Source organism: Salmo trutta, chromosome 31 (genome assembly GCF_901001165.1).
Source record: "Salmo trutta chromosome 31, fSalTru1.1, whole genome shotgun sequence".
Taxonomy (NCBI): domain Eukaryota; kingdom Metazoa; phylum Chordata; class Actinopteri; order Salmoniformes; family Salmonidae; genus Salmo; species Salmo trutta.
The window spans coordinates 6,933,041-6,998,401 of NC_042987.1; the positions used below are offsets into that span (position 1 = coordinate 6,933,041).

General features: G+C 44.6%; 2 long non-coding RNA genes across 2 annotated transcripts; both read right to left on the reverse strand.

Annotated features, from left to right (window-relative positions):
* Window positions 1-24,596: 24,596 nt before the first annotated feature.
* On the reverse strand, window positions 24,597-40,279 carry LOC115169401 (uncharacterized). Its single transcript, XR_003870862.1, has 2 exons — window positions 39,291-40,279; window positions 24,597-25,881 (listed from the first exon to the last, which is right to left on the reverse strand). It is a non-coding gene; the product is annotated as an uncharacterized LOC115169401 (long non-coding RNA).
* Window positions 40,280-40,670: 391 nt separating this feature from the next.
* On the reverse strand, window positions 40,671-43,420 carry LOC115169400 (uncharacterized). Its single transcript, XR_003870861.1, has 3 exons — window positions 42,798-43,420; window positions 42,395-42,481; window positions 40,671-40,782 (listed from the first exon to the last, which is right to left on the reverse strand). It is a non-coding gene; the product is annotated as an uncharacterized LOC115169400 (long non-coding RNA).
* Window positions 43,421-65,361: the final 21,941 nt, after the last annotated feature.

Consider the following 65,361-nt stretch of genomic DNA (forward strand, 5'->3'; position numbering starts at 1 on the left):
CTGGCCGCCCGCGGACGTCCGACCCGGGCCCTGCTCATTCCACCCTCCAGCCCTCCTGCTCCCATGCCTATGGAGATAGAGGGGGCAGCAGCCAGGAAGACTGGAGAGGGAGTTCGCTCCTACACCTCATGTGGTCGCAGAGGGCACACTGTGGACCGGTGCTGGAGAGACTCACCTGGGAGTCCAGAAGGCAGGCAGAGCGCTCCTTTGACACCTCAGGTGAGTCAGCACCAGCCTCACCCAGAGCCCCTTGTCCGTCACATGTATGCGTCAGTGTCTTTTCCTTGTTTCTCCCCTCACTCCCGGTTTAAGGCGCTAGTCGATTCAGGCGCGGCTGGGAGTTTTATGGACCGTGGGGTCGCGGCTAAGTTAGGGATTCCCCTGGTCCAGTTGGACCAACCCTTCCCCGTGCACGCCCTAGATAGTCGACCGCTAGGGTCAGGGCTGGTCAGGGAGGTCACTGTGTCACTGGTCATGGTAATGCGGGGGGTCATGAGGAGCGGATTAGTCTTTTCCTCATTGATTCCCCAGCATTTCCAGTGGTTCTAGGGATTCCCTGGCTAGCCACTCACAACTCTAAGATTTCGTGGGGACAGAGGGCTCTTAAGGGGTGGTCAAATGAGTGCTCGGGCAGGTGCATAGGAGTTTCCATCGGTGCGACTACGGTGGAGAGTCCAGACCAAGTCTCCACCGTGCACATTCCCTCAGAGTATGCCGATTTGGCTATCGCCTTCAGTAAAACGAAGGCGACCCAATTACCACCTCATCGACGAGGAGACTGTGCGATAAACCTCCAGGTGGGCGCTGCACTTCCTCGTAGTCACGTTTATCCCCTGTCTCAGGAAGAAACAGCGGCTATGGAAACATACGTCACTGAGTCTTTGAGGCAGGGATACATTCGGCCATCTAACTCACCCGTCTCCTCAAGCTTCTTTTTTGTGAAGAAGAAGGAGGGAGGTCTGCGCCCGTGCATTGACTATAGAGGTCTAAATGCCATCACAGTGGGTTTCAGTTACCCACTACCTCTCATCGCATCGGCGATAGAGTCATTTCACGGGGCGCGCTTCTTCATGAAATTGGATCTCAGGAGTGCATATAATCTGGTGCGTATCCGAGGAGGGGACGAGTGGAAAACTGCATTTAGTACCACATCTGGCCATTATGAGTACCTCGTCATGCCGTATGGGTTAAAGAATGCTCCCGCAGTCTTCCAATCCTTTTTGGACGAGATTCTCCGGGACCTGCTCGGTCAGGGTGTAGTGGTGTACATCGATGACATTCTGGTCTATTCCGCTACACGCGCCGAGCATGTGTCTCTGGTGCGTAAAGTGCTTGGGCGACTGATGGAGCATGACCTATACGTCAAGGCTGAGAAATGTGAGTTTTCCAAACCAGCCGTCTCTTTCTTGGGGTATCGCATTTCCACATCAGGGGTAGTGATGGAATGTGACCGCATCTCAGCCGTGCGTAATTGGCCGACTCCCACCACGGTGAAGGAGGTGCAGCGGTTTTTGGGATTTGCCAATTACTACCGGAGGTTTATCCGGGGCTTTGGGCAGGTGGCGGCTCCCATTACCTCACTGATGAAGGGGGGCCCGGTGCGCTTGCGGTGGTCCGCGGAGGCGGACAGGGCCTTTAGTCGTCTGAAGGTTTTGTTCACCGACGCTCCGGTGCTGGCGCATCCGGACCCCTCTTTGCCCTTCATAGTGGAGGTGGATGCGTCCGAGGCTGGGGTCGGAGCCGTGCTATCCCAGCGCTCGGGATCCCCCCCCCCAAGCTCCGCCCCTGCGCCTTCTCTAGGAAGTTGAGTCCGGAGGAGCGTAACTATGATGTGGGGGACAGGGAGTTGTTGGCTGTGGTAAGAGCCCTGAAGGTGTGGAGACATTGGCTTGAGGGGGCGCGTCACCCTTTTCTCATCTGGACTGACCACCGCAATCTGGAGTACATCCGGGCGGCGAGGAGACTGAACCCGCGTCAAGCCAGGTGGGCGATGTTCTTTACTAGATTTCAGTTTAACATCTCGTATATCCCAGGTTCCCGGAACACTAAGGCCGACGCACTGTCTCGTCTCCATGACGCCGAGGAACGGTCCACCGATCCCACTCCCATACTTCCAGCCTCCTGCCTGGTGGCACTGGTGGTCTGGGAGGTGGACGCGGACATCGAGCGGGCGTTACGGACGGAGCCTACTCCTCCGCTGTGTCCAGTGGGTCGTAAGTACGTTCTGCTCGGTGTTCGCGATCGTTTGATTCGGTGGGCGCACACGCTTCCCTCCTCGGGTCACCCAGGGGTTGAGCAGACAGTGTGTGGTCTTAGTGGGAGATACTGGTGGCCCACCTTGGTGAGGGACGTGAGGCACTATGTCTCCTCCAGTTCGGTGTGCGCTCAGAGTAAGGCTCCCAGGCACCTGCCTAGAGGGAAATTACAGCCCCTCCCGGTTCCACAGCGACCATGGTCCCACCTGGCGGTGGATTTCCTGACCGATCTCCCGCCGTCTCAGGGCAACACTACGATCCTGGTCGTTGTGGACCGGTTCTCTAAGTCCTGCCGTCTGCTTACTTTACCCGGTCTTCCTACGGCCCTGCAGACCGCGGAGGCCTTATCCACCCACGTCTTCCGGCACTACGGGGTGCCCGAGGATATCGTCTCAGATCAAGGCCCCCAGTTCACGTCCCGAGTTTCGGTCAGTTTGACCTCAGGGTTTCACCCCGAAAGTAATGGGCAGGTAGAAAGGTTAAACCAGGAGGTGGGCAGGTTTCTGCGGTCCTACTGCCAGGACCGGCCAGGGGAGTGGGCAAGGTTCGTGCCATGGGCCGAAATGGCTCAGAACTCTTTGCGCCACTCCTCTACCAACATGTCGCCATTCCAATGTGTGTTGGGTTATCAGCCGGTCCTGGGGCCATGGCATCAGAGCCAGACGGAGGCCCCTGCGGTAGAGAAATGGGTTCAGCGCTCAAGGGAGACCTGGGACGCTGTGCAGGAATCCCTGGAACGAGCCAAGGAGCGACAAAAGGCGAGCGCTGACCGGCGCCGCAGCGAGGCCCCCGTGTTCACCCCAGGGGAGAGAGTCTGGCTCTCGACCCGGAACCTGCCCCTCCGCCTGCCCTTCCGGAAGCTGGGTCCGCGGTTTGTGGGGCCATTTAAAGTCCTGAGGAGAATAAACGAGGTGTGTTACAGATTACAACTTCCTTCTTATTATCGTATTAACCTCTTATGGCTAGGGGGCAGTATTTTCACGGCTGGATAAAAAACGTACCCGATTTAATCTGATTATTAGTCCTGCCCAGAAACTAGAATATGCATATAATTATTAGCTTTGGATAGAAAACACTCCAAAGTTTCTAAAACTGTTTGGTGTCTGTGAGTATAACAGAACTCCTATGGCAGGCAAAAACCTGAGAAGGTTCTGTTCAGGAAGTACCCTGTCTGAACATTTCTTGCCCTTGTTGATTCTCTCTATCTATTACAAGGGATCTCTGCTGTTACGTGACACTTCCCACGTCTCCAATGGGCTCTCAGAGCCCGGGAAAAACAGGAATGACGTAATTCAAAGCCCTGGCTGAAACACACGAGAGCAAAAGCTAAGTGGTCTATCAGAGGAGAAAGGCTTAAGCGCGTGACCTGCCCCGCCCCCGTCTTTCGGTTTTTCCCTCAGTTTACAGACACGCAGATTCCCGGTCGGAATATTATCGCTTTTCTACGAGATAAATTGCATAAAAATTGATTTTAAACAGCGGTTGACATGCTTCGAAGTACGGTAATGGAATATTTAGAATTTTTTTGTCACGTTCTGCGCCATGCGCACGACCGTGATTTACCATTCTGATAGTGTCTAGAACGCACGAACAAAACGCTGCTGATGGAACATAACGATGGATTATTTGGGACCAAACCAAAACATTTTTTTTTTAACATTTGTTATTGAAGTAGAAGTCCTGGGAGTGCATTCTGACGAAGAACAGGAAAGGTAAGACCATTTTTCTTATAGGAAATGTGATTTTGGTGAAGGCTAAACTGGGTGGGTGTCTAAATAGCTAGCCCGTGATGGCTGGGCTATGTCCTTAGAATATTGCAAAATGTGCTTCATCCGAAAAGCTATTTTAAAATCGGACATATCGAGTGCATAGAGGAGTTCTGTATCTATAATTCTTAAAATAATTATGCTTTTTGTGAACGTTTATCGTGAGTAATTTAGTAAATTCCCCGGAAGTTTGCGGGGGGTATGCTAGTTCTGAACATCACATGCTAATGTAAAAAGCTGGTTTTTGATATAAATATGTACTTGATTGAACAGACATGCATATATTGTATAACATAATGTCCTAGGTGTGTCATCTGATGAAGATAATCAAAGGTTAGTGCTGCATTTAGCTGTGGTTTTGTTTTTTGTGACATTATATGCTAGCTTGAAAAATGGGTGTCTGATTATTTCTGGCTGGGTACTCTGCTGACATAATCTAATGTTTTGCTTTCGCTGTAAAGCCTTTTTGAAATCGGACAGTGTGGTTAGATTAACGAGAGTCTTGTCTTTAAATAGCTGTAAAATAGTCATATGTTTGAAAAATGGAAGTTTTCGGATTTTAGAGGAGTTTGTATTTCGCGCCACACCCATCATTGGATATTGGAGCAGACGTTCCGCTAGCGGAACATCTAGATGTAAGAGGTTAACCCCTCGTTTCATGTGTCTCTCCTCAGGCCGGTGGTAGCTGGTCCGCTGCAGGAAGATGAGGTGCTGGAGGTCCCTCCACCCCCCCTGGACATCGGGGGGGCCCCGGCGTACACAGTCCGGTCCATCCTGGACTCCAGACGCCGGGCGAGGGGCCTGCAGTACCTCGTGGACTGGGAGGGGTACGGCCCGGAGGAGAGGTGCTGTGTCCCGGTGGAGGACATATTGGACCCAGCGCTCATCCGGGAGTTCCACAGCCTCCATCCGGATCGCCCTGCGCCTCGCCCTCCGGGGCGTCCTCGAGGCCGGCGTCGGCGCGCTGCGGGAGCCGCGCGTCAGGGGGGGAGTACTGTCACGACACCGACGGATGGTGGCACCCCCCCTCGACCGGGCGGGGCTCGGCGGTCGTCGTCGCCGGCCTACTAGCTGCCATCGATCCTTTTTGTTTCACTTTCTGTTGGTTAGGTCTAGGTAGGCACGCACCTGTTTTGGGTTAGTTATTAGTAGGGGGTTATTTAGTTTAGCGTAGTATGTCTGTGTTTGTGCGTGATTATGTTCCTTGTCAGGTTTGTGTGCTTGAGGAACGTGTGTTTTTTTCCACTCTGCCTGTGGTTGGTTTTTTGTGTTTTACCACCGCAGAAGTATTTAAGGGCTGCGTCCCTATTTTCTGAAGACCATAACAGTTTTCTTGAATTAAAGTGTGTTCAAGAATTCACTGTCTCCTGCACCTGACTCTACCACTCCTGCTTTCTTGAGCCAGCCTTGACAATTACTGACTTCTCCATATTAACTTTTGCTCCTGAGGCTTGCTCATATACTTTAAAACACTCCATCACCCTTTTAACACTTCCCACATCTCTAACTGTTATTGTGGTATCGTCTGCATATTGATGAATTAAACTAAAACCTCCTTGCGGAGTCTCTACACAATTTATAAAATGATATTTTTTAAGGTATGCCGCTAAGGGTTCTACCGATAAAACAAACAATAACGCTGATAAAGGGCACCCCTGTCTCACTGATCTCTCAAGAATAAAATAATCTGTTAAAACCCCCATTACATTTGACCCTACTTTTTGCCTTTCTATATAATAATTTCATCCATCCTATTATTCTATTACCAAACCCATATTTTATGGGTACCCTAAACATAAAATCATGTTCCACCCTGTCAAAAGCTTTATTAAAATCTATACTTAAAACAATTCCCCCTATCTTATCGCTATTCATTTTATTTATCACATCTCTAAGTGTAGTAATGGTATCAGCTATATCTCTTCCAGGCACACTATTATTTTGTGTAGTTGCTATAATATCATTTAAAACCATCTTCATCCTATTTGCCAGTATCTTAGCTAAAATCTTATAATCTGAATTTAATAAACTAATTGGCCTATAATTTTCCAGTTTCAATTTGCTCCCCTTATTTTTATATAAAATCGATATCAGCCCTGTCACCATGGAGTCTGAAACAGTATTATTCTCTTCCATATATTGATACACTTCCAATAAAATAGGTGCTAAAAAACTTTCATACATTTTATAAAACTCTGCAATTAGTCCATCTACTCAAGGACTTTTATTTATTTGTAAACCCTTAATTGCATCTTTCACTTCATCCACTTATCTTCCTATCACATATTTGCTTATCCTCAACACCGATTTGCACATCCACACTACCTAAAATCTCCTTTACACACCCCTCATCCACCTCCCCTTTCTTAAATAAATCCTTATAAAAATTCTGTACAGTTTCTAATATCTCAACATAATCATTTACCACTTCAGCCTTTACATTTTCAATCTCACTAATATATGATTTCGTCTGTTTAGTTTTCTCTAAACCAAGAAAAAAAGACGTACATTTCTCCCCTTCCAAAACATACTTTGCCCTACTTCTAATAATTGCACCTTTACACTTATCTATTTCACATTTGCTCAATTGTGCCTTGAAATCTAAAAACCTTTCAATATTATAATTAGGCTCAATATCACATTTCCTCATTTCTTCATTCAATTTTGCTCTTAAATAATTTTCTTCTCTTGTCATCCCTCTCCTCTTCTTCCTTGCATGTCTAATACTAAAAACTTTTATTTTTTCCTTAACATTTTCCCACCACTGGCACTTATCATTCCCTTTTTGCTTATCCTCCATTTCATGTTCTATCAAAGATTTAAGTTGTTTCTCATATTCTTCATCACCTAGATACCCTGTATTCATACACCATATTCCCCCCCTTTCCTTTCCTTATCTAACCCCACCGAAAATGTTAACCCAGCATGATCACTAAAAGTTGTAAAAAATATACTTAATATCCTTCATAAAATTCCTTAACCCTTCATTTACTAAAACCAGATCTATCCGTGTCTGTTTCAACTCCCCTAACACCACCTGCCTTCTAGAAAATTCTCTCTTGTTCGGATTCTAGTCCCTCCATATATCAATCAAACTGTTTTCAAACATAATCTTCCTTAAAACCCCCTAGATACGTCACTTCTAAAAATAGACTAGATATGACAAGGGGAGCTATCCAATTTAACATTAAAATCCCCAACTAAAATACAGTTACCCTTGCACCATTTCCCTAATTATAAAAATAAATTCCTTCGCTCTAACTCATTATTCGGCACATAAATATTTATAATCCTAAAAACCCTACTCATATATTCAAAATCCAAAATTAAAATCCTCCCATTATTATCATTATATATCTTCTTCACATTTTCTACTACATCCTTCCTTAATAAAATTGCAACCCCACTTGAATTCCCCCTGCCATTGTTTACATAAATAAAATCCCTCCATATTTTTTGTACTTCTAAAACACACACATTATCCCAGTGCGTCTCTTGAATACATAAAATATCAGAATTCTTCATTTGTACTATTCTATTAACCTCTTACATCTACACGTTCCGCTAGCGGAACGTCTGCTCCAATATCCAATGATGGGCGGGGCGCGAAATTCAAACTCCTCTAAATCCGAAAACTTACACTTTTCAAACATATGACTATGTTACAGCTATTTAAAGACAAGACTCTCCTTTATCTAACCAAACTGTCCGATTTCAAAAAGGCTTTACAGCGAAAGCAAAACATTAGATTATGTCAGCAGAGTACCCAGCCAGGAATAATCACACAGCCATTTTTCAAGCTAGCATATCATGTCACATAAACCCAAACCATATCTAAATGCAGCACTAACCTTTGATGATCTTCATCAGATGACACACCTAGGACATTGTGTTATACAATACATGCATGTCTGTTCAATCAAGTTCATATTTATATCAAAAACCAGCTTTTTACATTAGCATGTGACGTTCAGAACTAGCATTCCCACCGAACACTTCCGGTGATTTTACTAAATTACTCACGATAAACGTTCACAAAAAGCATAACAATTATTTTAAGAATTATAGATACAGAACTCCTCTATGCACTCGATATGTCCGATTTTAAAATAGCTTTTCGGATGAAGCACATTTTGCAATAATGTAAGTACATAGCCCGGCGTTACAGGGCTAGCTATTTAGACACCCACCCAGTGTAGCCTTCACCAAAATCACATTTCCTATAAGAAAAATGTTCTTACCTTGCTTGTTCTTCATCAGAATACACTGCCAGGACTTCTACTTCAATAACAAATGTAGGTTTGGTCCCAAATAATCCATCGTTATATCCAAACAGCGACGTTTTGTTCGTGCGTTCTAGACACTATCCCAACGCTAAATCTCGGCCACGAGCATGACGCAAAATATGACAAAAAATTTCGAAATATTCCATTACCGTACTTCGAAGCATGTCAACCGCTGTTTAAAACCAATATTTATGCAATTTATCTCGTAGAGAAGCGATAATATTCCGACCGGGAATCTGCCTGTCTGTAAACTGAGGAAAAAACCAAAAGCCGGGGGCGGGGCGTGTCACGCGCCTAAGGCTTAGTCCATTGACTGACCACTCAGCTTTTGCTCTCGTGTGCTTCAGCCAGGGCTTTGAATGACATCATTCCTGTTTTTCCCGGGCTGTGAGACTCCATTGTTGACGTGAGAAGTGTCACGTAAGAGCAGAGATCCTTTGTAAACGACAGAGATAATAAAGAAGGGCAAGAAATGTTCAGACAGGGTACTTCCTGAACAGAAGCATCTCAGGTTTTTGCCTGCCATAGGAGTTCTGTTATACTCACAGACACCATTCAAACAGTTTCAGAAACTTTGGAGTGTTTTCTCTCCAAAGCTAATAATTATATGCATATTCCAGTTTCTGGGCAGGACTAATAATCAGATTAAATCGGGTACGTTTTTTATCCAGCCGTGAAAATACTGCCCCCTAGATGTAACAGGTTAAATGTTCCCATTGTTCTCAAACCATTTGCATTTATTGACATTATAGTGACCATTCTAATAAATAATAAAATAATAAAATATAATTTCATTATCCTCTACCTGTTATCCAGTTTCTTTCCTCTTCCACCCTTTCTCCCCCCCCTCCCGCCGCTTTCCTCTTCCTGTATCCTCCCCTCGTTCTTTCAATCTTTTCCCCATCATCCGTGTCCGATATCTCCTCCAAGTCCATTTCATCCAGCCAACTCAACTTCTTTACACCCACATCCGTTGTGCTCCCCGTGTTCATCTCCGTCTCTGGTATAGTCGTTGTGCTCCCCGTGTTCATCGCCGTCTCTGGTATAGTCATCGTTGTGCTCCCCGTGTTCATCGCCATCTCTGGTATAGTCTTTGTTGTACTCCCCGTGTTCATCGCCGTCTCTGGTATAGTCTTCGTTGTACTCCCCGTGTTCATCGCCGTCTCTGGTATAGTCTTCGTTGTGCTCCCCGTGTTCATCGCCGTCTCTGGTATAGTCTTCGTTGTGCTCCCCGTGTTCATCTCCGTCTCATGTATAGTCGTCGTTGTGCTCCCCGAGTTCATCTCCGTTTCTGTTATTGTCATCAAACTCAAAACCCTCTCCATTTCTTCACCCCCCCGAGATACTTGTTAGTGCTGTGCTTTCCCCCAAAATCTGAGTCCCCCGTGCTTCCCCCCAGTCCACTCCCCCCCTCCTCCTGAAAACTCCATCTTCTTATTTCTGAATCCATACTACTCCCAATTTCATTCATCTTCTAGTCCTTCTTCTTTCTTCCTCCGTCTCTCCACCCTCCATCACGTCCTCTCCTCCATCTTCTTCTCCTTCTTGCGACAATACAACTGCTTCCTCGAATAGTACTTGACTCCCCTCTTCAGCCATAACCTCTCCACAGTTGCACTCCACCAATCTATTTCGGCATCCACCACAAAAATTCCTTTCCTTCTCTCCGACACATTCTCTCGCATAATGGCCTTGATTGCCGCACTTGAAACACTTAAATTCAGGGCAGTCTTTAACTATGTGCCCGGGTTGAATACACAATCGACAAACTCTGACCTGTTTGTCATGAATTACCCTGAAGTATTCTGCTCCCTCCAGCGTCTCAATTTTTGTGGAATATGGCAATGATTGAACTTTTTCTGTGAATTTTACTTTGCAAAATCGTGTCCCGTCTACCACCTCCGTTCCAGGCCAAACTCTCCTCCTTATCTCCGAGACGGCCGTTACTCCCCAGCTACTCGGCTTGTCCAGTATAACTTTGTCTTTGATGTATACTGGAAGATTCATGAATGATACTACCAGCTCATTTACATTCATATCTCTCGCCATTATCCTTGTATTTTTTATCCTTAATCCATCCATTAGACGTTCTTTACCTTTTCCGTTTCTCATCGTAATTTCATACTTTTTTTCCCCTTTCATTCGGCATCCCACCACCTCTCCACACACCTCCTTAATTGCTCGTAGTAGTTCCATTGTTGTCACCTTTTCTTCTCCCACCAACTCAATTGCCACCGTGTATTCTTTGCCATATTTCATTCCTCCTTTATCTTCATTTTCCTTCCGCTGTGCTTTTTCGTTGTCCTTGTCCATTCCGTTTGTCATTGCCATGTTGTCCGTCATAGTAAATCAAAAATGAAACAAAAAAAAAACCTTCCCCAAGCAGCAAAACTGCAGGGGGGGAAAAACTAACCAAACTTAAACTTATTTAAATTCAAAAACAATTATAGTACGTAAAAAAAAAAACACGAAAATCAAACAAAAAGCTCTCAAGGAAACACTCACTCACAGCTCAAACACTCGCACCTGTCGTCACTTTTCCAATCAGGAATAGCGCCCCCAGGCTGGTATGGCCGTAAGCAAAAAACAATCTCTTGGTTCAACATTTGAACAGGGCCCCCTGAATGCATTTAAAACGTTTTTGAGTGTTTTGTTCACATTAAATCACCAGGCCGACAAAAGTATGTGGACACTGACAGACTGTTTTTTTCAAACCTCCATAATTCACGCATGCCAGCCCCCATTGACTTGTTCCATAGTATGGTGCTCCCATAGTGGGCATTGACGTCTGTATTCCCACCAAATGCATTTAAAATGTTTTTGAGTGGGTCCGTAGTATGCTGTTCAAATAGTGGGCATGGAGGTCTAGATGACCCCTGAATGCATTTAAAACATTTTTGAGTGTTTTGTTCCCATTCAATCACCAGGCCGACAAAAGTATGTGGATACTGACAGACTACGTTTTTTCAACATACATAAATCACGCATGCCGGCCCCCATTGACATGAGTCCGTAGTTGGGTGCTCGCATAGCAAGCATGGAGGTCTGTATGCCCACCGAATGCATTTAAAATGTTTTTGAGTGGGTCCGTAGTATGGTGTTCAAATAGTGGGCATGGAGGTCTAGATAACCTCTGAATGCATTTAAAACCGTTTCGCATGTTTTGTTCCCATTCAATCACTAGGCCGACAAATTTATGTGGACACTGACAGACTGTTTTTTCAAAACTTCCATAAATCACTCATGCCGGCATCTTATTAACTTGGGTCCATAGTATGGTGGTCCCATAGCGGGCATTGAGGTCTGTATGCCCACTGAATGCATTTAAAACATTTTTGAGTGTTTTGATCGCAATCAATCACCAGGCCGACAAAAGTATGTTGACACTGACAGACTGTTTTTTCAAAACTTCCATAAATCATTCACGCCGGCCCCTTAATGCAATTTGTAATCAAAAATGTGTGCAGTACTGGGTGGTTGAGATGATACGAACACTATGGACAATTTTCAGCAAGTTGCAACCATAAAATTCAGTTCTAAACAGTTTTACATAAACAAGGTCTAATACATGTTTGATGCAATTTGTAAGTATAATCTGGTGTAGTACTGGGTAGTCAAGATAAAAGGAACAGTATGGACAATTTTTAGGAATTTGCAACCGTGAAATATAGTTAAACAGTTTTCCATCAACAAGGTCTTAAAACATGTTTGATGCAAGTGGTAAGTATAATCTAGTACAGTACTGGGTAGTCGAGATGAAAGTAACACTATGGACAATTTTCAGCAATTTGCAACCATGAAATACAGTTATAAACAGTTTTCCATAAACAAGATCTTAAAACATGTTCGATGCAAGTGGTACAAAAAATGTGTGTAGTACTGGATAGTCGAGATGATCGGTACACTATGGACAATTTTCAGCAAGATGCAACCATGAAATACAGGTATAAACTGTTTTCCCTGAACAAGGTCTTAAAATATGTTTGATGCAAGTGGTAAGTAAAATCTAGTGCAGTACTGGGTAGTCAAGATAAAAGGAATACTATGGACAATTTTCATCAAGTTGCAACCATGAAAAATAGTTAAACAGTTTTCCAAAAACAAGGTCTTAAAACATGTTGGACATTGTCGGAACTAGAAGCACAAGCATTTCGCTACACTCACATTAACACCTGCTAACCATGTGTATGTGACAAATAAAATTTGATTTGAGTAGGCACATTTGCTATTTACTGCAACAGTTTTTGTGACAACACTATCTATAGAGTTGAAAATGAGATGGAAACACATTGAACTTTACAATATTTATTCGGTACATGAAAACTTAAGCGAAAAAGTATATTTTGTGATTTGTATCTGCAACAAGTCTGTTTGGTGGGAAAATTTGCATATTTTCTTTATCAACATTTTAGAATACTCACATGAAAATCTGTCACCAATTGGATGGAAACCTAGCTAGTGACACATTTTTATCTGACGATTATCACGGGTACTATCCCCTAGGTTTGGAAGGCGGCCCATGTGCTGCCTCTCCACTAAGGAGGTGACCCCTCTGACCTAAAAATGATCTCGAAAAATAGTCTATCTGCATTTTTTAAAATCCTTAATCCCTAAGGTCGATGTCTGCGCCACCAAGGAAATCAAACTAGAATAATAAAACCATCCCCATAAAAATCTGTCAATTTAAGCTAGAGATATCTGTTTATTTGCATTGGATGCATCTCAATCCACCGCATTCGCCTATATTACACTTCCGCATCTGCGGTGGAAGGTGACAGCGCTAGAGCAGAGTTTTTCAGAGCTAGAGTGGTGTTTGTCAGACCATGAGACATCCCAAAAATCAGTCTTCTCTCAAAATTGTCTGTAGCATCCGAACGGCCTACAAACTGTTATGACCCCTCTATGGAAAGATGAGACTCTCACGAACACGCACATGTTGTCTGTTTTGCTTTCTCATAGGCCGTCTGAAGGTCTCCTGGTACCAGTTAAGAAAATGTATGGAAGTACTGTATATGTGGAGACTGTGTAGTGGCAGAAATAAGTAAAAAAATAAATGTTTAAAAAATAAAATGTTTCCCGATTTTTCTTATCTCTCAGATATAGGACAGACACTTCAGAACAAACTTCCTTTAGATGTTTTTTTGGGGGGAACTATCTGTTGTTCCATGTAGTGAATCTGTTATTCAATGCGTTTGTATGGGCTAATAGCAGTAAGGCCAAAAATAAATTTATCAACTTAGAGAGGTCTTAGAATCTTCTGTGTTAATCAACTGTCAGCTTAGATCCTTCCTAGGTATGAGATGTATTCTAAAACCTTGTTCACACTGCAGGCCTAAATGCTCAAATCAGTTTTGGTCTACTGACTGTCCAAACAGCAAGTTACAAGTGACCATATCGGATTTGTGCTATGATCAGACGGCAGTCATTTGCTGACAAGGCTATGCTAGTTGTCATAGTAATGACTGGTGTGTGTGCTGATTGGTGGTGGTGCTCGTGCTTCCTATCACTCAGAAGTTATGTAGCAAGCTAAGGGGACAGCAATGCCTGACATGGACGCTTCCCAGTTGCTTAGAATGTTCAAAATCATAGGGTAGGAACATTTTTAAAGCAAAGAAGGATAACATGATCCAACTTAAAAAAACAAGTCCTTTTTGGATAGCCACAGTAGTCAGCTAGCTAGCTAGGTAGCTGTTTAGCTTCCTAGCACATTCACACATTTTTTGGTGAACAATTAAAAAGCTAGTTAGCTACCACATGTTATTGTCAAACTATCAACAGAGTAGCTAGATATGCTGAATAACATTCTAAATTACTTATCCCAGAGGCTGCTCCAAGACACCACAGGCGGAGAAGAGGTAGTTCAAATCAAACTTTATTTGTCACATGCACCGAATACAGCAAGTTGTAGACCTTACCGTGAAATGCTTAACAAATAGTGCAGTTCAAGAAGAGTTACAAAAAATGTTTACCAAATAAACTAAAGTAAAAAATTTAAAATAATAAAAAGTAACACAATAACATAACAATAAAAGAGGCTATATACAGGGGGTACCGGTAACGAGTCGGTGTGCGGGGATACAGGTTAGTTGAGGTAATTTTGTACTAGCAAAACAGTCCCGTAGTGTAGAATCCGCGTCATCTGACCACTTCCGTATTGAGCGTGTCACTGGTACTTCCTGCTTTACATTTAGCTTGTAAGCAGGATTCAGGAGGATAGAATTATGGTCAGATTTGCCAAATGGAGGGTGGGGGAGAGAGCTTTATACGCATCTCTGTGTGTGGCGTAAAGGTGGTCTAGAGTTTTTTTCCCTCTGGTTGCACATGTGACATGCTGGTAAAAATGTGGTAAAACTGATTTACACTTGCCTGCATTAAAATCCCCAGGCCACTAGGAGCGCCGCTTCTGGGTGAGCATTTTCTTGTTTGTTTATGTCCTTATAGAGTTGGTTGAGTGTGGTCTTAGTGCCAGCATTGGTTTGTGGTGGTAAATAGATGGCTACGAATAATATAGATGAGAACTCTCAGCTTATCATAAGGTACTCTACCTCAGGTGAGCAATACCTGAGACTTCTTTAATATTAGACATCGCGCACCAGCTGTTATTGACAAAGACACACACCCCCACTCCTCATCTTACCAGACGTAGCTTTTCTGTTCTGTCGGTGCATGGAAAATCCAGACAGCTCTACATTATCTGTGTCGTTGTTCAGCCATGACTCGGTGAAACACAAGATATTACAGTTCTTAAACAACTTCTTCCGTGGTGCCCCAAATTCCTAATGAGTTAATTGTTGCAAGCGTCCCACCTAGCCCAGGGAAGTTAACGAGATGCCATCTCCCAAAAAATTCTAGAAGATGTAAGTTGTAACAGGATATCAATAACAGTCACTTATTAATCATTACCTCATATCAGTTCTCATTCTGAACAGTCGTAGCCTTCCTGGATCTGCAAGAACCCCAACCTTTACTGTTTATTCAGTACCACACAAATTGGTTTAATTATTTATTTACAAACTAAATAATAACACAGAATACACATACACACTTACATGAGACAAAAGTCCCTAGTGGACTCAAGATATGATGGCTTGTTACATCATAGATGGGAAGGAGGAAAAAGCGAGAGAGAGAGACAAAGGGAAAGAGACACTTATCGTACATTTGGAAACTACGCTCACAGTAACCATTTACTTTGCACACGAACCACCACCCGTTTTGGAATAAGAAGTAATGAATGTATTTACCTGTTCGTCTTTGTTCGTCATCTATCTCTGTTGAAACCAATCAATCCTTCTATGGGAAGGGGTCGATTGGTGTAAGGTTCTGGTTGTCCACCAGAGGTCACAATATCCTTCTTCTTAGTTGTCTGAGATGGGATTTTCTCCTTCCCACCTCATGTCTTTGGTCAGAGTTTGAAGCTCTTTACACGCGCAGCTGCAGACTGGCGGTATCCTGGTCTGCTAGGTGAGGTTCTTCTTCACCCCGTGTTGTTTCAACCATTTCCCACATGTAGCTAATGCTCCATGCTTTTCTGGTCTTGTAGGTGAGGTTATCTTCTCATCTAGTGTTGAGGTTGAGAGTTTCAGAGTTTCCAACCATTTCAACTTGTGGACCACGGTCTCACATCTTCTGGTATGGTATGTACCCAGTCCTTTCAAGCACTCTGGTCGAAAAGGGCGGTTCCATCACGCTACCAAGCTCTCTGACTTCACTCGGGGCATGGCTACTTAATGTGCAAAGTATTTCAAAACAATTATCCTATTAGAAAACTAAAAGCCCATTCCTATCTTAACATAAAAAAATTACATCCATTTTCATATCACATAGTCAACGTATTGGATGAAAACTTGACAGCTAAAGGGCGTTTCCTTCCTAAGTTACAGTATTTGGTTCATACAGGTTTTAATAACATCACAAAATGAAAAGCAATATGACATGATTATTCTTTAGGTCCCCACCGACCATTTCCCACATTTGGATGTTATAGATATTGTTCTAAAGTTCATGTTGGAAAAAGACGTTAGAGATTTTGGCTGGCAAAAGTCATTCAGATCCTAATACTAGAGAGCCAGATAGAGAAAGTTCCACCCACTGGAGAATTACAGCAGGGTGTGAGCAGCTCCCCCCTCTGTGGGAGAGAGAGAGGCCTGGTTACTGTTACACACACACCCCCCCCCCCCCCCCCCCCCATCAGTCTGTTCTGCCCATTCTGATCCTCACGTGTAGTCATGACACTAGTTAATGGTTCATATCACCTACACCTTACCGGAGACCCCAGACCCACTTCAATTTGCATACCACCCCAATAGATCCACAGACGATGCAATTGCCATCGCACTGCACACTGGCCTATCCCATCTGGACAAGAGGAATACCTATGTAAGAATGCTGTTCATTGACTATAGCTCAGCCTTCAACATCGTAGTTCCCTCCAAGCTCATCATTAAGCTCGAGATCCTGGGTCTGAACCCGCCCTGTGCAACTGGGTCCTGGACTTCCTGACGGGCTGCCACCAGGTGGTGAAGGTAGAAAACAAAACCTCCACTATGCTGATCCTCAACACAGAGGCCCCAAAAGGGTGGATGCTCAGCCCCCTCTTGTACTCCCTGTTCACCCATGACTGAGTGGCCACGCATGACCTCCAACTCAATCATCAAGTTTGCAGACGACACAACAGTAGTAGGCCTGATTACCAACAATGACAAGACAGCCTACAGGGAGGAGGTGAGGGCCCTGGCAGAGTAGTGCCAGAAAAATAACCTCTCCCTCAATGTCGACAAAACGAAGGAGCTGATCGTGGACTTGAGACAGCAGAGAGAGCACGCTGTTATCCACATCAACGAGACCGTAGATGAGAAGGTGAAAATATTCAAATTCCTTTGAGTACACATCATTGTCTATCTGAAATGGCCCACCCCCACAGACAGTGAGGTGAAGAATGCACAACAGCGCCTCTTCAACCTCTGGAGGCTGAAGAAATTTGCCTTGGCCACTAAGACCCTCACAGACTTTTACAAATGCACAATTGAAAGCATTCTGTCTGGCTGTATCACTTCCTGGTACGGCAACTGCAACACCCGCAACCGCAGGGCTCTCCAGAGGGTGGTACGGTCTGCCCAACGCATCACCGGGGGCACAATGCCTGCCCTCCAGGACACCTACAGCACCCGATCTCACAAGAAGGCAAATAAGTGAATCAAGGACATCAACCATCCGAGCCATGGCCTGTTAACACCGCTATCATCCGGAAGGCAAGGTCAGTACAGGTGCATCAAAGCTGGGACCGAGAGGCTGAAAAACGGCTTCTATCTCAAGGCCATCAGACTGTTAAATAGCTATTACTAGCATATTAGAGGCTGCTGCCCTATATACATAGACTTGAAATCACTGGCCACTTTAATAATGGAACACCAGTCACTTTAATAATGTTGACATATTTTGCATTACTCATTTCATCTGCGTTTATTTTCAGCAAACTTAACATTTGTATGAACATAATAATATTCACCAGAGGTCACAATGTCCTTCTTAGTTGTAGGCGTCTTCTGTTTGGGAGTGTTCGTTAGAATAGATACTTCAGGTGTACCACTCGGTGGTGAGAGGGTCAAATGTCCTAGACTACTACACATACACAGGTGCAGACTGTGAATGTTTGGTCCAGTCTTTACCTTCTTCACTCGTTGAGAGTTTCAGAGGGTACTACCATTCTCAGCCACTGCTCCACGCTGTCTGGTCTTGTAGTTTTTGTTGAAGTACTTTTGGCAATGATTACAGCCTTGAGTCTTCTTGGGTATGACGCAACAAGCTTGGGGAGTTTCTCCCATTCTTCTCTGTAGATCCTCTCCAGCTCTAACAGATTGGATGAGGAGCGTTGCTGCACAGCTATTTTCATGTCTCTCCAAAGATGTTCGATCAGGTTCAAGTCCAGCCTCTAGCTGGGCCACTCAAGAGGGGGTTGTATACAGAAGATAGCCCTATTTGGTAAAAGACCAAGTCCATAATATGGCAAGAACAGTTCAAATAAGCAAAGAGAAAAAATAGTCAGAGGAGACTGCATGAATCAGGCCTTCATGGTCGAAATTGCTGCAAAGAAAACACTACTAAAGGACACCAATTACTTTAAAACATCAAGGTCAGTCAATCTGGAAAATGTCAAGAACTTTGAAAGTTTCTTCAAGTGCAGTCGCAAAAACTAACAAGTGCTATGATGAAACTGGCTCTCATGAGGACCACCACAGGAATGGAAGACCTAGAGTTACCTCTGCTGTAGAGGATAAGTTCATTAAAAAGTTACCAGCCTCAGTAATTCCAGCCCAAATAAATGCTTCACAGAGTTCAAGAAACAGACACATCTCAACATCAACTATTCAGAGGAGACTGCATGAATCAGGCTTTCATGGTCAAAATTGCTGCAAAGAAAACGCTACTAAAGGACACCAATAAGGAGAGACTTGCTTGGGCCAAGAAACACAAGCAATGGACATTAGACCGGTGGAAATCTGTCCTTTGGTCTGATGAGTTTAATTTGAGATTTTTGGTTCCAACCGCCATGTCTCTGTTAGATGCAGAGTGGGTGAACAGATGTTCTTCGGATTTGTGGTTCCCACCATGAAGCATGGAAGAGGAGGTGTGGGGGTGCTTTGCTGGTGACACTGTGATTTATTTAGAATTCATGGCACACTTAACCAGCATGGCTACCACAGCATTCTGCAGCGATATGCCATCCCATCTGGATTGTGCTTAGTGAGACTATCATTTGTTTTTCAACAGGACAATGACCCAAAACACACCTCTAAGTTGTGTAAGGGCTATTTGACCAAGGAGAGTGATGGAGTGCTGCATCAGATGACCTGGCCTCCACAATCACCCAACCTCAACCCAATTGAGATGGTTTGGGATGAGTTGGCCCGCAGAGTGAAGGAAAAGCAGCCAACAGGTGCTCAGCATACTTTTTGTGGGAACTCCTTCAAGACAGTTGGAAAAGCATTCCAGGTGAAGCTGGTGCAAAGCTGTCATCAAAGCATAAAATATATTTTCATTTTTTTAACGCATTTTTGGTTACTACATGATTCCATATATGTAATGACCATCAGCAGCATCAGAGCTTAGAGAAGCCTAATTACCATGAATAAATGGTCACGTGGAATTTGACTGCGCCATGACTCATGACCACTGGTGTGGCAGTAACAAGGTCAAAGTAACAGCCCTAGTATCAGCACCTAAATATAAAAGTACCAGCACTACGGTAAGCTTTAGCCAAAATCATGGGCATGAAATATGGAGTTGGTCCCCGCTTTGCTGCTATAACAGCCTCCATTCTTCTGGGAAAGCATTCCACTAAATGTTGGAACATTGCTACGGGGAATTGCTTCCATTCAGCCACGAGCATTAGTGAGGTCGGGAACTGATGTTTGGCGATTAGGCCTGGCTCGCAGTCGGCGTTTCAATTCATCCCAAAGGTGTTTGATGGGGTTGAGGTCAGGGCTCTGCGCAGGCCAGTCAAGTTCTTCCACACCGATCTCGACAAACCATTTCTACATGGACCTCGCTTTGTGCACGAGGGCATTGTCATGCTGAAATAGGAAATGGCCTTCCCCAAACTGTTGCCACAAAGTTGGAAGCACAAAATCATGTACAATGTCATTTTATGCTGTAGCGTTAAGATTATATTCCTCCTCCACCAAACTTTACAGTTGGCACAATGCATTGGGGCAGGTAACATTCTCCTAGCATCTGCCAAACCCAGATTCGTCCATCAGATTGCCAGAAGGTGAAGCGTGATTCATCACTCCAAAGAGCGCGTTTCCACTGCTCCAAAGTCCAATGGAGGCGAACTTAACGCCACTCTAGCCGACACTTGGCATTGCGCATGGTGATCTTGGGCTTGTGTGCGGCTGCTCGGCCATCTTGTGCTGACATTGCTTCCAGAGGCAGTTTGGAACTCAGTTGTGAGTGTTCCAACCGAGGACAGACCATTTTTACGCTCTTCAGAACTCGGCGGTCCTGTTCTGTAAGCTTGTGTGGCCTACCACTTCGCGGCTGAGCCATTGTTGCTCCTAGACATTTCCATTTCACAATAACAGCACTTACAGTTGACCGGGGCAGCGCTAGCCCAGGCAAATATTTGACGAACTGACTTGTTGGAAAGGTGGCATTTTATAACGATGCCACTTTGAAAGTCACTGAGCTCTTCAGTACGTACATTCTACTGCCAATGTTTGTACATGGAGATTTCATGGCTGTGTGGTCAATTTTATACACCTGTCAGCAACGGGTGTGGCTGAAATAGCCAAATACACTAATTTGAAGGGGTGTCCACATACTTTTGTATATACAGTGACATCGGAAAGTATTCAGCCCCTTGACTTTTTCCACATTTTGTTACTTTACAGCCTCAATCTAAAACTGATTTTTTTTTATCCTAGCAATCTACACACAATACCCCATAATGACAAAGTGAAAACAGGTTTGTAGAAATGTTAGCAAATTTATTTAAAATTAATAAAAACAAAAATACCTTATTTACATAAGGATTCAAACCCTTTGCTATGAGTCTCGAAATTGAGCTGAGGTGCATCCTGTTTCCATTGATCATACTTGAGATGTATCTACAACTTGATTGGAGTCCACCTGTGTTAAATTCAATTGAATGGACATGATTTGGAAAGGCACACACCTGTCTATATAAAAGGTCCCACAGCTGACAGTGCATGTCAGAGCAAAAACCAAGCCATGAGGTTGAAGGAATTGTCCGTAGAGCTCCGAGACAGGCTTGTGTAGAGGCACAGATCTGGGGAAGGGTACCAAAATATGTCTGCAGCATTGAAAGTCCCCAAGAACACAGTGGCCTCTATCAATCTTAAATGGAAGAAGTTTGGAACCACCAAGACTCTTCGTAGAGCTGGCCACACGGCCAAACTGCGCAATTGGGGGAGAAGGGCCTTGGTCAGAGAGGTGACCAAGAACCTGATGGTCACTCTGACAAAGCTCTAGAGTTCCTCTGTGGAGATGGGAGAATCTTCCAGAAAGACAACCATCTCTGCAGCACTCCACCAATCAGGCCTTTATGGTAAAGTGGCCAGACGGGAGCACTCCTCAGTAAAAGGCATTTAACAACCTGCTTGCAGTTTTGTCAAAAGGCACCGAAAAACTCTTAGACCATGAGAAACAAGATTCTCTGGTCTGATGAAACCAAGATTGGTTGGCCTGAATGTCAAGCGTCACATCTGGAGGAAACATGGTACCATCTCTACTGTGAGGCATGGTGGTGGCAGCATCATGCTGTGGGGATGTTTTTCAGCGTCAGGAAGACTAGTCAGGATCGAGGAAAAGATGAACAGAGTTAAGTACAGAGAGATCCTTGATGAAAATCTGCTCCAGAGTGCTCGGGACCTCAGACTGGGGCAAATGTTCACCTTCCAACAGGACAACAACCCTAAGCACACAGCAAAGACAACGCAGGAGTGGCTTCGGGACAAGTCTATGAATGTCCTTGAGTGGCCCAGCCAGAGCCCGGACTTGAACCCGATAGAACATCTCTGGAAGACCTCAATATGCCTGTGCAGCGACGCTCCCCATCCAACCTGACAGAGCTTGAGAGGATCTGCAGAGAAGAATGGGAGAAACTCCCCAAATACAGGTGTGCCAAGCTTGTAGTGTCATACCCAAGAAGACTCGATGCTGCCAAAGGTGCTTCAACAAAGTACTGAGTAAAGGGTCTGAATACTTATATAAATGTGATATTTAAGTTTATTTGTTTTAAATTAGCAAAAATGTCAAATCGTTTTTGCTTTGTCATCATGGGGTATTGTGTGTAGATTGATGAGGAAAAAACGATTTAATAAATTTAAGAATAAGGCTGTAACGTAACAAAATGTGGAAGAAGTCAGGGGTCTGAATACTTTGAATGTACTGTATACACTATAGTATGTACAGTATTAGCTGGAAGTAGAGGCCTAAGTATTGTTGTCCATTAGTTTACTCCAATTAGGGGAGGCGAGGTACGGTTAGGGAAAAATAAGAAAAAAGATATGGTGGATTGTAAATGATGCAAACATTTCCATTGATAGAACCCACAATCTGATCTACCCTATTAAAAAAATTAAAGCATTGTATTTGGAAATAATTCCCTAAGCTCTAGACCTCAGCTGAATCTGGTAATGAATGCTGTGGCTGTAAACTGTCATGGTCAAAACATATTGATTCAACGGTTGTAAAGATGGGGAGATGTCTGTTCATAATAAAAAAATGCTCTGTTTTTTGACACCACTCCAAAAAGCAAGTCCTGCAGGCTCTAGTTTGGTCTTATCTTGATTATTGTCCAGTCATGTGGTCAAGGGCTGCAAAGAAAGTCCTAGTAATGCTTCAGATGGCCCAGAAACAGAGCGACACGTTTTGCTCTTCATTGTAATCAGAGGGCTAATGTAAATACTATGTATTCCAGTCTCTCTTGGCTAAGAGTTGAGGAGAGGCTGCATCATCTCTTCTTTTTATAAGAAACAATGTGTTAAATTCCAAATTGTTCGCATTGTCAACTTACACATTGTCCCATGTGGCTCAGTTGGTAGAGCATGGTGTTTGCAATGCCAGGGTTGTGGGTTCAATTCCCACAGGGGACCAGTACGAAGGAAAAAAAATGTATGAAATGTATGCATTCACTACTGTAAGTTGCTCTGGATAAGAGCATCTGCTAAAATATAAATGTACACAAACCTCTTACCTCACCAGACATGCTACCAGGGGTCTTTTCACAGTTTCCAAATCCAGAAAAAATTCAAGAATATGTACAGTATTATATTGAGCCATTATTGCCTGGAACTCCCTTCCATCTCAAATAAACAGCAAACCTGGTTTCAAAAAATGAATAAAACAACACCTCTCCCCTATTTAACCTAGATATTGTGTGTATATATTGACATGTAGGTTATGTGTGCCATTTTTAAATGTATGTAGTTCTGTACTTGAGCTGTGTGTCACACCATGATCTGTTTCACCTGTCTTTGTGATTGTCTCCACCCACCTCCAGGTGACACCCGTCTTCCTCATTAGTCCCTGGGTATTTATTCCGGTGATCCCTGTTTGTCTGTTGCCAGTTCGTCTTGTCAAGTCAACCAGCGTGGTTTTCCGTGCCCCTGCCTTTTCTTATCTCTCTTTTGTTAGTCCTCGCGGTTTTGACCCTTGCCTGCCTTGACTCTGAACCCGCCTGCCTGACCATACTGCCTGCCCTGATCTCGAGCCTGCCTGCCACTCTGTACCTCCTGGACTCTGACCTTGTTTTTGATCTTTTGCCTGTCCACGACCATTCTCTTGCCTGCCCCTTGGATTATAATAAATATCAGAGACTCAAACCATCTGCCTCCCGTGTCTGCATCTGGGTCTCGCCCTGTGCCCTCATATCTTGTCTATTAATGCTCTGTATTATGTTTCATGCTGTGTGGACCCCAGGAAAAGTAGCTGCTGCAAAAAGCTAATGGGATCCTAATAAAATACCAATACCAGCTACTGACTGTTTTCAGAATAATTTCTTTATAATGTATTTCCTATAAAAATATAGATAAAACATTCCACTGCATTGACAGACAAACTGAAAAGTATTGCTTTAGAAAAACAATTTGAAACATGTTCTACGTATCTACAAAGTTCAAGACAATTAAACAAATAAAACATATATTATTTCAAAACATACATACATACACAAAGACATAAATATGATTCCGATCTCACTCGAGTGACCACAAAACGTTGCAAAACAAAGCTGTCAAGAAAAGACAGAAATACGGCTGTGACGATTATGGAATTTTGGGTAACAATTAATTGTCATGCAAATGGTCACAGTTGTTGTCATAATTGTCATGTTTGTAAAAAATAAATTAGCTTGTAAAGCATCATAATTAATCTTTGAAAATTACCTACGACATACCTAATGAATACAACACAGCTGTGGTGACACCCCTGTCTCAATGTTTGGAAATTATGCTTCTCCTCCCACCATGCCGTTCTGCCCGGAAAATTATTACCAACTTAATCCACTCCGTGTAGAAATGAAAAACTGCTTTTCGGTAAACTATATCAACTTAAATATAAAGTTGAATCCCCCCCTTTCATAAAAAGAGCGTAGTAGGATGCCAATTTTTTTTTGTTCACGTTATTGTCCATAATTGTTGGTTATACTGTTATACAATGATTATGTCACCCCTACATAAATATTTGCAAAAACATGTCTGTATTTGACATCAATAAATAACGCTACATAGTTCTGACAATAATAACGACAGCAACTGTAGATGTGGTGAGTCAGATGACAAGAGAGTTTAAATGGTAGTTACAGTGATGATTACTGGAAGACAAAACTTAGTCCTTCTGAAAACGTTAAGAGTCACATTCAGACAGAGTCCGGCTCCAACAGACTCCAGGAAAATAGACAAAGATAGAGGTAAAGAGGTGTCATATGATCTGTAGAAAGGGTGCTCAGTCAAAGGAGTATAAACGATCTTTAAAAAATGTATCTAAACAATTATATACGCAACATAATACTGAAGTTATGTTTCAAAAAAGGAGGGAACAGTTGTCTTTTTGAAGAATCCTTGTGCAGTCAGGTCAAGTGAGTCTTAGCCATCAATGGCAAAATGGACAGCTTATTTCTCCTATTCAGCCATTCAGAAGGACAGACAATGACGTACAAATGGGAGCCAGAAACTGGTGTCCAGTTCAATCCTTTATTTTTCTCTATCTATCATACATTTTCAGTCTGGCTCTTATCCCTCTCTCTCAAAAACCACTCCATACTCCAAGTTGATATTCACGTCATAAGAAGGAATTCCCCTTGGGAATATGAAAGAATATTTGTGGGTGTGGCCATTGTAAAACAGCCAACTTCGTCATCGATTTTTTTGTTATACAGAAATAACAAAAAATCCAGAAGAGCTGATGTGTTGTTCAATGTACAGGTAACCAGGTCAAAAATCCCGATTTATGGTTCGCAATGCTCCCACATAGGGAAATAGAGCCTGCAAGAAGAGCCCTGTGGCTTCAGTCTATTCGGCATGGGAGAGTGGGAAATGTGGCAACCCGGTGTCCAAGTAGGCTACATGTACTGTAGAAAAGTAATCTTTAGACATGTTTTACTATTTTTGAATATAGTTTTGTAATTGACTAAAACAAAAAATTGCGTTTGAATAAAGTCTAGTTTTTCACTGTGAGCCAATGGGGTAACCTAGGTATCCCCACAGGCGGACTGGGCCGCAAGGTTCTATCTAATACCAACTGGGACTTTCTCCCTCTCACTCTTTTTCTCTTTCCTATGCCATCACAAGGTTGGAGGGCAGCTCAGGTTTCCATGGCATCTCCAGGGAAGAGCTATTCTGCTGGACATGTTGCTGTTGCTATGGTGCCTGGTGTTGGCTTTGCGTCGTCCAGGCGATCAGGGCTGATGGTGGTGAGGAGAGTAGGGGCGTGAGGTGCGTGTGTCCCTGAGTGCCCATCTATGCAGGCGTCTCTGGTGCGTCAATATCTGAAGACGCTCCAGTTTACAGCACAATGCCTGGTTCTCCTTGGACTGACTGAAACACTGGTCTACTGAGAGAGAGGAGAAAGGAGAGAGGAAAGAGGAGGGGGAGGAAGGGGAAGAAGAGTCATGAGAAAAATTGTTATAGCAGGAACTCAGGAAGTGTATACATTTACATTGAACCACACATGTAATCAGCCTAGCATTGTTCACTGAACACAGAATTCGATGGATGGAACCATGAACATTGAATATATTTGAATTCTAAGAATTGAGCAGTGCTGTTTCCCTGACAATGTGACCCAGAGGATTACATGTTAGTATTAGTATGCTTCCGGTGATAGGGTGAAAAGGTGGTGGTAAAGTACATTAGTTCACGTATTCCGGTGAAAAGGTTAAGGTCCTGTTACTTTGTGTACGTGACTGTTTGTGTCACTAACTGACCCCTGAGGGCTATGTACATGCTCTATCTCTGCCCCAAAACACTCATAAAACCACAAACGCGTGAGCACATGCGCACACATTAGCACGCATACACACACACAGGTAATTCACACTATGGTCTGACTGCCCGCAAGCATAACTCTTTCACACACACATGCACACACTCAGGGGATGTTCTTATTAATTGCAGACTGGGAAACAAATGAATGCGTACACTGTGAGGGAGCGAATATTAACAGCCCTAGTTCATGAATGGGGGCATAGAAACCATTTCCTCCTTTCCAAACATACCCTCACAACCAGTGTTCTCTCTGCTGCACAGCCGCTCCTGTCTAAACTTGGACACTCATCAGAACCAGAACTCAGCCATTGTGGGTCTATCCTGGGGAGGCTGTTTGTCACGTCCTGACCCTTGTAAGGGGTTATTTTCCTTAGTAGAGTGGTCAGGGCGTGACAGGGGTTGTTTTTGTGTTTTTCTATTTCTATGTTTTCTATTTCTATGTTGGGTTTTTGGGTTGATCTCCAATTGGAGGCAGCTGGTCCTCGTTGCCTCCGATTGGAGATCATATTTAAGTTGGGGTTTTTCTGTTGTGTTTTGTGGGTTGTTAATTTTTGAGTAGTGTTTACCTGCTCTGCGTTACGGCTTTGTTATTTTGTTATTTAAAGTGTTTGGTGTATTGCATTTAGTTTCACAATAAATTAAAAATGTGGAACTACGAACACGCTGCATTTTGGTACTATCTGTCAGAAAGCCGTGACAGTTTCTGTCTAAACTTGGCTATTCTATCCAGAACCATAACACTGCAGCCATTGTGGGTCTAGCTTAAGAAGGCTGGACTGGTTTCCACAAATAACACTAGAGTTCTGGAATGCAGGAACGAGAACTAGGTGACAAACCATTGACTGGGAATACTCCGCGGAAAAAACGGAATGCTGAACATTTATTGAATGCATATGTGGCACATATGTTTTCAATAAAGAGAATGAACATCGCACCCTGATCTGTTTCACCTGTCTTTGTGCTTGTCTCCACCTCCCTCCAGGTGTCGCCTATCTTCCCCATTATCCCTAGTGTATTTATACCTGTGTTCTCTGTTTGTCTGTTGCCAGTTAATTTTGTTTTGGCAAGCCTACCAGCGGTTTTCCCGTGCTCCTGGTGTGCTCTAGTTCCTGTTTTCCCAGGTTTTGACCATTCTTCCTTCCCTGTGTCTGCCTGCTGTTCTGTACCTTGTCACACAACCCTGGATTAATGACCTCTGCCTGACCTCGAGCCTGCCTGCCATTCTGTACCTTTCGTACTCTGCTCTGGATTACGTACCCTTGGCCTGTCGTTTGCCTGCCCCACTGTTTTGTAATAAACTTTTGTTACTTCGAAACTGTCTGCATCTGGGTCTTCTCCTGAGCCTTGACAATGAAGAGACTCTATATCATTCATTTGGTTCATTAGTTGTTTTATGAAGAGAGGGAGTTGAATGAAGACTGCATGGTATACTTAAGTGATAATTCCAGAGAAGCCGGTGTTTGGAGGATATATTGGTACGGGTGTTATTGGCAAACCGTGCCAATATACTGTATCCTCCAAACACCGGCTTCGAGGGCATAATCACTTTTATACAACAGATTACCAACATATTCAAGTAATGATTGACATTATTTTGATGAATTTATTCATACTATTTCATCCTTTCACAAGATATAGTCCCGATACAAATCTAGGGTTGCTACCCAAGCCGGCTGGTCGGTTAAGTTGCCCGAGACGCGACCCAGTCGTTGAGTCTTTTTGTTCTGTATCTATGGATGCGACCCAGTTGTTTGTTCTAAATGTTAAATTGCCATACTGGTGTCACGACTTCTGCCGAAGTCGGTTCCTCTCCTTGTTCGGGCAGTGTTTGGCGGTCGACGTCACCGGTCTTCTAGCCATCGCCGATCCATTTTTCATGTTCCATTTGTTTTGTCTTGTTTTCACACACACCTGGTTTCAATTCCCTAATTACATGTATATTTTCCCTCTGTTTCCCCCCCCATGTCCTTGTCGGGAATTGTTTATTTGTAAGTACTCGTGCTATGTGTTACTGGTGCGCTACGGGTTTTGTACCCATGTGTTTGTTATTTTGTATGCCGTTAGTTCTATATATTAAACTGCTCCGGCTATTCACCAAGTTCTGCTCTCTTGCGTTTGATTTCCCTGCCACCAGTTACACACCCCTTACAACTGGCTGGTAACGTTCTTATCCCTTGCTTGCTAGCTAGCTAACTACGGCTAACTTACTGTCACGTCAAAAAGTGCAGCCAGCATAACAGCAAAGTAGCTGCATTTGCATTTGTTTAAGCTGTTTGGACAACCATAACAATGTTAACTTATTGTTAACATCCATAACAATGATCTAATGAGGCACGGTTTTGCCTGGCATAGAAAATGTGTACACTCGTCAGGACACTGTTGTTCAGAGGAGCTAGACAACAGCACATCTAACACAAACAGTTCATACTGAAGCTGGAAAGACTGCAAACTAGCTGTACTTCCTTTAGTTATACTTTTTTGTGAACAATTGTTTTTTATTGGATCACAATCATAAATACAAAAATACATCCTGAATGGATGCTAGCCATTTCCTTATATGAAGGTCATGTGGTGGCAACCAGCGCTGAACAACAAGTTTTTGGTAGCAGTCAACCCAGCCAGCCAAACTTGTTGCTGTTTCTCATTCTGCTGCATACATGTATCATCGTTAAGCAACAGCCTAATTGGTTCAAGGGGTACAGTTTTATCAATCATGTCAGAGAGAATATATGACACTTTCCTCCAAAACTCATAAACCTCAGGACAATCCCATATCATGTGTTTGTATGTGCCAAGTGTATTGAGGTTACATAGGTCACAGTACAGTGAGCCTGTTTTGCATGAAATCTGGTGTCCAGTACGATATATCCCATCGATTATTGACCCCTTTTGCAGACCCGGCTCTAGAGTCTAGACTCAAAAGGTTTATTAACTGAAGTAATAGCCTTGTTATGCCGTAGAGGGGTATGGACATGCCATTTCCAGTTACCACCTAGACACTTCTCAACCTTCCCAAAATTCTCTATAGTATTAGAAATAATAGGACCAAATTACAGCATGCATTTCTTATTAGATATACCAGAAAATAACACATCCTGCAATATAGATGAAACAAGTTCTTCCTCAATAGTTCTCTAAGAGACTGATCAAACCATGATCTAAATGGGTGTAACTGGAAAGATTGGTAGTAAATACAAAGATTTGCTAATGCAAGTCCACCATTACACTTCTGTCGTTGTAACACCTCAAACCTAATCTTTGGATGTTTGCCATTCCAAAGGTATTTACGTATACATTTATCAATCCTTCCCCAATAGCTTACTGGTGGAGGGAGTGGGATCATCATGCTCAGAAAATTAATGCATGGCAACACATTCATCTTTATGGAAGCGACCCTAGTTTGTAAAGAAGCAGGCAACTTCTCCCAAATGGTTCAATCTCGTTCAACCTCCTTGTACATTTTCTCATAATTAAACTTCACCAGACCATGCAGAGATGTTTGTATACTAATACCCAAATAAGTGAGATGTGTTTTCATAGGAATTCTTGGTGGAAGTGAAACTTTCTTGGCTGCTTCATTCAGCAACATTAATGCTGATTTTGTCCAATTTATCTTATACCCGGACAGCAATTTGAATTCTTCAAGTGGATAATAAAGATGAGATTGAATTCTGAATATCTGTCATATGAGAATATCATCCGCGTATAGTGATATGATATGAGAGGAAGATTTAATCAGTATAGGAGAAGCAATTACATTCTGCCTTAGATGTTTTGCTGTAAGGGCTGTCGTCGTAAGAAAACCAAGGTGCAGTGGAGGATGTGTATTCATTTTAAATATTTAATAAAAATGAACCACTACAAACAAAACACTCGATAGCAACGACAGCAAACAGTCCTGTCTGGTCAAAAATGAACGAAACAGAAAACAATCACCCACAAACCCCAAAGGAAAAAACAGGCTACTTATGTGTGACTCCCAATCAGCAACAACAAACTACAGCTGAGCCTGATTGGAAGCCACACGGCCAAAATCAACGAAACAAACCAACCTAGAAAAAACTCCGGCCGCAAAACCTGACTCTGAAGGGGAGGGTCTGGGTGGGCCTTCTTACGGCGGCGGCTCAGGTGCGGGACGTGGCCTCCGCTCCACCCTCGGCGTTGCCCACTTAGGTGGCGCCGGAGGACTGGTGGGCGACCCTGACTGCACCCAGCTGGCGGGCGATTCTGGTTGTGCCAGGCTGGCGGGCGACCCTGGCTGCGCCTGGTTGGCGGGCGACCCTGGCTGCGCCCGGCTGGCGGGCGACCCTGGCTGCGCCCGGCTGGCGGGCGATTCTGGTTGCGCCCGGTTGGCGGGCGACCCTGGCTGGAGGCCTGGTCCGTGGAGGAGGCACAGGACTGACCAGGATGGGGAGACCCACTGGAGGCCTGGTCCGAGGAGGAGGCACAGGATAAACCGGACTGTGGGATAGCACTGGAGTTCTGGTACGTAGGCTCTTTACCCACACTCCAGGCTGAATGCCCACTTTGGCCCGGCACGGGCGGAGCGCAGGCATTGGGCGAACTGGACCCTCCCAGCGCCCTGGAGACACAGTGCGCAGAGCCGGTGCAGGATAACCTGGACCGAAAAGGCGCACCGGAGACCAGACGCGCTGAGCTGGCACAATCCGTCCTGGCTCGATGCCTGCACTCGCATGGCACTTGCGGGGGTTTGGCCTATAGCGCACCGGGCTATGAACGCGCACTGGAGACACCGAGCGCTTCACAGCATAACACGGTGCCTTACCAGTACCACGCTGCTTCCGGTAAGCACGGGGAGTTGGCTCAAGTCTACCTCCTGACTCCGCCAATCTCCCCGTGTGCCCCCCAAACATTTTTTGGGGGCTGCCTCTCGTGTCTGTTGCGCTCCCTTTCCTCATACCAGCGCCTCTCAGCTCTCGCTGCCTCGATCTCCCACTGCGGGCGGCGATAATCCCCAGTTTGAGCCCATGGTCCTTTACCGTCCAGGATTTCCTCCCAAGTCCACGATTCCAGATAGCTCCTCTCCTGGTTCTTCTCCTTGCGCTGCTCCTTCCTCCGCTGCTTGGTCCATTTTTTGGTGGGTGATTCTGTAAGGGCTTTCGTCGTAAGAAAACCAAGGTGCAGCGGAGGATGTGTATTCATTTTAAATATTTAATAAAAATGAACCACTACAAACAAAACACTCGATAGCAACGACAGCAAACAGTCCTGTCTGGTCAAAAATGAACGAAACAGAAAACAATCACCCACAAACCCCAAAGGAAAAAACAGGCTACTTATGTGTGACTCCCAATCAGCAACAACAAACTACAGCTGAGCCTGATTGGAAGCCACACGGCCAAAATCAACGAAACAAACCAACCTAGAAAAAACTCCGGCCGCAAAACCTGACTCTGAAGGGGAGGGTCTGGGTGGGCCTTCTTACGGCGGCGGCTCAGGTGCGGGACGTGGCCTCCGCTCCACCCTCGGCGTTGCCCACTTAGGTGGCGCCGGAGGACTGGTGGGCGACCCTGACTGCACCCAGCTGGCGGGCGATTCTGGTTGCGCCAGGCTGGCGGGCGACCCTGGCTGCGCATGGTTGGCGGGCGACCCTGGCTGCGCCCGGCTGGCGGGCGACCCTGGCTGCGCCCGGCTGGCGGGCGATTCTGGTTGCGCCCGGTTGGCGGGCGACCCTGGCTGGAGGCCTGGTCCGTGGAGGAGGCACAGGACTGACCAGGATGGGGAGACCCACTGGAGGCCTGGTCCGAGGAGGAGGCACAGGATAAACCGGACTGTGGGATAGCACTGGAGTTCTGGTACGTAGGCTCTTTACCCACACTCCAGGCTGAATGCCCACTTTGGCCCGGCACGGGCGGAGCGCAGGCATTGGGCGAACTGGACCCTCCCAGCGCCCTGGAGACACAGTGCGCAGAGCCGGTGCAGGATAACCTGGACCGAAAAGGCGCACCGGAGACCAGACGCGCTGAGCTGGCACAATCCGTCCTGGCTCGATGCCTGCACTCGCATGGCACTTGCGGGGGGTTGGCCTATAGCGCACCGGGCTATGAACGCGCACTGGAGACACCGAGCGCTTCACAGCATAACACGGTGCCTTACCAGTACCACGCTGCTTCCGGTAAGCACGGGGAGTTGGCTCAAGTCTACCTCCTGACTCCGCCAATCTCCCCGTGTGCCCCCCAAACATTTTTTGGGGGCTGCCTCTCGTGTCTGCTGCGCTCCCTTTCCTCATACCAGCGCCTCTCAGCTCTCGCTGCCTCGATCTCCCACTGCGGGCGGCGATAATCCCCAGTTTGAGCCCATGGTCCTTTACCATCCAGGATTTCCTCCCAAGTCCACGATTCCAGATAGCTCCTCTCCTGGTTCTTCTCCTTGCGCTGCTCCTTCCTCCGCTGCTTGGTCCATTTTTTGGTGGGTGATTCTGTAAGGGCTTTCGTCGTAAGAAAACCAAGGTGCAGCGGAGGATGTGTATTCATTTTAAATATTTAATAAAAATGAACCACTACAAACAAAACACTCGATAGCAACGACAGTAAACAGTCCTGTCTGGTCAAAAATGAACGAAACAGAAAACAATCACCCACAAACCCCAAAGGAAAAAACAGGCTACTTATGTGTGACTCCCAATCAGCAACAACAAACTACAGCTGTGCCTGATTGGAAGCCACACGGCCAAAATCAACGAAACAAACCAACCTAGAAAAAAGAACATAGAACGCCCACCGAATGTAACACCCTGGCCTAACCAAAATAAAGAACAAAAACCCCTCTCTATGGCCAGGGCGTTACATGTGCTAAAGGCTCTAGCAACAAAATGAATTACTGTCACGTCCTGGCCAGTATAAGGTTAATTGTTTTTGTAGTTTGGTCAGGGCGTGGCAGAGGGTATTCGTTCTATGTGGTTCGGGGTGGTGTGTTTTGGTGAAGGGTCATTTGGTTGAAGTATTCCGGGGTTTTTGGGCACTGTTTGGTTTTCAGTTATTCTATGTCTAGTCTAGTATGTCTGTTTCTATGTCTGGTTAATTGGGGTTGGGACTCTCAGTTGAAGGCAGGTGTTGTCTATCTGCCTTTGATTGAGAGTCCCATATATGAGGGTGTGTTTGTGTTTGTGATTTGTGGGTGATTGTTCTGTGTTAAGCTTAGCTTGGCCAGACTGTTTGTAGTTGTTCGTTCGTTCGTTTCTTTGTACGTTCATTTTTTGTAGTCAATAAAACTCAAGATGAGCATACACGTACCTGCTGCGTATTGGTCTACCTTTTCAGATGACGATTTCGCATTATCGTCAGAAGACGAAGACGACAACCGTGACAGAATCACCCACCACCAAAGGACCAAGCAGCAGAGGAAGGAGCAGACGGCGTTCGAGCTGGACTGGCGGGAGAAGTGGACTTGGGAGGAAATTCTGGACGGGGCCGGACCTTGGCATCAGGCTGGGGATTATCAGCGCCCGCAGTGGGAAATTGAGGCAGCCAAGGCGGAGAGGCGATGGTACGAGGCCAGAGACGCGCTGAGGGAGAAGCACGAGAGGCACCCCCAATAATTTTTTGGGGGGGGGCACACGGGTAGTTTGGCTAGGCGAAGGAAGAGCCGGAAGCCAGCTACCCGTGGTTATATGGAGGAGCGTATGAGGTGGGGAGCGCCATGTTTCGCTGAGAAGCGCACTATCTCACCCATACGCATGCACAGTCCGGTGCGAGTTATTCCAGCCCCTCGCAGGTGCCGTGCTAGAGCGGGCATCCAGCCTGGTAGGAGGATGCCTGCGCAGCGCATCTGGTCGCCGGTACGCCTCCGAGGACCAGGCTACCCAACTCCCGCTCTACGCACGGCTACCATCAGGCCCCTGCACAGCCCAGTCTGCCCTGTACGAGCACCCCGCTCATACAGGGCTACTAGTTCCATCCAGCCAAGGCGGGTTGTGCAGGAGGTAAGATCTAGACCGGCTGTGCGCCTCCATAGCCCTGGGTTTCCAGCTCCTGTCTCTCGTGCGGACCCGGAAGTGCGTCCAGCCAGTCCGACTCGTCCTGTTCCCGCTCCCCGCACTAAACTGCAAGTGCGTGAACCCAGCCTCGCCAGTCAACAGTCGTCGGAGCTGCCCGCCAGTCAACAGTCGTCGGAGCTGCCCGCCAGTCAACAGTCGTCGGAGCTGCCCGCCAGTCAACAGTCGTCGGAGCTGCCCGCCAGTCAACAGTCGTCGGAGCTGCCCGTCAGTCAACAGTCGTCGGAGCTGCCCGTCAGTCAACAGTCGTCGGAGCTGCCCGTCAGTCAACAGTCGTCGGAGCTGCCCGCCAGTCAACAGTCGCCGGAGTGGCCAGACTGCGCTGAACTGCCGGAGTGGCCAGACTGCGCTGAACTGCCGGAGTGGCCAGACTGCGCTGAACTGCCGGAGTGGCCAGACTGCGCTGAACTGCCGGAGTGGCCAGACTGCCCTGAACTGCCGGAGTGGCCAGACTGCCCTGAACTGCCGGAGTGGCCAGACTGCCCTGAACTGCCGGAGTGGCCAGACTGCGCTGAACTGCCGGAGTGGCCAGACTGCGCTGAACTGCCGGAGTGGCCAGACTGCGCTGAACTGCCGGAGTGGCCAGACTGCGCTGAACTGCCGGAGTGGCCAGACTGCGCTGAACTGCCGGAGTGGCCAGACTGCGCTGAACTGCCGGAGTGGCCAGACTGCGCTGAACTGCCGGAGTGGCCAGACTGCGCTGAACTGCCGGAGTGGCCAGACTGCCCTGAACTGACGGAGTGGCCAGACTGCCCTGAACTGACGGAGTGGCCAGACTGCCCAGACTGTCCCGAGTGGCCAGACTGTCCCGAGTGGCCAGACTGCCCAGACTGTCCCGAGTGGCCAGACTGCCCAGACTGTCCCGAGTGGCCAGACTGCCCAGACTGTCCCGAGTGGCCAGACTGCCCAGACTGTCCCGAGTGGCCAGACTGCCCAGACTGTCCCGAGTGGCCAGACTGCCCAGACTGTCCCGAGTGGCCAGACTGTCCCGAGTTGCCAGACTGCCCAGACTGTCCCGAGTTGCCAGACTGCCCAGACTGTCCCGAGTTGCCAGACTGCCCAGAGTGTCCCGAGTTGCCAGACTGCCCAGAGTGTCCCGAGTTGCCAGACTGCCCAGAGTGTCCCGAGTTGCCAGACTGCCCAGAGTGTCCCGAGTTGCCAGACTGCCCAGAGTGTCCCGAGTTGCCAGACTGCCCAGAGTGTCCCGAGCTGCCAGACTGCCCAGAGTGTCCCGAGCTGCCAGACTGCCCAGAGTGTCCCGAGCTGCCAGACTGTCCCGAGCTGCCAGACTGCCCAGACTGTCCCGAGCTGCCAGACTGCCCAGACTGTCCCGAGCTGCCAGACTGCCCAGACAGCCTGGAACGGCCTGAGCCGGAGCCACCTCCAAAAATAGGTGAGTTGGGGAGGGGGGGGTGTAGCACAGTGCCGTCGTTGACGGCAGCCACCCTCCCTTTAGTAAGGGGGAATTTTTATTTTGGGTATTGTTTGGGGTTATTTTTTTTTGTTAAGGTGCTTCCGGGGTAGCACCTTTAAGGGGGGGGTACTGTCACGTCCTGGCCAGTATAAGGTTAATTGTTTTTGTAGTTTGGTCAGGGCGTGGCAGAGGGTATTCGTTCTATGTGGTTCGGGGTGGTGTGTTTTGGTGAAGGGTCATTTGGTTTAAGTATTCCGGGGTTTTTGGGCACTGTTTGGTTTTCAGTTATTCTATGTCTAGTCTAGTATGTCTGGTTAATTGGGGTTGGGACTCTCAGTTGAAGGCAGGTGTTGTCTATCTGCCTTTGATTGAGAGTCCCATATATGAGGGTGTGTTTGTGTTTGTGATTTGTGGGTGATTGTTCTGTGTTAAGCTTAGCTTGGCCAGACTGTTTGTAGTTGTTCGTTCGTTCGTTTCTTTGTACGTTCATTTTCTGTAGTCAATAAAACTCAAGATGAGCATACACGTACCTGCTGCGTATTGGTCTACCTTTTCAGATGACGATTTCGCATTATCGTCAGAAGACGAAGACGACAACCGTGACAATAACGTTGGGGATAGGCCGTCTCCTTGTCTACGTCCCCGAAAAACAGGGAATGGACTTGAGTGTATGCCATTAGTAGAAACCATAGCAACAGAGTTAGCATATAACACACAAACCATATTGATAAATTAAATTATTTCCCAAACCAAATTTCTCCAAGACAGCAAACAAATTCTGCCATTCAAGCCTGTCAAAAGCCTTCTCGGCATCTAGAGACAGCACAGCACCCGGTGTGTCCAGCTGTTGGGTGTCATGTATTACCTGCATTAATCGATGGTCATTGTCAGCTGCAAGGCAACCTTTCATAAAACCTGACTGGTCCATGTGAATCAACTTATCCAAATACTTTTCCATACAATTTTTGGTCAGAATTAATTAAAGATATCGGACGATCATTTTTACAATCTGTGTGGTCTTTCCCTTTCTTTAGCAGTAGAGAGATTAATGCAGAGTTAGTATGCTCATGAAAAAAACTTAGCCGAAACATTGACTCCAATAATACTGGTCCTAAAATGTCCCAAAAATGTAGTAACATTTCAGGTGGAATGCCATCTGGGCCAGGTGATTTACCCTTTTTAACACCTTTCAGTGCTGACTACAGTCCCTCTAATGAGATGGGTTGACCCAGATCCGCAGATTGCTTCTCATCCAATACGGACATATCAAGATTATCTAAAAACGGCTTGCATTTGTCTGGCTCAAACTCTATTGAAGATGTATATAGAGTACAAGTCAAAAGTTTGGACACACCTACTCATTTCAGGGTTTTTCTTTATTTTTACTATGTTCTACATAGTAGAATAATAGTGAAGACATTGTCATAATTACAGCCGTGTTGAAGAGACCAAACTGTAGCAGGTGAAATGTAGATACTCATCTTTTTAATGTATAAGAGCAAAGTATCCACGGGAAAAACAATAAACAAAAACGGCTAACAGGCTACGTACATACCAAAGACTAGCAGTGTTAGCACTACCACCCACAAACCCAAGTGACAAACATACTCCTAAATATATGACTCCCTATCAGGAACAACGATCCCCAGCTGTTCCTGATCAGGAGTCACAAGACTAACACAGAAACAGACATACTAGACAACACATACAGACTTCTTCTGCCACGTCCTGACCAAAATACTACACCACTACTCCCTCTGCTGGTCAGGACATGACAGACATCAAAACTATTAAATAACACATATGGAATCATGTAGTAACTCTTGTGAAGCTGTGCAGCCAACCTGGCTACAGTAGTTTAGGCGTGGCGTGTAGACCTGTCGCCAGGAGAGACTTCTCCAAAATTCCTCTGACTCTTTTGCCAAGGGGAAGGAGAGCTGCTCACCGCTGAAAGTAAGTCGCAGGGTGGCGGGAAAGATCAGAAAAGAGGGTATATACAATGCTTTCCTTCGCTGAATTGTGAATGAACAGTAGTCCGCATGAAAACGTATGGTTCTCCTGGGCTTCTTGGATTGGCACATTCTTTCTTGCTTCATGCTTCATCCTTGTAGAATAGCGTTGCAGTCTTGGTATCTGAGAACCTTGAAGACCATGGTCTATAGGTTGTCCTTCTTTGCATTTTGGTTGTAGATCCTGTGGACCCTTTCCATTTGAATCGGAGTAGTACCAAGTGACGGAATCCATTTGGGAAGGATTTCTTGCAGGAAAGCAATTGCATCACCTCCCTCCCGGTTTGTAGCAATCCCCGTGACCCTCACGTTATTGCGTCTGTCTTGATCCTCAAGCGACGCCATTTTAAACAGCATTTTAAACAGCATCTTCTCAAGTTCCAAAGTGCATAGGTTCACATTCCTTATTAGGCTGCCTGCCTATTTGTCCAGACTCCCGACAAGTTCATTACTATGGACAACTGGAGATTGAATTTGAATATTGAAACAATGTTGCAAATGTCAGAGAGACAGACAGCAAGGTGTATACAATTCTCCACTGTTGAAAACTAAATGTTAGTCTAAAGGAAATGTGAGATTTTTCATGTTTTTATAGTAGAGGTCAGGTTTATACATTGCCTGGCTGGGCTGATGAGACAGTGGATTGCGCAGTCAGATGGAACAGAGTATAGGCATTTTAGCCGGTGGTAACTTGTGGAATAGACACCGGCTGGAATGTGGTTTTAACCAATCAGCATTCAGGATTAGACCCACCCGCTGTATAACAAAACCTAAAACATCCTTTGGCTCTGAATAATGTTGGACTTTTGTTTATCTTCCTCAAACAAGAGGGTAAGCTTAAAATGAATAGGGTCAACTGTGCTCGCTGTACCCAAAGAGGGCAACGTCATGACAGTTGCATATTAGACACTCCCTCTCTAGTCATAAGAGAGCCTGTATAATAATTATATCAATAGGCTACTTGTCATTTCATAATATTACAATAAATCTGTAACTACATTAGATTGAAAAGTTATTCCCTGCCTTACTAACAGGATCAGGCTTTGAAGTATTGTTAGGATTTGAAAACTGGTCAAGGTGTGGAGAAATGCTGGATGCGAAAGATGATGCAAATCGCTTCTACAGTATATTTTAGAGTTTTATTAGACAAAACTGTGCACCAAAGCGACACTTCTGAACGGTTCCTAATAATCTGTCCCCTCCAGAGGGAAGCAGGCATATACACTATATACAGTATCTGTTCGTTGCTTCATCCTTCCGTGCCTTGTTCCAAAACCTTAAATCAAGGTTGCCCTGGGGGCTGAATAGACTAAACAATTGAACCATCTTAAGTGCCTGAAAGCACCTATGGCTGATTTTATGGCTTAGGGGCCCAGATATCAATCACTAAGATGGTACCTGGAGGCCACAGTCCAATAGAAAATGATCACCAAAATAGTGTTCTTAACAGTATTCAACCAACATTAGCAAATGACAATAAAAGCATAATATTCACATAATAATGTAGTTTCATTAAATGTGCAAAATCTGAGTCTCACCTCTGGGAAGGTGGTGGGTTCTGGGGTCCAGGATCTGAGCAGGGGGAGTGGAGCGGAGGGTGGCACTAGGTGAGTGAGAGGGGTAGGTGACATAAGAGGTTAAAGGGGAGGCTTTCTCTCCATTTGCTGGGGTATTGGAGAAGAGGTGGGGAGGGGTGAGGGTGGGGGTAAGGGAACCTGGTGGATCCACACTTCACAGGATGCACCTGTTCAACCCCAGCCATGCCCGCGCTCTGGGCAATGAGGTGTCTCTGCTGCTGCCCAGCAACATTCTGGGGGGCCAGTTGTAAATGGACAAACATCAAGTGATCACCGACCCCGAGGGCAAGGGTCAGGGGTGAACTGCCAGACAGGAAATCACTGACCTGCAGAGATAGAGAGGGAGGAATGGCTCGGTTAATACTTTTTTCAGAACTCATTTGTTTGCTGCATTTCTCCATTACAAGGATCCTGAATGATCCAAGCTGTAATAAGTTAAAACAAAACAAATCTAGTGACAAGTTTAGTGAGTCTAAACAGGATCTAATAACTAAAAAGATTGTTAATACATGTACAGTCTCACTAATGTAATGGCTCCAGACATTCAGAGCTATTTACTGAGAACTTAACTCCTTGCTGTAGACACAAAGGCATTCGAATGGAGGTTTTGTTGTTATTCTCAGTCTGGTGAGCAAAAATGTTGTTCATTGTATCAAATGGGCCCAGATAAAACTGTTTGAAATTCTTTGTAAACACACAAGCGCACATTACATTGATCAGAGAGAGAGATGAGGTGGAAGCAGAGCTGCACTTTCTTCTAACCTCCTGACAAATGTACCACCATACAAGAGACATATATTTCCCTAAAATTACACAAACCCACAAAGATTTTGAACACAAATCAAATTTTGACCAACTCCCATATCTGTTAGGTGAAATACCACATTGTGCAATCCCAGCAGCACAATTTGTGACCTGCTGCCACAAGAAAAGGTCAACCAGTGAGTCAGAAACACCAATGTAAATATAACCTTTACATGCCTATTTCAAATCAAATCAAATTTTATTAGTCACATGCGCCAAATACAACAGGTGTAGACCTTACAGTGAAATGCTTACTTACGAGCCCCTAATCAACAATGCCATTTCAAAAAATACAGATAAGACTAAGAGATAAAAGTAACAAGTAATTAAAGAGTAGCAGTGAAATAACAATAGCGAGACTTCCCGTGTGGCTCAGTTGGTAGAGCATGGTGTTTGCAATGCCAGGGTTGTGGGTTTGATCCCCACGGGGGACCAGTACGGGGGGAAAAAGAAAAAAGTATGAAATGTATGCATTCACAACTGTAAGTCGCTCTGGATAAGAGCATCTGCTAAATGACTAAAATGAAAAAATGATGAAATATTTACACAACCATCTTATGACACAAAATCCACTGAGATCAGAGACCTGAGTTTCAGTTAAACTCTCCAAAGCTTGCATTATGGTCTGCTCTGTTCCGGATGGACGGGTCTAAGAAAGCAAAGGAACACAAAAATAGAAATTAGACTGACAGTAGTGCATTAGGAACATTTTGGAAAGGCACACACCTGTCTATATAAGGTCCCACTGTTGACAGTGCATGTCAGAGAAAACACCAAGCAATAAGGTTGAAGGAATTGTCTGTAGAGCTCAGAGACAGGATTGTGTCAAGGCAAGGATCTGGGGAAGGGTACCAAAACATTTCTGCAGAATTGAAGGTCTTGGTCAGGGAGGTGACTAAGAACCCAATGGTCACTCTGACAGAGCTCCAGAGTTCCTCTGTGGAGATGGGAGAACATTCCAGAAGGACAACCATCTCTGCAGTACTCCACCAATTATGGTAGAGTGGCCAGTAGGAAGCCACTCCTCAGTAAAAGGCACATGACAGCCCGCTTGGAGTTTGCCAAAAGGCACCTAAAGGACTCTCAGACCTGATCAAACCAAGATTGAACCCTTTGGCCTGGTTCCCGTGTGGCTCAGTTGGTAGAGCCTTGTGTTTGCAACGCCAAGGTTGTGGGTTCAATTCCCATGGGGGAACAGTACGGAGAAAAAAAAAGTATGAAATGTATGCATTCACTACTGTTAGTCGCTGTGGATAAGAGCGTCTGCTAAATGACTAAAATGTAATGCCAAGTGTCACATCTGGAGAAAACCTGGCACCATCCCTACGGTGAAGCATGGTGGTGGCAGCATCATGCTGTGTTTATGTTTTTCAGAGGCAGGGACTGGGAGACTAGTGAGGATCGAGGGAAAGATGAACGGAGCAAAGTAGAGAGAGATCCTTGACGAAAACCTGCTCCAGAGCGCTCAGGACCTCAGACCTGGGTGAAAGTTCACCTTCCAATTGGACAACGACCCTAAGCACACAGCCAAGACAACGCAGGGGTGGCTTCGGGACAAGTCTCTGAATGTCCATGAACAGCCCAGACATGAACCCGATCGAACATCTTGGAGAGACCTGAAAATAGCTGTGCAGCGACGCTCCCCATCCAACCTGACAGAGCTTGAGAGGATCTGCAGAGAAGAATGGGAGAAACTCCCCAAATACAGGTGTGCTAAGCTTGTAGCATCATACCCAAGAAGACTCAAGGCTGTAATCGCTGCCAAAGGTGCTTCAACAAAGTACTGAGTAAAGGGTCTGAATACTTATGTAAATGTCATATTTCAGTTGTTGATTTTTTATAAATTTTCACAAATTACTAAAAACCTGTTTTTGCTTTGTCATCATGGGGTATTGCGTGTAGATTGATGAGGGGGGAAAACGATTTAATCCATTTTAGAATAAGGCTAACGTTACAAAATGTGGAAAAAGTCAAGGGGTCTGAATACTTTCCGAATGCACTGTATATACTGTAGGTCTAATTTCTATTTTTGTAAGATCACATATGCATATGAATGTTGCTAGAATAAACTACTGTATGAATAGGCCTAAACTCTGGCAAATACAGCAAATCTGGTGATTTTTCTGTTTTTTAAAGTGGTTCAGGGCGAACAGCCAGAGCAGCAGTAGTAATATGCACCTGTGCCATAAGGTTCCAGACCTTATGATCTACTGACCTTATGAAGCCATATACATAACATTACGGACATGTTTCCTCCATACCTGGTTGGGACCAGCATAGTTGGGACCAGCATCAGTTTACTCCCATCAACTATACCCAGGTCCTGGAGTTTCCCTATACTCAAGCAGCTGTGGACATGTAAGAGGACATGATCTTTACTACATAATGATGTATGGTAACATTTAAGAGTTTTTATTCATTCATTCTGGTCTTTTGCTCACACGAGAGATTAAAATTATATTTAGCAAGGAACGCATTCCCATAAATGCATTTCATTTATAATATTTAGGCCTGTTTTACAATGGAGTTATAGGCACCAGGAATGAAATAGTTCACATGACATTGCAACCATTTATGCGGTCCTCAGATGATTTTCTAAGAAATTATACCAAATGTGTACCCACCTACATTATGTTGTATCGAGTTATGTGTTAGGCTACTCACGCTTCCTTATGCAGCGAGACAAATCTTTCCTTCGGCACTGAGCTTTTGTGAAAGTTGTCCTCTCACCACCTCCACCATCTCTCCCAGATGGGCAGAGAGCTCGAAGCGGTTGCCGGTGGTCGAGCTTATGGACAAGCGCATGGGCGGTTTAGTAGGTACCGACGCGGAGACTGGAGCCTCACGGGGAATGAAGCTCTGTGTGCCGGGTTGATGATCGTCCATTCACTGGGCTACGTTCTGGAGGTCAGACGGTGATGGAATGCTTGGGAATGATTCTAGCCCTTTATTTGGGTCGTATGAGAGAGAGTAGCTAGTGTCCTCTTGTCAAAATGTAGACTCTTTGGAACTGACCCACACAACTCCAATACGCTTCTGCCGAAATAAAAATTAGTTAGATCTTCTTTGTCTTTGTTCGTTAATGGAGCCAAGTACATCAATACGTTTTTCGAAGCTTCTAACTGAAGATAGATAACCACAATAGACCACCATATCATGGCTTCCTCAAACTCAAACCCGCACATCCAACTGTATGTAGAAGCATCTGTATTTGATTACTGTTAAATCCTCCCACTGTTCATACTAGCCAATCAATATGACCGAGAGCCTAGTGTTGGGCAGCATGGTCTTGCCAGCTCTATATACTTACTTCCCACTTGTGGACAGGATCCATCCCTGTTCTTGTACCTCCAAGCACCATACCATTCATAAAGATGGTGATGTATCAGAAAAGCAAGAATGTCGCCTGCTTTTTATGCTTGACATATACAAACTATCATTTATATTGAAAAAAAGTATGGATTTTATTTTAGAAGAATGGGCTCATGTTAGAATGCTATGTGTGTGATATGAAGGAGATTTCCTCACACACTCATGTTTATGCTTTGCATTATGCTATCCACATGATGACTATAAAAGCCTACCATTCATGCATAAAAGTCCAAACATTTTACAGATCTGGAATTGAATTAGCAACTCCACAATAACCAGTGACCCTATTCTATTCTATAATTGTTTTTTTTGTATTTCATTCAACAGTATATTAACATTTGTATTCTAAGTTATTTTATCCTGTACTGTCCAAAGTATTAGGTCTCTTCTCCTCTGCTTAGTATTCCGGTCCAGTCTCCTCATTGATAAAGAACAGCGTCACCTGTCACATGGGTAGCACCCAGAGGGCCAGCGTAGAATCAGTGACGTAGACAGGCAGAGAAAAGCAGCCAGAACCTGTCACATCGGTTGCTAAATATAGCACCGCACCATCCACCCCGCTTCAACGAATGTGTCAGACCGTTCCCGGCACACCTGCCTCCCTCCATCCATCCACCCACTCACTAACTCACTCCATCCTCTCTTTTCAGCTAGTGCAAATATCCTTCCTCCACCCACTTATTTCATCCCTGCTTCTCCGAAATCTATCATCCTCTCTCTCCGGATATGGACAACTATTTTTTTTCGTCTTTGTCTGTTTTTGTTTCCCTCCCTCTATCTCTTTTTGTTCTCTCCCTCCCTCCCCCTCTCTCTTTTGCGCTCTCTCTCTTTTGCTCTTTTGCTCTCTCTCTCTTTTGCTCTCTCTCTCTTTTGCTCTCTCTCTCTTTTGCTCTCTCTCTCTTTTGCTCTCTCTCTCTTTTGTTATTATCCTTCAACACCCATTGCTACAACTCTTATCTGTATATAACCTGACCAATAGTTTTCTTGAGCTTTGGACCTCATACTGCAGAGAGGTGTGAGAGAGACGTAAACAAGGAAAGAGCATGACACGTTTGCGGTTCAAGTTATGTGCATTTGTAATATATTGAAAATATTACCTTCATAATACAGTATAATACACGTAAAGAAAATGCTATTCATAGATGTATAACTGCAGTTAATATATTGCAAATATATACTCTGCAGTATGAGGTCCAAAGCTCAAGAAAACTATTGGTCAGGTTATATACAGATAAGAGCTGTGGTTCAGGGTACTGTTCATTGAAGTTTGATTTAAATAAGCCTTGTTGAGATAAAAACGTAGCTGATAATAGTCTCCATTTTTTAATGTTCTATTTCTAGCCTCATGTGTGGTCATATCAGGAGGAATCCATGTCCTCCATGGAGTACAGCAAGATTCCAGCAAGAACAAACTCAATTGTCTAAAGTGGCTTCCTCTCCTCGTCTTCTTCCCTGCATCTGCACTAATTTAACAATCCAGGATAGATGAAAGTAGATCCCAACAAGACATTTTTCCCCAACATACTGTACTGCTTTTATCCACCCCATGTCTCCAGATTAGTGCAGATGAAGGTAAGGAGATGAGGAGAGGAAGCCAGTTTAGACTGTTGGGATGAACCCAACAGGAAGGATGTCCTGTTCCCTGGAGTAAAGCATGCAGGCAGGGACACTGCATTGAAGTCAGAAGACATGGAACACACTCCAGATTCCCCCTCTCTTCTCCAAATGTGCCCGCTGTCCAGTTATTTTGGGATGAAAGTGCAGATGTACATTTTTCTTTATTTTATTCAGGATATATTTTTTATCGATTCCTTTTGGGTCAACCATGCTCTACAGGCGAAACAGACGGCATACCCAAAAATAAAACACACATTCACACACACACACACACATTATTTATTTCATGGTATCCAAATGTGTGACTTCTGACTGATACTGACTTGACAGCCAAACATCCGCAGGAAACTCTGCTGACACGCCAGTTTCCCAGAATACATGACTGATTGATTCAACAACAGGAAGTGAGACATGACTGTGCTTGAGAAAGTCGTCCCCCTGAGAGAGGGAGGCGGCTCTTTCCCAGTACTCTTACTAAAAAAGTCCTTTGCCCTATTGCTTTCTGTCCCGCTTCATATTTCCACATAAAGCCCTGACATTGAAACATTTAATATGTAGTATGTGAAAGTGTTTTCCTTTAAGAACATCATGAACATCATGAGCATGGATCTTTGATGTGACTGTACGTACATATCCCAACCAGAAGCCATGGATTACAGGCAACATCCGCATCGAGCTAAAGGCTAGAGCTGCCGCATTCAAGGAGCGAGAGACTAATCCGGACGCTTATAAGAAATCCCGCTATGCCCTCAGACGAACCATCAAACAAGCAAAGCGTCAAAACAGGATTAAGATTGAATCCTACTACACCAGCTCTGACGCTCGTCGGGGATGGAAAACTCTTACGGACTACAAAGGGAAACCCAGACGCGAGCTGCCCAGTGACGCAGGCCTACCAGACGAGCAAAATGCATTTTATGCTCGGTTCGAGGCAAGCAACACTGAAGCATGCACGTGAGCACCAGCTGTTCTGGATGACTGTGTGATAATGCTCTAGGTTGTCGATGTGAACAAAACCTGTAAACAGGTCAACATTCACAAAGCCGCTGGGTCAGACGGATTACCAGGATGTGTACTCAAAGCATGCGCGGACCAACTGTCAAGTGTCTTCACTGACATTTTCAACCTCTCCCTGACCGAATCTGTAATACCTAAATGTTTCAAGCAGACCACCATAGTCCCTGTGCCCAAGGAAGCGAAGGTAACCTGCCTAAATGATTACCGCCCGTGGCACTCATGTTGGTAACCATGAAGTGCTTTGAAAGGCTGGTCATGGCTCACATCAACAGCATCCTCCCGGACACCCTAGACCCACTCCAATTCGCATACCGCCCCAACAGATCCACAGATTACGCAATCTCAATCGCACTAAACACTGCCCTTTCTCACCTGGACAAAAGGAACACCTATGTGAGAATGCTGTTCATTGACTACAGCCCAGTGTTCAACACCATAGTGCCCACGAAGCTCATCACTAAGCTAAGGACCCTGGGACTAAACACCTCCCTCTGCAACTGGATCCTGGACTTCCAGACGGGCCGCCCCCAGGTGGTAAGAGTAGGCAACAACATGTCTGCCATGCTGATCCTTAACCCTGGGGCCCCTGGGGGTGTGTACATAGTCCCCTCCTGCATTCCCTGTTCACCCACAACTGCGTTGCCAAAGACGACTCCAAAACCATCATTAAGTTTGCTGACGACACAACAGTGGTAGGCCTGATCACCAACAATGATGAGACAGCCTATAGGGAGGAGGTCAGAGAACTGGCAGTGTGGTGCCAGGACAACAACCTCTCCCTCAATGTGAGCAAGACAAAGGAGCTGATTGTGGACTACAGGAAAAGGCGGGCCGAACAGGCCCCCATTAACATCGATGGGGCTGTAGTGGAGCGGGTTGAGAGTTTCAAGTTCCTTGGTGTCCATATCACCAACAAACTATCATGGTCCAAACATACCAAGACAGTCGTGGAAAGGGCGCAACAAAACCTTTTCCCCCTCAGGAGACTGACAAGTAAATCACTGGGGCCAAGCTTCCTGCCATCCAGGACCTATACATTAGGCGGTGTCAGAGGAAAGCCCATAAAATTGTCGGAGACTCCAGTCACCCAAGTTATAGACTGTTTTCTCTGCTACCGCACGGCAAGCGGTACTGGAGCGCCAAGACTAGAACCAAAAGGCTCTTCAACAGCTTTTACCCCCAAGCAATTAGACTGCTGAACAATTCATAAAAATCACCACCGGACAATTTACATTGACCCCCCCCCCCCCTGTACACTGCTGCTACTCGCTGTTGTTTGTTACCTATGCATAGTTACTTCGCCACCACCTACATGTACAGATTACCTCAACTAGCCTGTACCCCTGCACATTGACTCGATACCGGTGCCCCCTGTATATAGCCTCGTTATTCTTATTCTTATTGTGTTACTTTTTATTATTACTTTTTATTCTAGCCTACTTGGAAAATATTTTATTCTTCTTGAACTCCACTGTTGGTTAAGGGCTTGTAAGTAAGCATTTCATGGTAAAGTCTACACTAGTTGTATTCGGCGCATGTGGCAAATAAAGTTTGATTTGATTTGACAAAAAATCCCCTCAGACATTTTCTTACCTCAGAAATGGTCTAAACTCCCTTATGATCATTGATTTGGGGATTAACTATCCCTTTAAACCCAGTGTGTAGGCAAAACAGTTCTACTCTGGGCAGGCATGTGCACAGATAGGAGATTACCTATGCTGACCACATACCCCTTTTCCCTTCTACTCGCTAAGTACCCTTTTGGGTGGTATACATACACTATATGTTTCCGGTCACAACTTGCAGACTTGTTTACGCTGCTGTGCGTTTTTGTTGCCGATCTTACTTTGCTACCTAACGGTTTTTACTTTTTCATTACCGTATATTTTTACTTTTTACCCTCACTCAACTTTTTTCATTCAACTTTCTTACTCCGGAGGTTTTATCTGGACATGGTTCGTCAGGACTTCAAACAGCCGAAGCTAAGTAACATTAACATGATGCCTTCTAATTGCAGTCGTTGTACTTATAATATACAGGAGAACGATCGCCTTACGGCAAGGATAGCTGTGCTGCAAGCCCAGCTTCAGACGCAATCGCTAGGCAAGGGTAATTTCAGTGTAGGAAAGGATGAAACAGCGTCTGTGCCACCAGCAAGTACAGATAATAACGTTAGTATAAACCCCCTCGCACGGTCCCCGCAGCCGGACAACTTTCTCATGGCTTCTGGAGGGAAACGCTGTAGGAATGCTCAACCGGTGTCGCTTATTCAGCCGACAGAAACTTTCAACCGGTTCTCCCCATTAAGTGAGTCGGAGTCGGAGGCCGAGACTTCTCTGGTCTCTACTCCTCCCGCTGTGGGGTCTGAGACGCCGACGGCTCCCACCATTAGCTCTGACAAATTGAAAACCCTAGTCATTGGCGACTCCATTACCCACAGTATTAGACTTAAAACGAATCATCCAGCGATCATACACTGTTTACCAGGGGGCAGGGCTACCGACGTTAAGGCTAATCTGAAGACGGTGCTGGCTAAAGCTAAAACTGGCGAGTGTAGAGAGTATAGAGATACTGTTATCCACGTCGGCACCAACGATGTTAGGATGAAACAGTCAGAGGTCACCAAGCGCAACATAGCTTCAGCGTGTAAATCAGCTAGAAAGATGTGTCGGCATCGAGTAATTGTCTCTGGCCCCCTCCCAGTTAGGGGGAGTGATGAGCTCCACAGCAGAATCTCACAACTTAATCGCTGGATGAAAACTGTGTTCTGCCCCTCCCAAAAGATAGAATTTGTAGATAACTGGCCCTCTTTCTGGGACTCACCCACAAACAGGACCAAGCCTGGCCTGTTGAGGAGTGACGGACTCCATCCTAGCTGGAGGGGTGCTCTCATCTTATCTACGAACATAGACAGGGCTCTAACTCCTCTAGCTCCAGAATGAAATAGGGTGCAGGCCAGGCAGCAGGCTGTTAGCCAGCCAGCCTGCCAGCTTAGTGGAGTCTGCCATTAACACAGTCAGCGTAGTCAGCTCAGCTTTCCCCATTGAGACCGTGTCTGTGCCTCGATCTAGGTTGGGCAAAATTAAAAATGGCGGTGTTCGCTTTAGTAATCTCACTAGTATAAAGACCTCCTCCATTCCTGCCATTATTGAAAGAGATTGTGATACTTCACATCTCAAAATTGGGTTACTTAATGTTAGATCCCTCACTTCCAAGGCAGTTATAGTCAATGAACTAATCACTGATCATAATCTTGATGTGATTGGCCTGACTGAAACATGGCTTAAGCCTGATGAATTTACTGTGTTAAATGAGGCCTCACCTCCTGGTTACACTAGTGACCATACCCCCCGTGCATCCGGCAAAGGCGGAGGTGTTGCTAACATCTACGATAGCAAATTTCAATTTACAAAAAAAAAGCTTCTAGTCATGAAATCTATGCAGCCTACTCACTCACTTTTTATAGCTACTGTTTACAGGCCTCCTGGGCCATATGCAGTGTTCCTCACTGAGTTCCCTGAATTCCTATCGGATCTTGTAGTCATAGCAGATAATATTCTAATTTTTGGTGACTTTAACATTCACATGGAAAAGTCCACAGACCCACTCCAAAAGGCTTTCGGAGCCATCATCGACTCAGTGGGTTTTGTCCAACATGTCTCTGGACCTACTCACTGCCACAGTCATACTCTGGACCTAGTTTTGTCCCATGGAATAAATGTTGTGGATCTTAATGTTTTTCCTCATAATCCTGGATTATCGGACCACCATTTTATTGCGTTTACAATTGCAACAAATAATCTGCTCAGACCCCAACCAAGGAGCATTAAAAGTCGTGCTATAAATTCTCAGACAACCCAAAGATTCCTTGATGCCCTTCCAGACTCCCTCTGCCTACCCAAGGACGTCAGAGGACAAAAATCAGTTAACCACCTAACCGAGGAACTCAATTTAACCTTGCGCAATACCCTAGATGCAGTTGCACCCCTAAAAATTAAAAACATCTGTCATAAGAAACTAGCTCCCTGGTATACAGAAAATACACGAGCTCTGAAGCAAGCTTCCAGAAAATTGGAACGGAAATGGCGCCACACCAAACTGGAAGTCTTCCGACTAGCTTGGAAAGACAGTACCGTGCAGTATCGAAGAGCCCTCACTGCTGCTCGATCATCCTATTTTTCCAACTTAATTGAGGAAAATAAGAACAATCCGAAATTTCTTTTTGATACTGTCGCAAAGCTAACTAAAAAGCAGCATTCGCAAATGGAGGATGGCTTTCACTTCAGCAGTAATACATTTATGAACTTCTTTGAGGAAAAGATCATGATCATTAGAAAGCAAATTACGGACTCCTCTTTAAATCTGGGTATTCCTCCAAAGCTCCATTGTCCTGAGTCTGCACAACTCTGCCAGGACCTTGGCTCAAGGGAGATACTAAAGTGTTTTAGTACTATATCTCTTGACACAATGATGAAAATAATCATGGCCTCCAAACCCTCAAGCTGCATACTGGACCCTATTCCAACTAAACTACTGAAAGAGCTGCTTCCTGTGCTTGGCCCTCCTATGTTGAACATAATAAACGGCTCTCTATTCACCGGATGTGTACCAAGCTCACTAAAAGTGGCAGTAATAAAGCCTCTCTTGAAAAAGCCGAATCTTGACCCAGAAATTATAAAAAACTATCGGCCTATATCGAATCTTCCATTCCTCTCAAAAATTTTAGAAAAAGCTGTTGCACAGCAACTCACTGCCTTCCTGAAGACAAACAATGTATACGAAACGCTTCAGTCTGGTTTTAGACCTCATCATAGCACTGAGACTGCACTTGTGAAGGTGGTAAATGACCTTTTAATGACGTCAGACCGAGGCTCTGCATCTGTCCTCGTGCTCCTAGATCTTAGTGCCGCTTTTGATACCATCGATCACCACATTCTTTTGGAGAGATTGGAAACCCAAATTGGTCTACATGGACAAGTTCTGGCCTGGTTTAGATCTTATCTGTCGGAAAGATATCAGTTTGTCTCTGTGAATGGTTTGTCCTCTGACAAATCAATTGTAAATTTCGGTGTTCCTCAAGGTTCCGTTTTAGGACCACTATTGTTTTCACTATATATTTTACCTCTTGGGGATGTCATTCGAAAACATAATGTTAAATTTCACTGCTATGCGGACGACACACAGCTGTACATTTCAATGAAACATGGTGAAGCTCCAAAATTGCCCTCGCTAGAAGCCTGTGTTTCAGACATAAGGAAGTGGATGGCTGCAAACTTTCTACTTTTAAACTCGGACAAAACAGAGATGCTTGTTCTAGGTCCCAAGAAACAAAGAGATCTTCTGTTCAATCTGACAATTAATCTGGATGGTTGTACAGTCGTCTCAAATAAAACTGTGAAGGACCTCGGTGTTACTCTGGACCCTGATCTCTCTTTTGAAGAACATATCAAGACTGTTTCAAGGACAGCTTTTTTCCATCTACGTAACATTGCAAAAATCAGAAACTTTCTGTCCAAAAATGCAGCAGAAAAATTAATCCATGCTTTTGTTACTTCTAGGCTGGACTACTGCAATGCTCTACTTTCCGGCTACCCGGATAAAGCACTAAACAAACTTCAGTTAGTGCTAAATACGGCTGCTAGAATCCTGACTAGAAACAAAAAATTTGATCATATTACTCCAGTGCTAGCCTCCCTACACTGGCTTCCTGTTAAGGCAAGGGCTGATTTCAAGGTTTTACTGCTAACCTACAAAGCATTACATGGGCTTGCTCCTACCTATCTTTCCGATTTGGTCCTGCCGTACATACCTACACGTACGCTACGGTCACAAGACGCAGGCCTCCTAATTGTCCCTAGAATTTCTAAGCAAACGGCTGGAGGTAGGGCTTTCTCCTATAGAGCTCCATTTTTATGGAATAGTCTGCCTACCCATGTGAGAGACGCAGACTCAGTCTCAACCTTTAAGTCTTTACTGAAGACTTATCTCTTCAGTAGGTCCTATGATTAAGTGTAGTCTGGCCCAGGAGTGTGAAGGTGAACGGAAAGGCTGGAGCAACGAACCGCCCTTGCCGTCTCTGCCTTGCCGGTTCCCCTCTTTCCACTGGGATTCTCTGCCTCTAACCCTATTACAGGGGCTGAGTCACTGACTTACTGGTGTTCTTCCATGCCGTCCATGGGAGGGGTGCGTCACTTGAGTGGGTTGAGTCACTGACGTGGTCTTCCTGTCTGGGTTGGCGCCCCCCCCTTGGGTTGTGCCATGGCGGAGATTTTTGTGGGCTATACTCGGCCTTGTCTTCGGACGGTAAGTTGGTGGTTGTAGACATCCCTCTAGTGGTGTGGGGGCTGTGCTTTGGCAAAGTGGGTGGGGTTATATCCTGCCTGTTTGGCCCTGTCCGGGGGTATCATCGGATGGGGCCACAGTGTCTTCTGATCCCTCCTGTCTCAGCCTCCAGTATTTATGCTGCAGTAGTTTATGTGCCGGGGGGCTAGGGTCAGTCTGTTTCATCTGGAGTATTCTCTTGTCTTATCCGGTGTCCTGTGTGAATTTAAATATGCTCTCTCTAATTCTCTCTTTCTCTCTTTCTTTCTTTCTCTCGGAGGACCTGAGCCCTAGGATCATGCCTCGGGACTACCTGGCATGATGACTCCTTGCTGTCCCCAGTCCACCTGGCCATGCTGCTGCTCCAGTTTCAACTGTTCTGCCTGCGGCTACGGAACCCTGACCTGTTTACCGGTCGTGCTTGTTGCACCCTCGACAACTACAATGATTATTATTATTTGACCATGCTGGTCATTTATGAACATTTTAACATCTTGACCATGTTCTGTTATAATATCCACCCGGCACAGCCAGAAGAGGACTGGCCACCCCTCATAGCCTGGTTCCTCTCTAGGTTTCTTCCTAGGTTTTTGGCTTTTCTAGGGAGTTTTTCCTAGGGAGTTTTTCCTAGCCACCGTGCCTCTTTCACATGCATTGCTTGCTGTTTGGGGTTTTAGGCTGGGTTTCTGTACAGCACTTTGAGATTTCAGCTGATATACAAAGGGCTATATAAATAAATTTGATTTTTGATATATGCAGAAGTATGTGGACCCTTAAAATTTGTGAATTCTATTTCAGCCACACATGTTTCTGACAGGTGTGTAAAATTGAGTACACTGCCATGCAATCCCCATAGACAAACATTTGCAGTAAAATGGCCTTACTGAAGAGCTCATTGACCTTCAACATGGCACCGTCATAGGATTCCACCTTTCTAACAAGTCAGATAGTCAAATTCTGCCCTGCTAGAGCTGCCCGGTCAACTGTAAGTGCTGTTTTTGTGAAGTGGAATGTCTAGGAGCAACAATGGCTCAGCCGCACACTACCAAGTTCCAAACTGCCTCTAGAAGCAACATCAGCACAAGAACTGTTCGTTGGTAGATTCATGAAATGGGTTTCCATGGCCGAGCAGCCACACACAAGCCTAAGATCACCATGCACAATGCCAAGCCTCTGCTGAAGTGGCGTAAAGCTTGTCACCATTAGACTCTGGAGCAGTGGAAACGCTTTCTCTGGAGTGATGAATCACGCATCACCATCTGGCAGTCTGTCGGACGAATCTGGGTTTGGCGGCTGCTAGGAGAAAGCTACCTGCCCCAATGCATAGTGCCAACTATAAAGTTTGGTGGAGGAGGAATAATGTTCTGGGGCAGTTTTTTTTAAGGGCTAGTCCCCTTCGTTCAAGTGAAGGGAAATCTTAATGCTACAGCATACAATGACATTCTAGACAATTCTGTGCTTCCAAGTTTGTGGCAACAGTTTAAACCTCTTTGGGCTAGGGGTCACTATTTTCACGACCGGATGAAAAGTGTGCCCAAAGTAAACTGCCTGCTACTCAGGCCCAGAAGCTAGGATATGCATATAATTAGATTTGGATAGAAAACACTCTAAAGTTTCTAAAACTGTTAAAATTATGTCTGTGAGTATAACAGAACTTATTTGGCACCCCCGAGGACAAACCATTCAGGGAAAACAAATTGAGGTCACTGTCTTTTCAATTAGATTTCTATGGGGAACTAGATTTATGAGGCACCTGGTTGCAGTTCCTAGGGCTTCCACTAGATGTCTAGAGTCTTTAGAAATTGGTTGATGTTTTTCCTTTGAGAAATGAAGAAGTACGGCTATTCAGAATGAGTGTAGAGCTAAGTGGACTGTTTTATTTGGGGAGCATGACCTGGAGCTCGCTCTACTTTCATTTTATCTGCTATTGAACACAGTTTATTCCATCTTAAAGTTTATTGATTATTTACGTTTTAAAATACCTAAAGTTGGATTAGCCTGTTGGGGCTAGGGGGTAGCATTAAACCCCGAGATGGGATTGCTAGCAAGGCTGGAAATTCAAAACATCAAAGATCTAATCATTTCAATTTCTCAAACAATCAACTATTTTACACCATTTAAAAGATAAACATCTCCTTAATCTAACCACATTGTTCGATTTTCAAGGAGGCTTTACGACAAAAGCATAAAGTTAGATTATGTTTGGACAGTACATAGCCAAAAAAGTACAAACATCCATTTTCAATTCAAGGTCAGGCGTCACCAAAAGCAGAAACCAGCTAAAAGTATGCACTAACCTTTGACAATCACAACTTGCAGACTTGTTTACGCTGTTGTGCGTTTTTGTTGCCGTTTTTACTTTGCTACCTGACGGTTTTTACTTTTTCATTACCGTATATTTTTACTTTTTCCCCTCACTCAACTTTTTTTTTCATTCAACTTTCCTACCCCGGAGGTTTTATCTGGACATGGTTCGTCAGGACTTCAAACAGCCGAAGCTAAGTAACATTAACATGATGCCTTCTAATTGCAGTCGTTGTACTCATAATATACAGGAGAACGATCGCCTTACGGCAAGGATAGCTGTGCTGCAAGCCCAGCTTCAGACGCAATCGTTAGGCAAGGGTCATTTCAGTGTAGGAAAGGATGAAACAGCGTCTGTGCCACCAGCAAGTACAGATATTAACGTTAGTATAAACCCCCTCGCACGGTCCCCGCAGCCGGACATCTTTCTCATGGCTTCTGGAGGGAAACGCTGTAGGAATGCTCAACCGGTGTCGCTTATTCAGCCGACAGAAACTTTCAACCGGTTCTCCCCATTAAGCGAGTCGGAGTCGGAGGCCGAGACTTCTCTGGTCTCTGCTCCTCCCGTTGTGGGGTCTGAGACGCCGACGGCTCCCACCATTAGCTCTGACAAATTGAAAACCCTAGTCATTGGCGACTCCATTACCCGCAGTATTAGACTTAAAACTAATCATCCAGCGATCATACACTGTTTACCAGGGGGCAGGGCTACCGACGTTAAGGCTAATCTAAAGACGGTGCTGGCTAAAGCTAAAACTGGCGAGTGTAGAGAGTATAGAGATATTGTTATCCACGTCGGCACCAACGATGTTAGGATGAAACAGTCAGAGGTCACCAAGCGCAATATAGCTTCAGCGTGTAAATCAGCTAGAAAGATGTGTCGGCATCGAGTAATTGTCTCTGGCCCCCTCCCAGTTAGGGGGAGTGATGAGCTCTACAGCAGAGTCTCACAACTCAATCGCTGGATGAAAACTGTTTTCTGCCCCTCCCAAAAGATAGAATTTGTAGATAACTGGCCCTCTTTCTGGGATTCACCCACAAACAGGACCAAGCCTGGCCTGCTGAGGAGTGACGGACTCCATCCTAGCTGGAGGGGTGCTCTCATCTTATCTACGAACATAGACAGGGCTCTAACTCCTCTAGCTCCACAATGAAATAGGGTGCAGGCCAGGCAACAGGCTGTTAGCCAGCCTGCCAGCTTAGTGGAGTCTGCCACTAGCACAGTTAGCGTAGTCAGCTCAGCTTTCCCCATTGAGACCGTGTCTGTGCCTCGATCTTGGTTGGGCAAAATTAAAAATGGCGGTGTTCGCTTCAGTAATCTTACTAGTATAAAGACCTCCTCCATTCCTGCCATTATTGAAAGAGATTGTGATACTTCACATCTCAAAATTGGGTTACTTAATGTTAGATCCCTCACTTCCAAGGCAGTTATAGTCAATGAACTAATCACTGATCATAATCTTGATGTGATTGGCCTGACTGAAACATGGCTTAAGCCTGATGAATTTACTGTGTTAAATGAGGCCTCACCCCCTGGTTACACTAGTGACCATACCCCCCGTGCATCCGGCAAAGGCGGAGGTGTTGCTAACATTTACGATAGCAAATTTCAATTTACAAAAAAAAAAACAATGACGTTTTTGTCTTTTGAGCTTCTAGTCATGAAATCTATGCAGCCTACTCAATCACTTTTTATAGCTACTGTTTACAGGCCTCCTGGGCCATATGCAGTGTTCCTTACTGAGTTCCCTGAATTCCTATCGGATCTTGTAGTCATAGCAGATAATATTCTAATTTTTGGTGACTTTAACATTCACATGGAAAAGTCCACAGACCCACTCCAAAAAGCTTTCGGAGCCATCATCGACTCAGTGGGTTTTGTCCAACATGTCTCTGGACCTACTCACTGCCACAGTCATACTCTGGACCTAGTTTTGTCCCATGGAATAAATGTTGTGGACCTTAATGTTTTTCCTCATAATCCTGGATTATCGGACCACCATTTTATTGCGTTTACAATTGCAACAAATAATCTGCTCAGACCCCAACCAAGGAAGATTAAAAGTCGTGCTATAAATTCTCAGACAACCCAAAGATTCCTTGATGCCCTTCCAGACTCCCTCTGCCTACCCAAGGACGTCAGAGGACAAGAATCAGTTAACCACCTAACCGAGGAACTCAATTCAACCTTGCGCAATACCCTAGATGCAGTTGCACCCCTAAAAATTAAAAACATCTGTCATAAGAAACTAGCTCCCTGGTATACAGAAAATACACGAGCTCTGAAGCAAGCTTCCAGAAAATTGGAACGGAAATGGCGCCACACTAAACTGGAAGTCTTCCGACTAGCTTGGAAAGACAGTACCGTGCAGTATCGAAGAGCCCTCACTGCTGCACGATCATCCTATTTTTCCAACTTAATTGAGGAAAATAAGAACAATCCGAAATTTCTTTTTGACACTGTCGCAAAGCTAACTAAAAAGCAGCATTCGCAAATGGAGGATGGCTTTCACTTCAGCAGTAATAAATTTATGAACTTTTTTGAGGAAAAGATCATGATCATTAGAAAGCAAATTACGGACTCCTCTTTAAATCTGGGTATTCCTCCAGGGCTTCATTGTCCAGAGTCTGCACAACTCTGCCAGGACCTTGTCTCAAGGGAGATACTAAAGTGTTTTAGTACTATATCTCTTGACACAATGATGAAAATAATCATGGCCTCCAAACCCTCAAGCTGCATACTGGACCCTATTCCAACTAAACTACTGAAAGAGCTGCTTCCTGTGCTTGGCCCTCCTATGTTGAACATAATAAACGGCTCTCTATCCACCGGATGTGTACCAAGCTCACTAAAAGTGGCAGTAATAAAGCCTCTCTTGAAAAAGCCGAATCTTGACCCAGAAATTATAAAAAACTATCGGCCTATATCGAATCTTCCATTCCTCTCAAAAATTTTAGAAAAAGTTGTTGCGCAGCAACTCACTGCCTTCCTGAAGACAAACAATGTATACGAAACGCTTCAGTCTGGTTTTAGACCCCATCATAGCACTGAGACTGCACTTGTGAAGGTGGTAAATGACCTTTTAATGACGTCAGACCGAGGCTCTGCATCTGTCCTCATGCTCCTAGATCTTAGTGCCGCTTTTGATACCATCGATCACCACATTCTTTTGGAGAGATTGGAAACCCAAATTGGTCTACATGGACAAGTTCTGGCCTGGTTTAGATCTTATCTGTCGGAAAGATATCAGTTTGTCTCTGTGAATGGTTCGTCCTCTGACAAATCAATTGTAAATTTCGGTGTTCCTCAAGGTTCCGTTCTAGGACCACTATTGTTTTCACTATATATTTTACCTCTTGGGGATGTCATTCGAAAACATAATGTTAAATTTCACTGCTATGCGGACGACACACAGCTGTACATTTCAATGAAACATGGTGAAGCCCCAAAATTGCCCTCGCTAGAAGCCTGTGTTTCAGACATAAGGAAGTGGATGGCTGCAAATTTTCTACTTTTAAACTCGGACAAAACAGAGATGCTTGTCCTAGGTCCCAAGAAACAAAGAGATCTTCTGTTGAATCTGACAATTAATCTGGATGGTTGTACAGTCGTCTCAAATAAAACTGTGAAGGACCTCGGCGTTACTCTGGACCCTGATCTCTCTTTTGAAGAACATATCAAGACTGCTTCAAGGACAGCTTTTTTCCATCTACGTAACATTGCAAAAATCAGAAACTTTCTGTCCAAAAATGACGCAGAAAAATTAATCCATGCTTTTGTTACTTCTAGGCTCGACTACTGCAATGCTCTACTTTCCGGCTACCCGGATAAAGCACTAAACAAACTTCAGTTAGTGCTAAATACGGCTGCTAGAATCCTGACTAGAACCAAAAAATTTGATCATATTACTCCAGTGCTAGCTTCCCTACACTGGCTTCCTGTTAAGGCAAGGGCTGATTTCAAGGTTTTACTGCTAACCTACAAAGCATTACATGGGCTTGCTCCTACCTATCTTTCCGATTTGGTCCTGCCGTACATACCTACACGTACGCTACGGTCACAAGACGCAGGCCTCCTAATTGTCCCTAGAATTTCTAAGCAAACGGCTGGAGGTAGGGCTTTCTCCTATAGAGCTCCATTTTTATGGAATGGTCTGCCTACCCATGTGAGAGACGCAGACTCAGTCTCAACCTTTAAGTCTTTACTGAAGACTTATCTCTTCAGTAGGTCCTATGATTAAGTATAGCCTGGCCCAGGAGTGTGAAGGTGAACGGAAAGGCTGGAGCAACGAACCGCCCTTGCTGTCTCTGCCTTGTCGGTTCCCCTCTTCCCACTGGGATTCTCTGCCTCTAACCCTTTTACAGGGGCTGAGTCACTGACTTACTGGTGTTCTTCCATGCCGTCCATGGGAGGGGTGCGTCACTTGAGTAGGTTGAGCCACTGACGTGGTCTTCCTGTCTGGGTTGGCGCCCCCCCCTTGGGTTGTGCCGTGGCGGACATCTTTGTGGGCTATACTCGGCCTTGTCTTCGGACGGTAAGTTGGTGGTTGTAGATATCCCTCTAGTGGTGTGGGGGCTGTGCTTTGGCAAAGTGGGTGGGGTTATATCCTGCCTGTTTGGCCCTGTCCGGGGGTATCATCGGATGGGGCCACAGTGTCTTCTGATCCCTCCTGTCTCAACCTCCAGTATTTATGCTGCAGTAGTTTATGTGTCGGGGGGCTAGGGTCAGTCTGTTACATCTGGAGTATTCTCTTGTCTTATCCGGTGTCCTGTGTGAATGTAAATATGCTCTCTCTAATTCTCTCTTTCTTTCTTTCTTTCTCTCGGAGGACCTGAGCCCTAGGACTACCTGGCATGATGACTCCTTGCTGTCCCCAGTCCACCTGGCCATGCTGCTGCTCCAGTTTCAACTGTTCTGCCTGCGGCTACGGAACCCTGACCTGTTCACCGGACGTGCTTGTTGCACCCTCGACAATTACTATGATTATTATTATTTGACCATGCTGGTCATTTACGAACATTTTAACATCTTGACCATGTTCTGTTATAATATCCACCTGGCACAGCCAGAAGAGGACTGGCCACCCCTCATAGCCTGGTTCCTCTCTAGGTTTCTTCCTAGGTTTTTGGCCTTTCTCAGGAGTTTTTCCTAGGGAGTTTTTCCCAGCCACCGTGCTTCTTTCACATGCATTGCTTGCTGTTTGGGGTTTTAGGCTGGGTTTCTGTACAGCACTTTGAGATTTCAGCTGATGTACGAAGGGCTATATAAATAAATTTGATTTGATTTGATTTGATCAGATGACACTCCTAGGACATTATGTTATACAATACATGCATTTTTTGTTCCATCAAGTTCATATTTATATCCAAAAACAGCATTGAAATTCTGAATTTTTTTCGCCTCAAATGCTTCCTTGAATTCAGCGTTACAATTTACAAAATTACTAGTCGAAAACATTGGTAAATTATAATATTGTCATTCAAAGAATAATATATTATCATCTCGTAAATGCTACCGCATTGCCAGATCTCAAAATAACTTTACTGGGAAATCACATTTTGCAATAAACGGGGTACAATGCTAAGAACAATAGGCTAGGCTATACAGTTAGCATCATCTAATATCGATAATGAAATTGTTAATATCCCCTTACCTTTGATTATCTCCATCAGAAGGCACTTCCAGGTATCCCAGGTCCACAACAAATGTGGTTTCTTTCGACAAAGTTCATAATTGATGTCCAAATAACTCCAAGTTGTTAGCGCTTCGGTAGGCTACTAAAAAGTAGGGCGGGGGGGTGGGAAGTCACGACGTAAAGTAAAAAAAATAATCTATTTACGTTCGTTCAAACATGTCAAACGTTGTTTAGCATCAATCTTTAGAGCCATTTTTAACGTGAAACATCAGTAATGTTTCAACCCGACCTCTCCTGTGTCTTGAAAAACGTTTTTGAAAAATGTCTCGCCTGACACGAACTCAAATGATTGCGCAGGTGCGGGCAATAATGAAGTGATGACATCCCAGGGAGGTCAACTTCTCTTCCTTGTCATCCGGTCTCTGTTCATCATAGACGCTTCAAACAACTTTATAAAGATCGTTGACATCTAGTGGAAGCCGTAGGAGGTGCGAAATGAATCCTTTCTCACTGTGTTATCTATTAACAATGACTCAAAAAAATAGTACAGCCACAAAATTATTATTTTTTTCTCAGGTTTTTGCCTGCCATATGAGTTTTGTTATACTTACAGACACCATTCAAACAGTTTTAGAAAATTCTGAGTGTTTTCTATCCAAATCTGGTAATAATATGCATATCCTAGCTTCTGAGTTGGTGTAGGAGGCAGTTAAAAATGGGCACATATTTTTTTCAAAATTCTCAATACTGCCCCATAGCCCCAACAGGTTTAAACTGATGTATAACACTTGTATGATTTATGAATTATTATTATGAATATTTCTGTTTTTGAATTTGGCGACCTTATGGTGACCTTATTACCGCCACACTGGCGGTCACCAGGCATGATGGCAGTCAATTTTCTTTTACTGAAATATCACATTTACATAATTATTCATAAGTATTCAGACCCTTTACTCAGTACTTTGTTGAAGCACCTTTTGCAGTGATTACAAAAAACAAAGCAGAGCTCATGCCTTTCATCTGACTTTTTTCAAACCATTATTAGTCACATCATGCAGCCTTAGAATGTATTAAAAATCTAAACATATAGCCCAACGTTTGTAGCCAAATAACTTCTTAAAAACTAAGCACATTAATCCGCTTTACAATGGGTGTAGACCCTAACTGGCATAAATATGCAGCGAGTGAGTTTCAAGTTTGAGGAAGATCATTTTCACCATAAAAATGCACCTGTATTATAAAAGCATTACGTGCATAATCGCATTTGCAGTCACTTTTAAGAATGTGTTTTCCTGCTAATGGAACATTCACGCTTATAGCCTACTGCCATGTGCACATTGCTGTGCTTAAAATATGAAGAAATAGCCTAATAGTATATCAACATTTTAAGCTAAACGTTCTGATCTGTTGAGTCAGCCTCATTTCTTAAACATTTTTGTGGGGATACTAGTGGTTGTATTAATTTGGGATCTATCGCATCCAACAACTGTCCCAGACTATGTTTGGAATATTTATTTCTTGCACAGAATTGGTCAACTTTTGTACTATGGGCGATAGTAGATTGACATAGGCTGGTGCTTTTGCTGTTCGTTAGGCCTACTCATCTTGTTGGCTGACGAAAAGTAAATGTGGACAGTTCTTCCAATATTTTTAATTCCGCTCCTCGGAATTGGATAAGGACTCACGCAGTTGCGTCCCCGATGTGTCTGTCTTCACTTGTAGCCTGTGAGAAAGACCTGATCACGTGACAGAGAGCCAGGAGAAGGGAATTAAAATGATTACATTCAGCCCAATTGCACAAAGGCCACTGGTCACAAAAGACATGGATTTTTGTAGGGGACATTATGGCCACACAAAGGGGTTGCCACCGAGAAATTCAAGGCATTATCAAGTGCTTGTCAAATTGTGAATGAGAGACTGATGAAAAAAACTAAGCAGAGCTCATGCCTTTCATGCAACTTTTTCAAATCACCAGTCTCATCATGCAGCCTTAGAACGTATTAAAAATCGAACCATATAGCCCGATATTTGTATCGCAACTAAAGTTATATAAATAACTATAAATAAAGCATATAGGAGTACCTGTTTTTCTGTTAACTGGTTAAGACAGAACAGCAGCATGTGTGCACTCCCTCAAATCCTTTGGAGAAAATATCCTTTCTATTTTATTCAGCTATGTTCAATTGAATTCTTCATACTATAAATTAATATTAAATAATGCCACTGAAGTCCAAGCAAATCTTGACTGCTAAATTAACTAGTGTAGCCCACAGCCACATGGCATAGCCAGGTCAGGGCCTATCATCAGGACAATGCTATTCTGTTCTTCTGAAACAGACTACATTTCCTTCATATCATGTTTCTTTAGAGCTGTCGAATAATAAATGATGGATTTATTCAAATGTAAATGATCCAAAGGTCTGCATCAGTGGCTTGTAGGCTATGCGTGGATGCTAGGAGATGCTAAGTGTGTGCATGTTAATTACCTGTGAATTACCGTGAGACAGGCAGTTATTTGTTTGACAATCACCCGCTGACAAGATTTCATGACCGCCACAGCCCTAATTCGAACGCCGACTCCAAGCCTGGCCTAATCACCCAATATCAGTGCCCGACCTCACAAATGCTCTTGTGCCTGAATGGAAGCAAGTCCCCACAGCAATGTTGCAACATCGAGTGGAAAGCCTTCCCAGAAGAGTGGATGCTGTTATAATGGCAAAGGGGGGACCAACTCCATATGAATGCCCATGATTTTGGAATGAGATGTTCGATGAGCAGCTGTCCACATACTTTTAGTCATGTAGTGTAGTTAGACAAGCTTGCTACACTAACTTGATTTTTAGGCTATTGACCAAATGGCTTCTTGGTAGCTAGTTATGAGGTTGGGAGATAGGTTCCCAATCTGGGAACCAGGTAGCCTAGTGGTTAGAGCACTAGGGCCAGTAACCGAAAGGTTGCTACATTGAATCCCCAAGTTGACAAGGGTAATAATCTGTCGTTCTGCCCCTGAACAACCCACTGTTCCTAGGCCGTCATTGTAAATAAGAATTTGTTCTTTATTGACTTGCCTAGTTAAACAAAGGTGAAAAAACGTCATAAAATTGCTATAATAGTATTAAAGAGAAACAACAACAATACTTTTCTTTATTTTTACATGACAAATTGTCATGCCCTGACCTTTTATTCCCTATTTGGTTAGGTCAGGGTGTGACTAGGGTGGGAAATCTATGTTTTCTATTTCTTTGTTGGCCTGGTATGGTTCTCAATCAGAGGCAGCTGTCTATCATTGTCTCTGATTGGGGATCATACTTAGGCAGCCTTTTTCCCCACCTTAGTTTGTGGGATCTTGTTTTTGCATAGGTGTTGTGTTGCCTGCAGAACTTTACGTTCGTTTTTGTATTTTGTCGGTGTTCATTTTAAAATAAAGTAAAATGTTCGCCTACCACGCTGCACCTTGGTCCAATGTTTACGACGAACATAACACAAATCTGAGGGAGCCCTTGCCCCTGTGCCCCCTATGGGCATGCTGCCTCTGCACCTTTTGGTCTGCCATGTACTGTATGGAGCTCACGCAGCCCATGTTTCACCTGTTGACCAGTCTGCCCTGTACCAAGTTTGCGCCTGCCCGGTATCCAAACATGCATGGCTTGAGATGCGGTCACCGGTTGAGTGTGTGTAGCTAGCTACCTAGTTTAAATATCATCAGTACTCCCACAGCAGCATAACGTTTGAGTAGCACTTGATAACACTTGATTTACATTATCATCAATATTCGGTGTGGTTGGCTGATATGAACAGCAGAGGGAAGCAGAAAAACAGAGAGGAGTAGCTGCATCAACTACCCTCTGACTCAACTCCATCCCTTCTTCAGTTGAGAGCAGCAACACAGGTAGTCTAGACCTTAGCTAACCACAAACCCTAAAATAGCCACACAAGCCACTAGCCAGCCAGCCATACAGTTGAAGTCAGAAGTTTACATACACCTTAGCCAAATACATTTAAACTCAGTTTAACAATTCCTGACATTTAATCCAGGTAAAAAAAATACCCTGTTTTAGGTCAGTTAGGATCACCGCTTTATTTTAAGAATGTGAAATGTCAGAATAATTGTCACGTCCTGACCATAGTAAGTTGTTATTTTCTATGGTAGAGTAGGTCAGGGCGTGACAGGGGGTGTTTGTCTGTTTTTCTATTTCTGTGTTCAGTTTCTAGTTTAGTATTTCTATGTTGGTTTTTGTTTGGCATGACCTCGAATTAGAGGCAGCCGGTTGTCGTTGTCTCTAATTGGAGGTCATATTTAAGTTGATGTTTTTGTGGGTGATTATATTTTGTGAGTCCTCCTGCGTCACGGTTAGTTGTTTTGTCCTTAGGTTTATTTTGATATTGTATTAAGTTTCACAATCTAATAAATATGTGGAACGAAACAAACGCTGCATTTTGGTCCGATCATTCTGACAGCTGTGACAATAATAGTAGAGAGTGATATATTTCAGCTTTTATTTCTTTCATCACATTCCCAGTGGGTCAGAAGTTTACATACACTCAATTAGTATTTGGTAGCATGCCTTTAAATTGTTTAACTTGGGTCAAACGTCTCAGGTAGCCTTCCACAAGCTTCCCACAATAAGTTGGGTAAATTTTGGCCCATTCCTCCTGACAAAGCTGGTGTAACTGAGTCAGGTTTGTAGGCCTCCTTGCTCACACACACTTTTTCAGTTCTGGCCACTCCAATACCTTGACTTTGTTGTCCTTAAGCCATTTTGCCACAACTTTGGAAGTATGCTTGGGGTTATTGTCCATTTGGAAGACCCATTTGCGACCAAGCTTTAACTTAACGATGGTCATTATGGCCAAACAGTTCCATTTGTGTTTCAACAGACAAGAAAACATTTCTCCAAAAAGTACGATCTTTGTTCCCATGTGCAGTTGCAAACTGTAGTCTGGCTTTTTTATGGCGG